Consider the following 65,827-nt stretch of genomic DNA (forward strand, 5'->3'; position numbering starts at 1 on the left):
TTAAACAATACCAATTCTGCCACGAAATCGCTTAGTCCCCATTTTAAGATTTTTTGGCAGGGTCCCCAGATCGAAGTCCAAACACGTATGTGTGTGTGTGTGTGTGTGTGTGTGTGTATGTGAGGGAGGGTGTGTATGTGTGGGTGTGCGTGTGTGTGCGTGCGTGAGGGTGCACGTGTGATTAGGAAAACCAAAAAAAGTATTCATTTTTTGAAATCGAATTAGTCAGAAAGGAAGTTTCAATACACGCTGTAAAGTATTAAACTTACACAATTTTGTTCACGTATCACGACAACTCTATTTTTATGACTGCACAAAAATATGATTATATTGCTATTTATTCTGTGATCAATTGACAATCATGGACGTGTAATTAGTGAGACGTTGGAACATAAAAACGATGTATGTTTTTTAGTCTAGACAATTACATGTATTTAATTACATAACTCAATATAACTAGGACTCATTGAAGATGATATTAATTTTTAAACATATTTTTGTAGATATATTTATCATGTTTTGTACAGGGAATTCGGTATGCAGCATCTGTCCGAGACTGTATTTATGGGACTAGAGATCATAGTGGGGTCCTCACAACATGTGATCATGAGGAGAGAGCTGACGGACTTCAGGGAAATGATGGAAAATCAAATATTAAAAATAAAAGAAGACAGGGAGATGAAGAGTGGGAGTCGCAGAGAAGGATTCAGGCTGGAGGGATCAGATGTGGACGTCATGTTCTGGCCAAGTGACCACATCGTTATATGGGACTTAGATCAGGCTCAAAATTACGTCTTTAATAGAAAAACGCTGATTCTGTGTGATTGTACAGAGAGCCCGCCAGGATTTGCTTTACTTGAACTACTGAAACCCACACAAAGGGAAAGTGTACAGAATGCATGTATGAGAATAAATGAAAGACAATATATATCCAGTTCTAAATACAGACAGATAACATGTTCAGCAGTTCTGCCTAATTCTAAGGAACATGGTCCGTGTGGTAGTGGTGATCTTTTGGGCAGAGGAGAGTATGACCATGCCCAATGTTTTGTTTGTGATTTTTGGCCCCCTCCTGCCTCCAAATGGATAGACCGATGTCACTCATGGCCACCATCTTATGTTGTTGATGACATAGTCAGAAATGGATGCCACTTTGTAGCAATAGGACACAAACTAGGAAAACACGCAGACAAAGAATGGAGAATTTCCTTCTCTTTGGCAGAACAAAAACTTGTGTACTCAATGAATCATTGCCAATTCGTAACCTATGGGCTTCTAAAGATGTTCTTAAAAGAGTCTATTAATCATAGATTAAGGGATGAGGATAAATTACTGTGTTCGTATCACATAAAGACAGCAGTTTTCTGGATCATTCAACAAAACACAATTCCTCAATGGATTCCACAAAATGTTCTGGAGTGTTTCTGGGTCTGTTTTAAACTTATTCTCAAATGGGTGCATGAAGGAGTATGTCCAAACTTCTTTATTCCAGAAAACAACATGTTTCTGAGTAATATCCATGGTGAAGCACAAAAACATTTATTCATCAGGCTTTATGAATTGTATGAGAGGGGTATAGCATCTGTGTTTTATTGTCCATCTATCAGGTATAGTGTTACAAGTGTCCTTCTAACTCCCATTGGTATACATGAGCAAATTATGATGGTTTTGTTTGAAACTGATCTATTTATGGAACTGTATAGGAATGGTATAGTAGCACTAGACCTACGTCAATGTATGAGGTTCCTCAATGCTGTAGAGAAGTTGATAATTTTACCCCTGACCCAGTACCAGGTTCTCCTGATACAGAGATGTACAGCCAGTGTTCTCCAGAGCACTGCTATTAACTTATACAATTTTTCAACCAGTTTTGCATCATTCAAGAAAAAATCAAGTTCAGTTTTAAACAAGCAAGTCTATTTAGCTAACAAAGAATTCAGTTATATACTAAAATTAGCATCTAAGTTTGGGTGTATTTCTGATATGTTATACCTTGCAATGTTTTACTACAAGACATTTAGATATAAGAAAGCTATATCAGTTATAGAGGTGACAAAGGTCAAGTTAGCACAGCCATACGTAATGTATATCTCAGATGAAGTTTTAAATGCAGGAAGGTGGATTTTTAGTGAATCCATGAGGGGACAATCCTGGTCTACAAAGATGAGACATGCTATGGCGATGGATTTTTTTCTGCTCAATATAATCTGTTACATTAATGAATTGGTGCCAGAACAGCAGTCTGGGCTTCAATGTACAAAATATGGTATAATTATCCCACTTGATGTTCTGTTACACATGTTAGAGATCTTGTGTTGCAGACATGTAGACCCAGTGAGAGCACAAACATCTCTTAATGACCTACAGGATCTGGTCCACCATGATCAGGGGATGTACATAAATGTACACCAAAGATACATATCGTGGCAGATTCTAGGGTTCTGTCAGCAGGTGACAGAGAACTATCAAGCTGCTCTGTACTCCTACCAACAAGCTCTAGAACATACCGATACATCACAAAACATACAAACTGCTACGTTGATGAGAATACAGGAAGTCATGGAACTTATAAGCTGGGACCATCATTGACATTATATACCAGTATAAATTTAACAAAATGATTTGTGACTGTGATCTGGAGTAATTAAATGTAAATGCTGATTTTTTTCATTAATCAGGTAATATTAAAGCTGTCGTTACTTTTAATTTCGCGCATGATAAAAATGTGTATATCAACAAAGAAACGTAAAGCCCTATATAGAAGCGGTTTATAAAAAAGCGTAAACTGCCACAAGTTTTGTTATATCGGATAACATAAGTTGAAATTAGCTTCATGCCTTATAATTCAATTCCAGTGTAGACAATGAGACAATATTTACTCCGGAAAAAGACTTCAAATTGAGCATTATTTTAAAAGTAACGTCAAGCGGAGTAATACATTTTTGACGTAATTCATTGTGACGTAGGCAAGTTATGTTATCCAAAATATTATATGCTCCTCTGAATGATTCAGCCAATGAAATTGCTTGATACAAGCGAAATTAAATTATTCAGGGATCACGACAATTCTTTTTTCACGACTGCCCAAAAATATGTTTATATTACTATATTCTATTGTAATATTTTATGGAACTTATCTCCTTAAGGTAAGTCACTTCTGAAATTTGTTATATCAAGGATTTTTTGAGAAGTATATTTTGGACAAGTACTCATAAAGTGTAACTCAAAATCGCAAAGAAAATAGGGGGTCAGTGTGCATCCTACTGATCTACGGTACATTTAAGTTGACCTTTCTGCACTTAATTTTCATCTCTTTGGTCAATTACTTTAACCCTTATTATATTTGATTAGATGTAAGCATGGCTATAAATATAATCTTATTTTACGTAAAATAGTTTGTATAATATTTATCAATAAACAAATCTTGCGAATTAATGCGCGTTAATTATTGTGTGACCTTTTTGCACTAAAAAATAACATTTTTGGGGTATTATAAAACTAAATAGGCAATAAAAAATTTTCTTATATCAAACTTTTTACGACTTTAGTGCTGATCAGTCACAAGTATCGAGTAGTTTAAAATAATGAAAGAAAAAGGTGGGGTCAGTGATGTTAATTTTGAAATATTTGTCAAAATATGTGATTTTCAGGCAAAAAATGGTGTACATTTTACCTTGACTTCTTAAATACATTTTCATTTTTTGGAAAAGTTTGTTGAGGGAAGGTGTAAAACTTAGTCTAAAAATATAAATTAAGACCTATATTAAATATTTTTAGCAATATCAAAACGGAAAATATTCTCTGAGCAAAAGTATGTGAGGCAAAATTTCCATTACATTTAATTTTTTAAATGTGCAGATTTGCAGAATTTTCTGCTAAATATTTTTCTGCTAAATATCCTTCCACCAAAAGAAATAGTCCCTAATAAATCTTGCTTCTTTGTAGATTTTTGAGCAGTTTTTTCATTGAATGTTAAAAAATTTACGTTGTTGAATTTAAATATGTTATAAAAATTGAATTTTAATTAGTAGTTTTGAAGTAAGAGCTTCTGCATGAACTTTTCTAAAAAGCTGACGAGTGATTTACCTTAAACATTCAGATTATGTGTAAATTAAGAACCTCTAGTCATTGTTTGGAAATTGAACATGGTCGATTTAAAGGTATTTCTAGAGAAAATAGATTTTGCCTCTTCTGTCAAATAGCAAATAAAAATTGTATTGAAAATGAATAGCACTTTGTAGAAAATTGTGAATTATATATGCATATTATATTACATTATTTAAAAAACAAGTTGATGAAACAAGAATTTCTCGTTTCTTGTCCGGCTGTTTCGTTTTAAGTCATCATTTCGTAGGTTGTATGGTCGATACAACGACCTTGTCAGTAACTACAATTTATCATTGAGTAAAATGCTAATTATAAATCTATTATTTATAAACTGAATTGACTCCGGATTTTTTACATAATTTCCCACTCATGACAAGGAGCACACGGCGGATGTGACCGGTCAGCATGGGATGCTCACTCCTCCATGGCACCTGATCCTACCTCAAATGTTTTGGATGTCCGTGTTTGCTCTGTTCTTATTTTGTATTGTTTTATTGACTTCTGATCTTGAATACTGTGCGTTATCTCCATATGTTTTAGTAGGTTGTCAATATATTACTTTGATCATTGATATAACCAGTTATTCTTGGTATGATCCTATTGTAGCACAGCCCTTACTTAACACTGCAAATGAAAATTCACAGTATTCAATAATATAGTTTTTTTACATATATAAAAAAGTATCCCTTCATTGGAGTGATTAGCATATTCCAACAATATTTCAGAATCCCTTGGATACTAATTATGTTCCGTTATTAGCAGACCTCTTTTTGTATTCATATGAGGGTGAATTTATTCAAAAACTTTTACATGTTAAGAAAACGTCTCTTGCTGTCGCCTTCAATTCAAAAGCTAGTGTAGAGAATTTATATTAGTTGATTGTCAGATTCCGGATTGTTCCATGTAGAGAATTTATATTATTGATTGTCAGATTCCGGATTGTTAGCTTATTATTATTAATCTCCCATTTAGCTGTATCACCTTATCTATTAGTAAGCATAGTCAGTTTATTGCCCTGTAATTACGGTGATAATTAGTTAATCACGGGTGGTCCTTGTATAATTTTATGTATTGCCTCCCCACTTAGAGGAGGTAGAATTTTCACTCCCCACATTGTGGAGGCTCAGTTTACTATATAAATGAGCGCATTTGATCATTTAAATAGATGAAGTTTAGTTGTTGTAGTTCTGTGTTTAGAGAGTTGAAGAAAAGTTATTCTATAGAGATAGTTAAAGTAAGTGATGCTATAAGAGTTTGATAGAATTGATTTAGAATGGATTTATACTGGATTACGGGATTTTAGGATTTTATATACTGTATTTTCATTTGGATTATTTTACTATTATTTTAATACGGACTTATCATTCAGCACAATACTGAGGAAAGTTGGAACTTTAAGAGAAAAACCGCTCGGACAATAAATATGTAGACACTCGGCAGTGTAAGCCGACAACTCCCCCGCAGCTCGGCCTGCGCTACAACTGGTGGCAGCGGTGGGATCCGTGTTGATTCATGTGGATTTGTGAGATTCATATGGATTTAAATTCATGGATTTTACGGACCGTTCAAAATAGTGAATGAATTTGATAATTTCAGTGAAATTGAAAAATGAAAAAATTTTCATTTGTGAAACATTATACCATTAAGAAAAATGGAGTCGGGTATGTGAAATATTTTGAGGACTTGGAAATTTACGATTTAAAGTGTACCAGATGTGATCACACATTCTCTAAATCTAAGGCCAAAAACAAAGTTATAATGGAGTGTGAAAAATGTGCAACCTCAGTGTTCCAATTTTCCTGTCCTCGTTGTGGCAATGTGGAATACCGTTAGTGCATTCGCAAAAATGAGTTATGTCACCGTATATGATTTAGATGAATCAGGAAATTTTGTGTTACTTGGAAGTGTAAACGTTAACCTCCGAAAAGAATGTCCAAACTGCTATGTAATCGCAGCTAGGATAAGGCGGCCCGTAAAATATTAAACTGTTCAAACTGTACTAACTTCTCTGAACTACCTAGATATGACGTCATAATAGAATATGACATCAAGTCACTGCATACTTGAGCTGACATGGCGGGGAAAGTGTCATAATTATTACAAGGCATGCAGATTTATTATGGGGATTTGTATTTAATTCAAAAGTAAGGGTTTTTTTTAACCTTGTGTGTGCTGTAATAATGTTTAACATTTGATATTTAAATATCTCTATTCCTTTTGCTTGTTCGATATGCATATATTCAAGCAATAGCAAAAAATTATGTTTGAAACACTCCCCTTACCCTTCCGTAGACAGATTTAGAATGTATGAATCGTGTTTATATTGGACTGGCACAAGTGAAAGACAAGGATAAATTGAAGATATTTTGCGTGAATCTAAAAGAGAAGTATGTCTTTTAACTGAATTTTGCTGGGGGATCGTATGTAATTTATTGGTTTTTGTATAAATCGCGATAAAGAGTGGAAAAAATCCCTTCTTACGTTGGTAATTTTAATTTATCGTAAAATATTTTCTTGAGAAGGAAAAATTACACCTGCCCCCAGCACTTTTTAAGTACCATGGATCACGTTGAATTGATCTATGTAACAAACTTTGCACAATAATTGTGTTATGCACTTGTGCCGATGCGATTTTTTTGCAACATTTAAGCATATCAAAAATGTCCGTCACGTGATCAACACAGTCATCTCACATCACAGAAATGCTTTATTATAATACATGATTAAGTTGACTGCAATTTTAAACAAGGATAACAAATTAAAATTAAAATATAGCTCAAATTAAAATATATATTTTAAAGACATTTTAAGCCTTCGGACAGCCTTATCATAACTGCGATGTTTGTGAAAAGTGAGAATCGCCATTGTATTTACAGAAAAAATGGACACATAATAATAATAATAATAATAATAATAATAATAATAATAATGCTTTATTTAAAGAAGGTAACCCGATTAGTACAAAGTACTATTCTTCCACGGGGCCTTCTACATTTCAAACAATATACATAAAATGGTACAATCAAACATATATACGATGTACATGAAAATGATAAGCTCATTCTATAACTTCATAATCGAACGAGTATACAAATTAATGAAAATATAAGACAATAAATAAGTCAATATACAAAGTTAAAAGAGATAGGTAATATCAATAAAAAGGACATCTATTATAATAAAATTACAGACGTTGGCTAATTATAACTTTTTCCAAATTCTTTCTAAAAACAGGTAAAGATGGCGATAATTTAACATGTAACGGTAGACTATTCCATAAATGTACACCAGAATATTGAAAAGAGTTTGTAAATAAGATTGTTCGATGCTTTGGTAATCGAAGATTATAATTAAATTCTGAACGCAATGAGTATGATCCAGAACTGTGAAAAATAAAAAGATTCTGGATATATTCTGGGCTCATACCATAAAAAGTTTTATAAAATAAAATACATTTATGAAACGTAACTAACTCAAAAACATTTAACCATCCTAGTTTTTCAAACAAAGGCTTAGATGGTTGGTCAGGTGCTGCATCAAGAATAATTCTAGCAGCCCGTTTCTGAAGCTTATGAATTCTCTCAATGTTACATTTGGACGTATTACCCCAGACTGTGAGACAATAGTTTATTGTAGGCAAGATGTATGCATTATAGAAGAGTTTTCTTGTACTTAATGGAAGAAATTTCTTAATTTTACGGAGCGTAAATAATTTGTTACTCAGGGATTTACAAACTTCATCAACATGACAATTATACTGAAGAGATTGATCTATCTGAATACCTAGGAGTTTTTCAACTTCAACATTTTCCAAGTTTTTGCCAGAAATTTTTGCATCAAGTACTGGGTTATTTAATCTTGATCTTTTTTGTTGTGTACACATAAGCATGCATTTTGATTTGTCTGTGTTCAGTATCATTTGATTCTGTAAACACCAGTTTTCAATTTCACGTAAATCAGAATTTAAATGTGTTTCAATATTATGTACATTGCTGTTAGGTAAATGCAGAGTTGCATCGTCCGCAAACATATCAATATTAGAGTAATTTACACATAAAGGAAGATCATTTATATACAATAAAAATAGGAGTGGGCCTAAAATGGATCCCTGTGGCACCCCTGCTGTGATAGGTAAAATATCGGAAGAACATGCGCCAATTTTTACACTTTGCTTCCTTTCGTTTAAATATGATTGGAACCACTTGATTGTTAGTGAATCAAAATTATAATGTCGTAATTTCTCTATTAAGATATCATGACTGACTAAATCAAACGCTTTACTAAAATCTAGAAAAGCTATGCCAATTAAATTTCCTTGGTCCATTTCATGCAACCAGTTATCGGTAAGTTTGGTTAGTGCTGTTTGGCAAGAGTGGAATTCCCTAAAACCAGACTGTGAGCTCATAATGAGGTCAAAAGCTCTCGTAAATTCACGTACTTGATTAGCAATATGCTTTTCAAAAATTTTTGACAAAGTTGGTAGGATAGATATTGGACGGTAATTACTGGGATCACCTTTTATCGCCTTTTTTATATATGGGGGTGACTTTAGCATGTTTCAGCTGGGAAGGGAAGATGCCATTAGTAATGCTAGTATTAATGAGATGAGTTATGGGTTTAGAAATTACATTTGCAGAAAGTTTTAAGAGACGGGGACCAATGAAATCTACACCTGCTGATTTATTAATGTCAAGTGAGTGTAGCATAGTTTAGACATCGTCCTGGCTTATAGGAAGTAAGCTAAACACGTTTTCATCATTGAGTTTGGACTTCGTGAATTCTTTTAATTTTTGAGAATTAAAGCTATGATTTTGTGTTTTAGGTAATAAATTGTCAGAAATTCTTGTGAAATGCTCATTAAAAACATTTACGATTAGTTGTAAATCATCAATTTCTGATTCATTGTCTTTAATAAGAGTGGGAGAAATATTTTTTGACTTGGAAGCTAAATGATTAAGATAGCTCCACATTTCTCTAGGATTAGAGCTCTCCTCAATTGCTGATTTGTAGTACATACATTTTGCATTATTAATCAACAGAGTAACTTTATTTCTCCAATGACGAAAATTATCAAAGTCTTTATGTTGATGATAGTAATCTCGTAACTGTCTAGCTTCATTAATTTCTGGTGTGAACCATTTCGGACGAGATTCGGTTTTTACACGTTTAGTTTTTACCGTAGCATGTTTATTGAGAATGGTATTAAACATGCTGTAGAAATTTTCTAATATATCATTAGGATTTTGCAAATTTGTAAGAACATTAAAATTGGCACTTTGTAAATCAGAGAGAAATTCTTCCTCATTAAAATTCTTAAAATCTCTGTATTGAATTTCAGTGTATTTTCCCTTACGCTGCATGCTGTTAGATTTACGGGTTGCACAAACAGGGTAATGGTCAGAGATAGCTATGGGTGGTACTTGAATTTCGCAGATGTTATCAGGTTGGGTAGTGTAAAAATGATCAATAAGGGTACATGAGGTGTTAGTTATTCTAGTAGGTATGGTAATTAGTTGAGTAAGTCCAAATTCTTCAAGAGCAGATGTCCAAGATTGAGGGGGGTCTTTAAGCAAATCTACATTAAAATCACCTGTAAGTATGATTTCTTGGTCATCACAGCAGGGGGCACAATTCATCTCTCTTGCTAGGTCTTCCACCCAGCAGGAGGGGGCAGATGGTGGGCGGTATGCAGAACAATAAAGTATAGGTTTTGTGTTCTTTAAATTAATTTCTAACCATATTGTCTCAATGTTACTGATTTCTAAATCTTTTCGACGTTTATAGGATAGTTCATTTGAGATATAAATTACTATTCCACCACCTGCCTTATTTTGTCTATCTTTTCTTTCAAGTACATAGCCATCTATACTCAAATCTGAATCACTAATATGGTCCTGTAAAAAAGTCTCACAAAGCCCCAGTACATCCATAGATCGTTCATTTTGTAGAATTAATTTCAGTTCGTCCAATTTTGGTATAAGATGACAAATATTAAAATTTCCAAAACGCAAACCCTTTTGTACAAGACCAAATCCTATGTTCACTGGAGTACATTTATTAGCTGTGCTTATAGTTTTGTTTGAATTAAAATTTTCACATGCAAGACTTTTGTTTATCTTATTTTCAGACATAGATATCTGCGCAGCTTTAAGGGAATTTCTTTTTTTTGGAGGTGCATAATTTACCTGAGGATTTTTAACGTGTTTAACGATGAGGGAATTTTTTACATTGCATATACATAATATTTGGTTACATTCTGAATATAAAGTTTGGAGAGGTAAAAAATTATTTTGAAGACTTAAGGAAATACACTCTGTATATTCGGCCTGACATTCATTGCCCCTATTCTAGTATGGACAAAACTTTTGTTTATGTCCAGGTTCCCCACAATACCAACAGTCTACTTTGCTACCATGTCTACAGTTCCGGGATGAGTGGCCTTGTTCTCCACAGTAGTAACAGGATGTAGACTTCATGGACACGGGCGGAGGTTGCATCTGATTTTGCTTTAGAATTGAGACATGTTCATTGTAAAGTTTCAGCAGAGAGGCGGTTCCTTTGTCTGACAAATGTATGCCGTCCTTCCAGTACAATGAGGAATTCCAGTCATTAAAAATCCGACTTGATCTAATAATTGTTGCACCGTATTCTTCACACACAAAGCGGATAATATCATTCACACCGGTAACCATTGCATCTTTTCTTGGCATGACTTCGGATACGTAAACACGAATGTTTGAATTCCTCTTCCGTAGATCCGTTACTATTTCGCAAAAGTCATTTTCTATTGCTTCCATGTCGCGCTGATTTGATACATCGTTTCCTCCGGCCTGGATAATGATATTTTCCAAAGAAGATACATCGTATTGACGTAATTTTTTACGAATGAATGAGATACTGGCTCCTCTGTTAGTACTCACACGAATATTGGAATTTAACCCTCGGGTTCTAATTCTTTGCAGAATTGAACTGCCAATGATGAGTGTTGATTTCTCAAGTTGCGCAGAATTTGGAGAAGGTTTTTGAAGGGAATTCTTTCTTGGTTTTCTGTACACATGTGGTTCTGGTTCCGTATCATGTGGTTCTGGTTCCGTATTTGTTGAACATTCATTTTTTGATGTTTCCGTAAGAACATTGTCACACTGCACATGTCTAGACGTGACGTTTTGGGATCCCTTCGGCAGATCATCGGTACAATTGCCCTTATTCTTGAAGACTTTCGGAATTGTTTGAGTACTTGAACTGGATAAGATTTTCTGTACATTTTCACCCAGTTTCTTTTTAAGGACTCAACTTCTTGTGTTAGACGATGAACAACTAACGAAAGTTCCTCCACACGTAGAGCAGAATCACCACACCTGCTACATTCTTTTGATTCATTACACTGCACAATACTGGATGTATTCCTCATAGGAGTAGATGCCATATGTGGTGGTGGTTGGGAAAGAATAATGTTTGAGTCGTTTATATCACAGGCATAGACACTTATTTCTTCAAGGAATTTCTCGCACCATGTTGTCGCTGAACTACCCTGAATGTGTAGTACTGAGGTGCTTCTGTATATTGTAGCCGTAACCGATCTACAATTAGTCTTAAAAATATGGCCATCTCCTCTTGTAGTTTTCTCAAAAGTTAGTTCCTGTTCAAGATATGAGAAAATGGTGTCATATTTTACCTGGTCAAAACTCACAGTAATGCTCCTTTTGTTGGTGGTTACCTTTAGGAAGCTGGGTAAATCCACATTAATTTGCAGTTTATCCTGACTGTCATTTATTGGATTTGTGAATCCAGAAAAAGAATCCAAAATTGATCTGAAAAAGCTTGAACCTGAGCTTTCATCCATCATTTGATTTATTACATTGTATTTTTAACACAGGAATCATAATCCAAATCAAAACATTTAAGGCGCATTAAAAAACTGTATAGGTATCTCAGGTAAAATCAGGAGCAAACTGAAGCACGTCTTATCTCGATGCTACGTTCCTGTGTATATCAATACAAAAATAAGTAAATATTACAAGTGCCCGTTTTGTGGATGCAGACTCAAAGCCTACGATGAATTCTAGAGACTTTGTGTGATTTAAGCGTGTTAACTCTACCATGAACAAGTAGTTCAAATTATTGTTTAAACTGGATTTATTTACTGTGTTTGTTGCATTGACACATTGTGCATTAATTCTCAACACTATGTTTGGAGGGGAACGCACGACGTTTTCACCGAGAGATATGGAATTAACTGGTAATGTACCCTCAGCCAGCACACCTGAATTACCAGGAGGAACCTTACCAAAAACGCCAGGATCAACAGCAAGACGCAGACTTTTACCAGAATTTGATCAGGAATCACTATCACCTATTCTACCTACAGAATACAATGAATCTACAGCAATGTATGAGAACAACGTTCATTGCAAATCTTTGGAAAATAAGTATTCCGGATGGAGTTCTTTCCTGAGATTTTGGATTACTGTGATTTTACTGTGTAAGCTAGTGATTATTACCGTTTACCATTATTTTCCGGGATATCTACTGTATTGCCTTACGAGAGAAGTTCTGATGGTATCATTGTTCTTAGTTCTTCTCGCGATTCTAGTGAGTGCTGTATGGAAAATGTGGAAAGATTATCGTGGTGTCGAGAACCTTTCCGAAGTCAGGAAACTACAGCCTAATAGTTCTTCAAGGAAATTTACCCCGGAAACTGATCAACTGGTACTGACGAGTAAACAAAGAGCCAAATCGTTAAATGTTCAAATTAAACGAACTTGCAATGGTGATAGCACTGATGTATGGAGTGAATTTATTCGCTACTTTGAAAATATATCTACTCTGAATAGATGGTCAACAGATATGAAACGACGAATACTAATTACAACTTTCCGTGGTCTAGCAGAAACCTTTGCCTATGGTTTACCAGATAGCGTACTACAGAGTTATGAATCATTGGTGGAAAATATGGATCACAGATTTGGTCACAGAGTCATGAAGGAAAGCTATATTGCAGAAGCTAAGATGCGTCGAAAATGAAAACAGAGTCATTCCGTGATTTTGGCCAGTCAATTGCTGATTTATTGAGGAGAGCCCATCCAAATAATAGAGACTATGTTGAGGAGGCTAGTCTCAAGACCTTCATGGATAACTGCTCTAACAATGAGGATTTCCGTCTAGCTGTTAAGCGCACCAGACCTTCAAGTCTTCAAGATGCAGTTACTGCGGCTATGCAAGAAGAATGTATACGAATGACTGAAAACCTTAAGATGAAAGAAAGAATAGTAGAAAGACCTGTTTATGATATTCGTAATTCTTATGCAAGAATTGTCAACAAGAATAACCATCCAGAGCGAGGTAGTTCTAAACAAGTGAAGCGATGCTATAGGTGCAATTCCACAGGACATTTACTAAAGGACTGTCCGAATAATACACTTAACCGAAGTAAACGTGAAGTAAGGGAGCCTTTAAACGCGAGTCAGCCGAGGCAGTAGGCCATGCGTCGGCAAAGTTAAGGAAGCGGCCTTGTACTGTTAATCTACAATATCGTGATGTTAAGGAAATTGATAGTGAGACAACACCGTCAGTAACTGTGGCAACACAAACAAATATTATAGAGGACCTGGATTATCAATCTTATGAGGATGAAACTCAAAATGCCATACACATTCCTGGAGAATCTGGAATGAGGTTAAAAGGGTTTATAGAAGGAGCACCATTAGAATGGAAATTAGACACAGGAGCCATTAATACGTTCATAACAGAAGATGCCTACTACAGCATTCTTCCAGAACAGCGACCAGCACTTGAGTTAGCAAAGAAGAAATTCCAAGCTGCTGATGGAAAAAACTTGCGTATTATAGGAACAGCGAAAATGTTGATATCATTTGCTGGATTTAGTGTGATATTTCGCGTATTTGTTGGAGGTGTTAAAACAAATTTACTTGGACTGGATTTCATAACAAAGTACAAATGTCAGTGGAACTTTGACAATAATTTGTGTATCCTGAAATGCGTATCAGATAGAAGTTTACAAGGATCTCATGTGTTTTCCATAAAGGACTGTGTAATTCCGCCACAACATGAGGCAATTATTAAAGCTAGAGTTTACTCAGGACCAGGAGGAGGAATAGGAATTGTAGTGCCCTTGCAGAATTTTGTACTTAGTCATGGATTAGCGGTTGCTCGTGTGATTGTGAGTTTGAATGCAGAACAAGATTGCATATATTTTCGAATATTTAATCAATTTGAGCAGGAAGTACGTGTAAAAGAGAATACGGCCGTAGCATTCGTTGAACCAGTTGAGAGTGTTTCTTCTGCCAAACTTACAGACGTGTGTAGTGTGAATGAGACAACAAACAAGAAATTGCCAGATTTCCTTAAATCAGTGTTCACTGAGGGATGTGAACATTTGACTGATGAGCAAGCAAAGAAATTCAAAGATTTTCTCCTGAGTCGGGTAGAGGGATTTACTGACCCGAGTAAACCAGCTGAGAGGGCACGTGTTGGAGAACATTTTATAAAGCTGAAAGAAGAAATACCTTTTAAAGAAGCTGTACGAAAAGTACCGATCTTTAAACGTGAGGTTATGGATAATGAGATCAAGAAATTGGAAGAACAAGGGCTAATTGAGAAGTCTAACAGTCCTTGGTCATCTCCCCTTGTCTTACTACAGAAGAAAGATAAGAGCTGGAGACTATGTGTAGACCACCGCAAGCTGAACGCAAACACCATCAAGGATGCTTATCCAATTCCAAGAGTAGCAGATGATCTTGATTCCTTAGCAGGATCTGTGTGGTTTTCGTCTTTAGACTTAAACATGGCGTACCACCAAATTCCCATGCACAAGGGTGATAAAGAGAAAACAGCGTTTGCTACCCCCCGTGGAGGATTATATCAATACACAGTAATGCCATTCGGACTGTGCAATGCACCGGCTACTTTTCAACGTGTTATTGAAAAAATTTTGAGCGGACTACAGCTGAGAATATCAGTGTTATATCTCGACGATATCATAGTTCACAGCCGTGACTTTGATACGTACCTAGAAAATTTAAACTTAGTACTTGATCGATTACAAGAGGCAAATTTAAAACTGAAGGCTAAGAAGTGTAACTTTTTCCAGAAGGAAGTGAATTTCCTAGGACATGTCGTATCTCAAGAAGGAATAAAGACCGATTCGGCCAAGATTACCTTAGTAAAAGAATGGAAAGTTCCCAAGAATGTCTCTGAACTTAGAAGTTTTCTTGGATTGGCAGCATATTATCGTAGATTCATCCAAGAATTTGCTAAAATAGCAAAGTGTTTACATGCCCTTACCGGTAAAAATAGTACATGGAACTGGACTAGTGAATGTACGGAAGCCTTTGAATTACTAAAGGAGAAACTTGTGTCAGCACCAATTCTTGGTTATCCGGATGTAAATGGATGTGAGTTCATACTGGATACAGATGCTAGCAATGATGCTATTGGAGCAGTTCTGTCACAAATACAAGATGGTAGAGAAGTTGTTATTTGTTATGGAAGCCGTATCCTGTCTAATTCAGAGAAAAACTACTGTGTTACGAGGAAAGAAATGCTAGCAGTAGTATATTTCATCAAACAATTTAAGCATTATTTACTAGGACGAGAATTCTTATTACGGACTGACCACGGGTCACTAGTGTGGTTGAATAAAATAAAAGAACCAGAGGGTCAGATGGCAAGGTGGCTTCAACAACTAGGACCATATACCTTCAGAATTGAACACCGATCTGGAAAGCAACATGGAAATGCAGATGCCATGTCTAGAATTCCTTATGATTCAACTTGCATACAGTGCAAGCGTGAATCTACAAATAGTGAGAGTGACAAATTCTCTCATGTTAGTGAATTACGGGAAAATTCTAACACAATAAAAGAAGAAGAGGACGTGTTTGCTCTACACAGACTTTTTAGTGTTAATGTCAGTGACTGTGCGCCAATATTAGGAAGAACAAGGAAGACAGCTAACAGATCAGATAGAGCAAAAGCTAGGAATCAACCAACAGAATCATTAGATACTCAGAACATTCAAAAACATCAACGCGAAGATAACGGGATGCGGATTATAATTCAGTGGCTAGAAAAAGGCGAGAAACCCCCATTATCAGTGATATCGTGTGAAAATTCTGAGTGTAAATTTTGGTTTTCCAGATGGGATTTGTTGTATATGGATCATGGAATATTGTGTATTCGCTGGATCAATCCAGAAAATGAGGATTATAAAATATGTGTTCCGCGGAAATTACGAAATGTTATTCTGTGGCAACTACATGATTCCAATAGTGCCGGACATATGGGAGAAAAGAGAACGCTTGCAAAAGTGCGAAATTCGCGTTATTATTGGCCAAGAATGCGACAAAGTGTGCATGATTATGTGTTATCCTGTGATATTTGTGAGGAGAGGAAAAATCCAACTAAAAAGAAAAGATCCTACATGAAGCAATATTTCAGTGGTGAACCGTTTGAAAGGATAGCAATTGATATTACTGGACCTTTTACAAAATCGGACAAAGGATATTCTTACTTGACCAAATTCATGGAGATTTTTCCATTGGTAAATTTAGAAGCGGAGACAGTTGCTGAAGTGATTTTTAAAGGCTGGATTAAACGTTATGGATGCCCAAATGAAATTCATTCGGATCAAGGGAGACAATTTGAACTTATTCCAAGGCTTGTGTCGGATATTCCAGATTAATAAAACCCGGACAACCCCATATCACCCGCAATCAGACGGACTGGGATCGTTATATAGATGGGATTGTTCTGGCATACAATACTACGCCACACGAAACTACGGGTTTGTCACCACATAGGATGGTATTTGGAAGAGAAGCAAAATTACCACTGAATCTCATGACTGAAAAAGATCTAACAAACAGTGATGCCGAAGTCAACGACGCAGAATAGAAAACAAATTAATCGAAATTCATCAATTAGCGAGGGAAACAATGAAAATTAATTCCGAGAGACAGAAGCGAAATTTTGACAGAAATATACGAGAAATAACGTATGAAATTGGAGATTTAGTGCGCCGTAGTCAACCATAAAATTGTGGAAGGAACGAAACAAAAATTGGCTAGAAAATGGACTGGACCGTGGATTGTTACAAAAAGACTATCAGATGTATTATACCAGATTAAACGCTCAGAAAATTCGAAACCCGTTATCATTCACTCAGACAACCTTAAACGATACCACGGCAGTAAAACTTTATTAGGTGTTAATTATGATGCTGATTCAGAAGACCCTGACGTTTCTAGTTTGCCGCTCCCCGACCAGAGAGACCCAAGTGTCTCGATACCCCATACGGAAACGACCGAACTTCAAAAGGATGAAAGGAACGTGGAACAGGAGTCGCAGCTTACCACCACCTTGACACGCAGGGGCCGTGAAGTAAAATTACCAAAGCGCTACTTGTGGTGACCATTCTAAGAAAAACTTTTGAGATGCTATGCTGTGCAAATTTTGTGGAAGAAGTATTATAAGAAAGGATAATTTACAACGACACATCAGAGAAAACCATTTGGACCAACTTATTGTAAAACTGTTCCTATTGCCAGCGACAATTTTCAAGGACTTTCAGCCTTAAAAGACATTTACAAAGTTGTCATAAACTTTCTGACAAAAATGCGGGAAACGAAGTAAAACTTAGTAAGAAGAAGAAGATGTCGCAAGAAGAACTAAACGAGGCTAAGAAGGCAGTTTTCATTAGCGCAATGTATGAGGACATTACTCCTGTCAACTCGCCACAGCGTCCGTCAACTGAGTATTATCCAATCAGTGAAGATGAAGATTGGCCGTCCATTGGATCCGAGTTAGAACATGAGCTGTTGAACTCAACAAACAACGCCGAAGTGAATGCGTTTTTAGAAGACATTTTAGATGGCAGTGAGGATGTGCACTCAAACCTCAACGAATCTAGTGACTCGGAAAATAGCGTTGCGGATTCGATGCCAAAGTCAACAACAGTGACGGAAACCATAATACTAAAAATGACAAAGAAAACCACCTATCACAGTGATGGTAACTCGGAAATTGTTCGTGATACCGAAATCTCACATTCAGAAACTGTGAATCCAAATGAAGTGGACCTTATGAGATTTGCGACTGACATTTTGAATGAAGTGCCAGAACACTTTCGTTATAGAAATGTGAGAATTGTCGAATTAAAGGAATAAAATCTATTGTAATTAACTTAAATGTAAATACATGTATTGTGAACTTATGCTAACTGTGAATGTGTAATATGAATTTTATAGTCTTGATTTATATAATTTTATTGTTTGTTTTATATAATTCACAGATGTACAATCGGATTTGTTTTTATTTATGCTTTTTGTTTATTGATATTATTGTACATGTATTTGAAAATCTTTTATGACTTTTATTTGATTTATTATGTCAAGTTGAAGAACATGTATTGCTGATTTTATTTGTTATCTATCATGTATGTTTTTCAGTTTCAATTTTTTCAATGTTTCGCTTAGCTTAGTTACTTAGATTTTTTTTTCTTTTATTTGAACGGAGTCAAATATTAAGTGGAGGAGAGTTGTAGAGAATTTATATTAGTTGATTGTCAGATTCCGGATTGTTCCATGTAGAGAATTTATATTAGTTGATTGTCAGATTCCGGATTGTTAGCTACTTATTATTAATCTCCAATTTAGCTGTATCACCTTATCTATTAGTAAGCATAGTCAGTTTATTGCCCTGTAATTACGGTGATAATTAGTTAATCACGGGTGGTCCTTGTATAATTTTATGTATTGCCTCCCCACTTAGACATGTTAGAGGAGGTAGAATTTTCACTCCCCACATTGTGGAGGCTCAGTTTACTATATAAATGAGCGCATTTGATCATTTAAGTAGATGAGGTTTCGTTGTTGTAGTTCTGTGTTTAGAGAGTTGAAGAAAAGTTATTCTATAGAGATAGTTGAAGTTAGTGATGCTATAGGAGTTTGATAGAATTGATTCAGAATGGATTTATACTGGATTACGGGATTTTAGGATTTTAAATACTGTATTTTCATTTGGATTATTTTACTATTATTTCTACTGTGAAATGTGGACTATGTGTGTGTGTAAATAAATAAATTAGTGAACTTTAATACGGACTTATCATTCAGCACAATACTGAAGAAAGTTGGAACTTTAAGAGAAAAACCGCTCGGACAATAAATATGTAGACACTCGGCAGTGTAAGCCGACAACCCCCCCGCAGCTCGACCTGCGCTACACTAGATTAGCCGCAGAACTGTAGCATTTTGGATTTATATTTAAGTCTTTGACCATATTTGACCATGATTTATTTTGATGCCAAAAGTTAAAAAATGTTTTAAACGATTTGCATTTTACTTACTCAAGAAGGAAATAGGGAAAACCTAAAATAAAGTATTGTTTGGAAAAAAGGAAGTTTTCAAATTTAAAGGGATGAATTGTACAGGATTAGAATTACAATCTAATTAAGTGATCACGAAAATTCTATTTTCACGACTGCCAAAAAAATATTTTTTAAATTACTTTTTTCTATAATAATACTCTAGGGAAACTGATTTCCTTGTGCAAGACACGCAGTGCTTTTAAAGCGATCATTCATATGTGTCTTTGGAGTATACTTTTTAATTTGATTCAGCCTTTAATTGTACATGATACATATGCTTTCACTGAATCCCGAGTAAAGTGAAGGTTCATTGGAATTCCCACGCCCGCAAAAATAATTTAAAAACACTTTACTCTGACTTCTTTATCAGAAATATTTATAAATTAAAATCGATAAATCTATATCTTTATTTCATCATATCAACAATACTATATCGATATGATTAAATATCTTGTTTCGATCAATTTCTGAGAATCAATATATTATTTCAGTCGATAAAACTTTAAGCAATAAAATCTATTGAACAAAAGAAGTTGCCTTCAATTATGTAAAGAAATCTTCATACAGTTTAAAATTTGTGCCTAATTAAGGAGGTATAACACTTTATATCTTGATAAGTAAATACAATATAAGACAATATACAAAGTTATAACAAAACAAGTGTAGAGCCATTTACGCTTCTGTAAGATAACCAATCGTTTTTGCGACAGCTATTTTATTTCATGATGCATGATAAGTTATCATGTCAAGAGAGCTATCGCAACAAATTTGATATCTTGACTGGACAAGATATAAAGTCGATGTTTGTCGAAAAACCAGATAGTTATCATAACTTGACGAGATCTAGTTATCATGATATGCTATGTTACAAAAATTTATGTGGATAACAAAAATATGCCACCCTATACTACTCAGTAAATCAGTGACAATGACAATTCTATTTTCATGACTGCCAAAAAATACGTTTTATATTACTTTATTCTATAATAATACTCCAGACAAACATTAAAAGTGCTTTTAGAGTGTTCATTCATTTGTGTCTTTGCACACTGGTGACAAACCTTTCGACTTCCATACAACTGTATGGTCAGTATCTTCTTCCTGTTGATGAATGAGCCAAGAATTCATATTTTTATAAAGGAAAATTTCGATTGAAATATAGAAAAAACTTTAGTTGAAATACCCTATGTGCAATACTTTGAAACCCCGGCACAACGGAATTTATTTGGCTTCAAAAGTTTATGTTTCTCATTTCAAGAAATAAAGGTTGTTATAAATAAATTTTTATTACAATGTCTTCAAATGATATATTTCTATTAACCTTCATTCATTATCTTTAAAATTGGCATTACCCCTCTGTGTTTTTAAAGAGCACAGAATTCCGTTAAATCCACAAACTTTCCAAGTCTGCTGAACTGCCCAGAGGTGTTATCAAGATACGTCAAGCTTTCAAACAAACTGTTGCACTAAATTGGAAATTATTACATCTTATAACCTTGCCTATGTTGTTTGGCACCTAAACATTCACTAGCAAAGAATTGATAAACATATTTCTCTCATCGCTTCTGAGTTGAAACCTCTTAAGATACATAACTGAAACCCCACATGCGTCCCTTTACTCAATGAAAGAGACAAAGAATAAATGCCAATCTAAAAAAATGACGAAAATGAAATGAGCTTCAGAACTTTTGGTTACAAGGCCTCAGCTAACCTCGCAAACTTCATAATTTTGATTCTTTTACAGTTATGTATGCATGATTTGGCAAAGAGGTTGGGACCACTCCTCTAAACTGTATCGGGGATATAATAATTATTACAAATATGGATATAAATTTAAATTACCATGCGTTCCTTTATACAACGAAAGAGGCAAAGTATAAATGACAATCTAAAAGAATGACGAAAATGAAATGAGCTGCAGAACTTTTAATTACAAGGCATCAGCCAACCTCGCAGATTTAATTATCTTGATTCTTTTACAGTTGTGTATGCATGATTGGCAAAGAGGTTGGGACCACTCCTGGAAACTGTATCGTGGATATAATAATTATTAAAATTTGGATATAAATTTAAAATTACCATGCAAAATATTTAGGAAAAAATTACAGTAAATGTCTGCATAAATATGCAATGAATATAATGCATAAAATGCAAGTACTAGATCTTCTATGGAAAAAATGTCTTAACCAATAGAGGTACAAAAAACACCAATAAAAAATCTACTCACTAGATTTTATGAATTTCTAGGCGGATTTACAATATTTTAAATAAAAAATATTTTCTTTATTATTTTGCACTTTACATTCATACAAAAAAAAACTAAGAGGGGATATTACATCCTGATCTTGGCGAGTGCATCCATCTTGACTAAAATGACTCAAAGGCTATATTATTTCATGTAAGCATCACGTTAGATGACCACCAAAGCGTTAAATATATATATATATATATATATATATATATATATATATATATATATATATATATATATATATATATATATATAGAGAGAGAGAGAGAGAGAGAGAGAGAGAGAGAGAGAGAGAGAGAGAGAGAGAGAGAGAGAGAGAGAGAGAGAGAGAGAGAGAGAGAGAGAGAGAGAGAGAGAGAATAATACATACCCTTTTCCATATCACATCCTGTATCAGCCCGAGACACCAATATCAGCCAGAGGGCCGAAGGCCCGAGGGCTGATATTGGTCGAGGGCTGATACAGGATGTGATGTGGAAAAGGGTATGTTTTATTATATTTATTACATACTTAGTAATAAAATACAGAACACATTCAGTTGAGAAGAAAATAAGTAAATAATCATGCATGGACTTCTTACATACATGTGCATAGTCTAATGTCTCATACGATTTGGGTTTGTTTCTACTTCTATTTCAATGCACTTGATCCGTAATTTGAAAATATTCTAGTATTACATTAATTTGTAAATTTAGATTAACCTTATTTTCAAAAAGTAAAAATTAAGAGAATATGAATCCACCAAAAATTGTGTATGATCACAAGTACTGTTATTGTGGTTTAATTTACTAAGGGTGTGATATTGACGTCACAATAGCCGTATCAGCCCTGCAGGGCTGATATGGATTTGCAGGGCTGATACGGATATCAGCCCCGCAAATCCATATCAGCCCTGCAGGGTTGATACGGCTATTGTGACGTCAGCCATATCGCATATGCAAAAAACCTGTATTTATAACTAAGTGTGTATATATATATATATATATATATATATATATATATATATATATATATATATATATATATATATATATATATATATATATATATATATATATATATATATATATATATATATATATATATACGTGATACGTATATATATACGTGATTTTAAACAAGTATACGAATAAAAACCTTATATTAACAAGGAGTTCATTATAACAACAGGAAGAAACTGATCTCTGGCTAATCCGTTCCTCAATCGAAAGAAATCATATTTTCAAACTACATGCCATAATATTCAAATTGAGAGTCTGTCCAAAATTCTGATGTTTAAATACCTAATATGGCTGCCAATGCTATGGAACTAAAAATGAGTCATTTATTTCTAAATATTTGGACAAGCAAATCTTTTAAAAGTGTACATGTACATTATTTATGCTCTTTGCTTTCGAATCCAATACATTACAGTGTTTCTTGCAATGTTTTTGCGTTTGGCTTTTTATTTTCTTTGAAGAAGTACTTGACTCAAAAAGAATATTACTCATAAAATAGTATGTGGAACTTATCAATAACATGAATTAGAAATTTTCTCAGATAACCTTTATAAGAATGATGGATCCATAAATGAAATACTCTGCCTTAAGAGGGAAAACAGATTGCCAAATCAATAAAGTAGTCCTGATATACATGTAGAATTTGTGAGCTGTACTGAGAAAGGATGTTTAAACATTAAGCGCTGGGATCATGAAACATCTTAAGCTTAAGTCAAAATATCTATGCTAGAATATATTCAGAAAATCATGCAGGCAAAACCAAAAAATATACTTGTTATTATTGCTTAACAAAATTTTTATGATCTGCAAAATTAGATCTCAATTCGAAACTTGATATATATTTTACAGGTGATTAAAAAATGTACAAGTAATATTTCTAAAATGATTTTCTAAAATGATTGTATATGCAATATTGTGAAAGTAATTCGCTAAATTTTATATATGGGTTTAGGAAGAATTGCTTTTACAAAATGGGCACCCCTTTATCAAGTATAACTGCAAAGTCCATGTTTAGCTGCGGGAAACACAAAGTATTTGGTCGATGAAATGTAGTTGGCGTACATTCCATACAGACAAAAAGATTGTAGTCTTAGTCAGTACACTTTCTTTTTTTCGAGTTGCAAAAATAAAAACTGCTGTATGGTTGAAAAAATGGAAGAGATGATCATACCATCTGACCATAATTTTTGCTGCATGTCAAATACTATAAATGTTCTAAGCAAATTGCATTTTCTCTCTCTCTCTCTCTCTCTCTCTCTCTCTCTCTCTCTCTCTCTCTCTTTATTTTATTGATATAACACTTTCACATGTACATTAATAATAATTTTCATCTTATGGTACACAGTAACATCGGGTCTACACACAATATAAAGTTATGCTTATAGAATGTGAAAGTTGTTTTAAAAAAAAAGACAAAAGGGGGAGGGGTCAGCAAGAAAAATAAACATTCTTCTATTACAAGTAATACAAAAAGAAATAAAATCGCCCAATTTAGTAATAGTATGTATATATAAACATGTATTTGTAACTGTATTGCTTACAATGTATCGCAAATATTTTGCCAATGCCTTTCGTATTCCTCATATCTACAATTCTTCATCAATAAAACATTTTCAATCAAAATTCTATCTGTGATCCTTTTTAATACAGCTTCAGCATCTATACTTGCAACATTCTTATATTTACTGGCAAGAATAAATTGTTTTACAATAAGTATTTAAAGGTTTTGAAATCTATAAACATTCATATTTTCATACTTACAAAATAGTATTGCTTGTCTTTCCAAGTAACAATGAATATCAAACTTATTTAAAATAAATTCTTCAATAGTATACCAAAGTTCTTTTACATGGAAACATTCAACAAATAAATGATCAATTGTTTCTTTGTCACGTCATTGCATTTAACTTATTCCATAAGGAAATAAGAAAATGCTCACGGGATATGTTTTTTATGTTATTGGGAAAAGCCAAAGTAAAGTATTTATTGTTTGAAATCGGATTATTCAACAAAGGACGATTTCATTTAACTTATGCACTGTAAAGGATGAATTGTATAGGATTAAAATTGCGCAATTTTTTCAGTAATTACAACATTTATATGTTTATGACTGTCCAAAAATATGTTCATTTTGTATAATATTCAATAGCAGTCAGAGACTTGTAGCGAGGCGTTTGGCCATTATAATGATGTATGATTTTTAGCCTTGATTTATTACATAACTCAATATAACTCGGGCTCGTTGATTATAAAACATTAAATTTTTCACACATATTTTCACATATATTTATCATGTTTTGTACAGAATCACTAGTATGCAGCATCTGTCGGAGTCTGTGTGTGTGGCACTGTGTCACAAAGTGGGGACCTCACAGGAGGTGATCATGAAGAGAGAACTGAAAGATTTCAGGGACATTATGACAAATCAAGTCACACAAGCAAGAGAAGCCAACAGGGTAATGACAAGTGGGAGCTACAGAGAAGGATTCAGGCTAGAGGGGTCAGATGTGGACATGTTTTGGCAAATGACCACATCGTTATATGGGACTTAGATCAGGCTCAGAATTATGACTTAAGTAGAAAAACACTGATTCTCTGTGATTGTTCTGATAGCCTACCAGGGTTTGCTTTACTTGAACTACTGACACCAACACACAGTGAAATTGTGCAGAATGTATGTATCAGAATAAGCGACAAAATCTATATATCAAGTACATATTTTCCAAATACAGACGGATATAATGTTTAGGTAGAATGCACAAACATGGTCCGTGTGGTAGTGCTTTCTTCGGGGAACAAAAAAATGACTTAGCCCAATGTTTTGTCTGTGATTTTTGGCCTCCTCCTTCCTCCAATTATCTTAAATTCTTCTTAAAAGATATTGTTAATCATGGATTAAGTGATGAGCATAAATCATTGTGTTCCTATCACATGAAGACAGCAGTTTTCTGGATGATTCAACATAACACAATACCTCACTGGTGTCCACAAAATCTTCTGGGGTGTTTCTGGGTCTGTTTTAAACTCATTCTCATATGGGTGTATGAGGGGGTCTGTCCAAACTTCTTTATCCCAGAAAACAACATGTTTCTGGGTAAAATCCATGGTAAAGCACAAAAAAGATTGTTTCTTTGGCTTTATGAATTGTATGAGAGGGGTATAGCATTGGTGTTTCATTTTTCATCTATCAGGTCTTGTATTTATTGTATCCTTCAAACTTCCAGACAATCTTTTAGTTTATATGAGCAAATTATGATCTCCAAACCGGATTCGTTTGAAGTACATCTATTTAGGGAGTTGTTTATGAATACTCTAACAACAAAATCCTTAAATCAATGTATGAGATTCTTCAGTGTTGTAGAAAAGTTGATATGTTTACCCCTGATTCAGTACCAGGTTCTCATGTTACAGAGATGCACAGCCCCTATCCTCCAGAGCACTGCTTTTACGTTATACAACTTTTCAACCGGTTTTGCACCCCTCAAAATAAATACTAGTTCAGTTTTAAACAAGCAGGTGTTTAAAGCTAACAAAACATCCAGTTATATGCTGAAAATAGCATCCAAGTTTGGGGGTATTTCTGATATGTTGTACATTGCAATGTTTTACTATAAGACACTTAGATTCAAGGAAGCTATATCAGTTATAGAGATGACGAGGGTCAAGTTAGCACAGCCATATGTAATGAATATATTGGATAAATCTTTAAATTCTGGAGGGTGCAATTTTAGTGAATCCATAAGGGGGAAATCCTGGTCTACAAAGATGAGACATGTAATGTGGGATTTTGTTCTTAACACTGAAACCTGTTTTATAAATGAATTAGTGCCAGAACAACAGTCTGTCATACAGTCTGGATTCCCTGTATTAGAAATCCCACTCTATGTTCTCTTACACATGTTAGAGGTCTTGTGCTACAGACATGTAGACCCAATGAGAACACATTCAGCTCTTAATGACCTACAGGTACTGGTCCACCATGATCAGAGAAAGTATATAACGAAATACAAAAGAGATATATCCTGGCAGATTCTAGGAATCTGTCAACAGATGACAGGGAACCATCAAGCTGCTCTGTACTCCTACCAACAGTCTCTAAGACATATCAGTACATCACACAACATACAAACTGCTACAGTCATAAGAATACAGGAAGTCAGGGAACTTATATGCAGGAAACATCATTGAAATAATACACCGGTATAATTCTTTAAAAAATTGTAACAGTGATGTGGAGTAATTAAAAACTTTCTTTGACCAGAGTGAAAAAAAAGAAACTGTCCTCTCCCTCTCCTTTCCCTTCTTGAATTGTTACGTGATTCCATTGAAAAAGGTGAATTATTTTAGGAACATTATATCAATTGTACAGAATTCATTTCTCAGTTTTCTTTTCAGTATAGTGTTTAGATGTTTAGTTCATGATTTTAGATAAAAGATTTTGGTTCCTATGACAACCCAATATGTTCATAAGATGTACATAACTGTAAAGAAATCCTTATGTTTTGTTAATTATGTTTGTTGTTTGTTAAAAGTTTATGAATTTTTATTTCAATAAATCAGGTCATAATATGACTTTCGTTCCTTTTAATTTCACACAAGATATATAGAATATATCAATAAGAAAAAAAACATCGGAAATCCATAATTAGCCCCTTCACTGTAACTGCGGTACTACACTTTTGCAGGGCAAAATAATATCGTTTAGCGAAGTTTTTGTTGAGAGATAATTAAATGACGTATATTTAACAATTACTTTTACGTCATATTTCACCAAACTATATTATTTGGCCCTGCAAAAGAGCAGTACCGCAGTTACCGTGAAACGGTCTATGATTCGACAAAGCACTGGTATGATCAGATTAATTGAATACTTTTAATGTGAGGCTGGCTTTACATTTGGTTCTTATTGCAGAATTTCTCTCATGTACTAACACCCACCAATTATCATCCTACTCTTCTAGAATAATCCAAGTGTTCAATGGGAAGTTTGACAATATTGGATGAAACTGATGAATTTTCCGAAATAAATGATACGACATGTAGTTCTACAATGATTCTAAATGTTTTTAACTCATAAATTTTCTCTCGTTATTCAAACAGGCTTAAGACTTAAGTCCACAATTTGACTGTGAATATCTTGAGGATTATTTAACATATGTGAAAGATAAAGAATTGTATGATATTCAAATTCAAAGTATCAAAGTTCTCACCAAGTGTTTAAGATAAGTAAGTTGTCAATATATATTAACTTATTGATAACTGCTGTTGTGGTCAATAACTTTTAAAGGTTCATAGACACAGATTTGAAGTTAATACTTTCTGTATAATATCACGACTTATATATATTGAAATAACATTTCAAAATTGCCACTTTTCCTAAGTATTAAGAGTAAAATTCAAATTTGTGAAAGTGCAAGCATTTTTCAATCAAACCCATCCAATAATTTAGTTTCAATAACTTTTAGATGAAATAAGATTTTTAATATATTTTCCTGTGAAATGGTAAATTACAGAATATACGTGTCGTGATATTAAACAGAAAATATAAACTTCAAATCTGTGTCTATGCATCTTTAAAATATAATACAATTCACATCATTTTTTCAAGTTGCAAAAATCAAATATGTATACTGCAATATGGTTGAAAATTCGAAACAGGTAATTATAACACGTGACGATGATTTTGTTTAATGTCAAATACTAAAAAGTGTTCTTAGCAAACTGCATATTTTATTTTTTCAAGAACGAAAAAGGGAAAACCTGAAATAAAGTATTGTTTGAAATCGGATTATTCAAAAAAGGAAGTTTCCATATTAAAGGGATGAATTGTACAGGAGTAGAATAATTATTGCACAATTTTATTAAGTGGTCGTGACAATTCTATTTCATGAATAACCAAAAATATGTATATATTACTATTAATACGAGATTCCTCTGACTCTCACCCCTGATTTTATATTCTTCTGCACAAGTCACAATATAAAAGCATGGGTTAGAGTCAGAGGAATCTCGGATAATATTACTTTATTCTAAAACAATCTTCTAGGGAAACGTATTTCCTTGTGCAAGAGACGCAATGTGTTTTTTGAGTGATCATTCATATGTGCATGTGTCTTCGCACACAGGTGACAATATTTCGCCTTCCAGACAGATGTATGGTCAGTAACTTCTCCTCATTGATGAATGGACCAGGAATCAATATTTTAAAAAGGAAAACATAGATTATGATCTTCAGTTGAAACCCCTTTGGTGCCAAACTTTTACACCCCGTTAGGCACACCAGAATTTGGCCACAAAAGTTAATATTTCTTAAAGAAAGTCAGGTTTGCTACAAATAAACAATGTCTTTAAATGATATAAATTAGCCTTTATCCTTCATCTTTAAGTGGGATTTAATCATCAGTTTCTTACTATTAAAAAGCACAGAATAGCAACAAAATTACAAGTTTATTTACCCCAGTCTTCTGAACTGCCCAGAGGCGTCAGCAAATTCCGTTACGCGCTTTCAAACAGACTACTGCACTAAATAGGGAGTTAATACATTAGTACAACCCGTGCGCATTTAGTTTGTCCCCTAAAAATTCATTAGCAAAGAATCTTAAGGTAAATATTCTTTTCTCATGCGAAAAACCTCCGCTTTGGAAACCCGCGTCCCTTTACTTGGTGAAAGAGGCAAGGAATAAAGTTTTTAGGAGGGATAAATGACAAGCTAAAAGATGAAAATGAAATGAGCTGCTGAACTTGAATTACAAGTCATGAGCAAACCTCATAAATTTGAAGACATTAGAAAGTTATTTAAAGGTATATAAAAAAAACTCAAACCCGAATAATCTACCAATACCTCTTCTTAATTGACTAATACAAACGTTTTTTTAACTCTTTATTTGATAGCGCAAATACAATTTTAATGAATCATGGTTCTTTAAAGAAAACATTCCATTCCATTCATTTGCTTTACAAAAATTACGTGACCATTAAATATTCTCTTCCCTAAAAAAGTTTCAAACAACATATTAGATTTATCGGTACTACGTGTATTTATAAAAACATATTTTCCCGCTTCTTCATTAAAGACTTCTTTATCACACAATTTCACGGCCCTCTGGTGGTCTGTAATAAATACTTCGTCTCCCTACAGCTTAGCCGGGGTCTGAGTGAGCGCTTCCCGGATCTCGTTGACGACTTGTCCCGCACATCCCCAATGTAACGTCACGCCCGAACCCCCGTGTCCGTAGTTATGTACAATCTAAAAATAAAGGAGCGGATCATATACGTCAGATTAAGTGTGTAATATTATTTACAAACCATACTTACCATTTTTCCTGTCGGGAGCCTCAGAGTTTCCAGCCGTACCCCGGAACCTCGGTGTGGACGTAAGCCGACCCAGTGTTGGATTATTTCTGCATCCTACTCAGAGAACAAAATTCAATACAGAACTTTTGCATCATCTTCAGTCGATACTTTTGCACACTATTTTAGCAACAATGAAAATGTTACGGGACTTATGTTGCACACAATCTTTACACCGACTGGTGTTGGGACTCACTCCTTGATTGTGTGTTCGTTTATCGAAATTCTAGTAAATGATACCTTCAGACTAGGCACTAGTTCCAGACACCCCTCCCAAATAGCCTTGCGATCAACGTCATCAATTTTTGTGTTCCAGTCGCCAGTCTGACCAGTTCCACCAAGTACGACAGCATCGGCTCTAGATAATCGAATACACCAAAACAATGGATAATTAAACAAAGCATAAATAATGGATAATCGAACACACCAGTGTGACAATGTTAAATTGAACACATCATAAACAATGGAAAGCACTACCTAATCCGATTCATTGAATGTGTAAATAAAATGTTACTGGGATGTATTCATTATGTTTCAAACAAAATACTGAACTGTAAAAGTATCAAACTTTATACCCAGGTAAAATGTATTTTTCACAATGTGCATTCGTTCCTTCGTACGTCATAAAATGTTTCACCCACGGGGCTTTCACCTGAAAATAAAAAAAGTATACATTATGTCTACTTATCATATACTTAGTAGTAAATACACCGATTCTGCACGGTGTGATACGGGTAACGTCACAATACCCCATATCACGGACCGGTCCGAAAAGCCATATCACGTATCGGACCGTCGGGCCGAAAAGCCATATCAAACCGGAAGTAACGTTTATATAAGGTTTAAAAGTGAATTTACTTTATTTTATTTGAATATTCATATAAAATAATTCTTTAATGACATTTGTGGTCTTAATTTTTTTTCCAGTTACCTAAAATTGGCTCTATCAAATTTTAAAGAAAAATGTCACTAACAAGCAAAAACATTCTTCAACGACCATATGTGATCTCGCATATTAAGTATTTTAAATATATGATAAATAGAATACTACATACTAAAATTCATATCATATGTCACATCAGCCCTCGGGCCCCATATCAGCCCTCGGGCCTTCGGCCCTCGGGCTGATAATGGGCCACTCGGGCTGATATGACATATGATATGGATTTTAGTATGTAATATTCTCTATTTTACACACATCTGATCACAACACAAAATAGAACACATAAGTAAATCATTATTATGTCATTACCCTGGTGACTTGGCCTCGGATCGGAATGACGTCATTATCTTTGACAAGTGTCCTTGACCCAATCCCTGAAGCGTTCACTACCACGTCATAATCTGACAGGAGCTACACAAGATCTTTTTTGCATTAATTAAATACAGTTACGGGTCTTTCGATAGAAGAGAAAAATATTTATATCCATGTACGCACCTTATCCAAACTGTCCACTCGTCTATGTATGAACTTTCCATTGCTATTCTTGAATCTAGAAATAAAACATAAATCAAATGCATAACATATTGTCTAATACAAATTATGACTCGATCAAAATATCTTGAACAAATATTAATCGACCATATATTTTGTACCCAACTGATTATATATAAGGTTTCTAACGAATCTCCCGTTGTCATACTGACCTTGACATCAGCCAAGACAGATAGGCCTTGACATTGATCATCACCGTGGTGTAAAACACGCCAAATCTACAACAGAGAGACAGCTACAACCTATTAGTAAGCAGGGTATCTGACCAATCCCAGGACAGAAAATCCGACCAATCAAAGACATGTGTGATATAGGTAGGAACACAGCCGGTTGGTATCCAGTCAAAGTGCAACATGTTACATCACGTAGACGATATACGGTAAAAATTGAATGCACATAAAACTGCAAACTCAAGATCATGAGTTAGGTTTTACCTGGCCTTGGGGAAAAGAAGTTTAAGTTCTTTGTTGTCCAGTTCGCGGTATCCTAAGACCTGGTGCCGCCATCCTGGACACTATTTCAATAAAGAAAAAAAGGCTAGAAATAGAAAAAGCGTTCTTGTTTTTGTGAAGATACATTTCCTTTGAAAAATAATCAAGTTTCATAACATGGTTAAGACTTTTCTGGTTTACCTGTGTTTCTGCGAAGAAAGAGTAACCCGAGACCATCTGTGCCCCGAGGCGACTGGCCAAAGGCGAGGTTGCAAGATATAACAGGTAATCCCAGGTGTCGCCACCGCATTTTCTACCGTAGGAATCAGGATAGCAATTAAAGCATGCAATATCTGCATGAAACTTTTACATATTGAAGCTGGCACTTTATTTATAACCTAAGAAGATAATTAAATATACATGTAGTTATAAAATGTTGGTAAGATTTTGAAATATTAACGATGGATGAATGAGATTTTTTACGCGACAAATTCCTGATTGTCCCCTCCCACCAGATGTGGCAACCAGAATCCACCTGACCCATCTGAAGTGGTGTTCGGACTGAACCGGTCAGCAATGATGGTGACGTCACATTCCGGCAATTCGTTCTGGATCCGCACCGCGCTGGACACGCCCACCACCCCTGCCCCCACCACGCATACCCGGGTTTGTCATTTTACTAAAAATAGAACCTTCATATTTATTACGTAAACACAAAGACTTTTCAGTTTTTATTTGTATCAATGATTATTTAGTGAATATTATACCGACAGAAATTCTATCCAGGAAAGGGCAAAAATAACAACAGCATTTATTGTTGTAATATTTTATTTCTTATATATTTAATGTTTTAAACTTGTTCATACCACGACATCTCAGCCGTCAAAATTAGGGTTAACTCAGAGAAAGTGCAATTTTCCTAAAATGACTGATACGCACTTAAATAGTGATGCAGGACAAATTACGACAGCACGTTTGAGGTGGTAAATATCCTAAATTATACATATTTTTAATTCAACAAATAATGAATTGTCCAGCACTTTTATAGATATGTGCTTTTAGATATTTCTTATGACAAATGCAGTGAACGATCTAAGATAAAGAAAAAAAGGAACCAAGAACTATTGTAACTTAATTCCAGAGCTAGGTGATTCCAGGCGCCCTTGAGTGCATATCCCCTGCCAAGCGGACATATTTGCTGTGTATTGATCATGTGTAAACGGAATATTCTATGGTCAAATCAAGCATTAGAAACGAAGGCCCAACAATTGATATGGAATATTTCAAACAACTTACAACCCAGATGTTATATTGGCTAACAATGTCAGTATATCATCCATAGAGTTAATATAATGCTGGCTTTAAACAAGGGTTGTTAAAATTCCTGCAACATCGACTTGTTTGACAGTAGTCTACTTTGGTTTAAAAATTAATCGTATAGATCTATGAGAGCTACATATAGCAAGCTCTCGGGTCAGTATTGAATAATATGCAGGTGATAGCGGGATCAGATTGGCACAACTTGATTTTAATCAGGTCGAACTATATGTGATTTAAATTTGTTATAAAAGACACAAGGTGTGCTCCATATGTACAGGCTTTACTTGAACTTTAATTAATGACGACGTACGATCGACACCTAAAGGAACAAACTTTCAGTTAAAGATTAAATATTCATCTAAATGTTTTTCAACAATACATTACATTTCTTTGTGATTAAATTACAGTTTAAACACTACTGACATACCTTTAGATACCATATTAAACAAAGTGGGTCAAGAGATCTTGGTCATCCATTTGTTTATCTACGGCGCTGATACCAAAACAAGTCCCACGGAGAAAATAAGTCCCACATGAGTCCTACGTGAGTCCCACAGCAAAAGAGCCAATAATTACATACAATAAAGGGTTATTTTGAAAGAATATTTTATTTATATGACCATATATCAAAAAAAGATTTGATAAAATGTTTTAAGTGTGTTAAATAGACGATTGTAAATTTCAGACCACAGTCAAGAACGATAACTCTGTTCAAATGTAAACAATGACCAAGAACTATACTGAAAATGTTTAATTACTGCTGATAGCTACATGTAACTTTTTTTCTGAAAAAAAAAAAAAAGATATTTGTAAAATATTTTTTTAATAAGGAAGTTAATTTAATATGGTGTTATTTCTGAATTAAATTTGTTCTTCTGTTTTACTTGAATTTTTAAGTTTCGTTTGAAAATATTCTTCCAATTACATTATATACAACTAAAAGTATGTTTTATTTTATTATAATGATTTTATATAATTACTTTGTTTCTTACAAACTAAAATAGTTTTACTGTGTTTTTATGTTATTTGACAACAACTTGGTAACTGACACCAATGTTTATTGTGTATATACACAGACACCTGTGGAGGTACGTCCCTGGTATAACTGTAAACAACACCTTGGGGATGTTATTCACACCTTTCAATCTCCCTGTTGTTTGTATACCTATTACAATAACTTTTGAACAAGGCTGGGGCTAGGTTACACCATTTGGATTTCAAATAAAATATTTAATTAAATGTAGAAATAGAATTATTGAAATTTCAGCTACTATTATGTATGACAAATAAGGTGATTAATCAAATATTTTCCTATTTGATTTTATAAATAAAAACATTCTTTGAAATTTAAATTATAAGAATTATGATTTAGAATAGACTAATTAAGAAAGCATTAACTGTATTGTAAATTCTTGACTTGTATGAAAAGATTCCAAATAATAGTATTAAAGGCACAACCATTGAAGTTTTGTATTAATTTGTAGAACAAATATCATGCAGAGAAGTAGCTGTTACCTATCCATTTTCTTTATTTAAAAAATGTGTTTATTATTCATCATGTAAATTAAGATAAAAATTTAGATTATAATTAACATGTTTATTTTCCACAAGTTCATCATATTCATCAAATATATTTCCAGGATACCTGAATACAAGCCCATGCATCTGAGTACTAATTCTCTAATTAACTGAAAGTTTTTCATAACACAAGTATCTTTAATGGATGAAAACACGGCTATCTCAACTCAGTCAACTGGAATTTTGATTTTTGCAGTTTGATTCCTCATTTCACTTAATTGTTATTACAAAAGTGATAAACTAGTATTTCAATGATATTTTAATTTATTAAAATTACATTAAACTTTTATAATACTCTGTATTTTATAAAATACAGAGTATTATAAAAGTTTAATTTAATCTAGATAAATTAAAATATTATTAAAATACTAGTTTATCACTTTTGTCCGATATAAATCACTTCCAATTTCATCCAATTGTTATGAATGAGTAAAGTAGTTCACTTTCTATATCTTTAAAACAATACTTTTAGCTTTGTAGGTCTATATAATTTCCTAGGACTGTATAGTCATAATTTTCAAAAGAAAGAATGGCTTTAGATTATTGAGCTAGTAAATTGCACATATCAATTAAAAATCTCTTTCTCATATGCTTGATAAATACAAGACCAGCATTGTAAAAATTCATTGAATTTCCCAAGTTTTGATATTATAAAATTGTTAAATTTATAAAAAAAAAAAAATTGATTGAAAATGTCTGTTTTTGGTAGTAGTTTTTTTTAGTCGTTAGAACTGCTACAGAAGGCACATAAACCAAGTAACATTGTGAAAGTTTCATAAAATCTTTAAAATTAGAATTTGGATGGCTTGTTACTTCGATACTTGAGGCAGATGTAAGAGTTATTGCTCTTAGATTATACACAATCTTTAGAAAACATCTTAGAACTTCCTGACTTTCTAAAATATAATTAATTTAATAATAAAATTATAATATCTATTAATATTTGTTTTCAAAAACTACTAAAATATTAAGTGTTATCATTATTGTTGGGATTAGGAAACACTATAGTTATATGAGGATATAGGAGTTATCGTTCTTTGTTTTTTTAACTAATTATTGTAACCGGCTTCTAAAACATTTTTGTGACAAAATTTTATTCAAAATATATCTAAACAATGATAATCTATAAAGATATGTTGTTAAATATTAATAAAATATCATATTTACTGGTGGGACTCATTATTTTTCTGTGGGACTCATGTGGGACTTATTTTCCCCGTGGGACTTGTTTTAGTATGTCCCATCTACGGTGAGGTCTGGGGGTTTTAAAATTGAAATTCTCTAAAGAAAGTATTTACCACTCGATGCTATCTCATTTTTATAATGAATATATTCTTATCAATAAAAAAGATCGATGGATCTAAGAATGAATTATCTAAGAGAATCTTAGTGTCTAGTTTTTTTTTTTTTGAGCGAACAAATCTCATGATAAATGTTAAATACAAACTTCATGAATGTTGTGATGTACTAAACATGCAAAAAAGGAAAGCGTTTCTTTCTTCCTTTTAATGTTCTGTTTACCTCTTGAACTTATTATGATATTTTACTTCTCTTGTTATCTAATTAAATAAGTGAGTCATTTTTGTACTTCAAAGAAATGAGCAATCTTTAGAGAAAAAAATAGAGTTTTTCTTGGAACAACTTATCTAAATTTGATAGATGGCGCAATTGTACTTCCTGTAAATTGAGACTAAGAATGGCTTTTGTATAATAATGAATAAGAAGTGGTATATCAATATCTTAATAATTTTTGCCCATATATCCTTCTTATCTTCTGGTAAGTAACAAATTTGATAGTTTATTTAATCTGAATATCGGATGGGTCGGTTTGCCAAGGAACTGACACCAGACGAAAGTTCTCCGAGATCGAGATTGTGAACCGATGGTTTTCCTTCGTACGAATAATTTAAGTGTGTATGGGAACAAACCTTCACCGCAGTTAGAATACTTCCCATACACTTTCAGTGAGCAAATCGGAGCATACCCGCTCCGAAATGATTTTAAAGAATTCGAAATGGGTTAAGCTGAAAATACTACAAAATTCATAAAAACAAATCTTTCTGAGGTTGTTTACACATGGTTTATGCCTTTTCTCCCAAAAAATAATACATAATATGGGGCACATAATATGTGTTACGGTGTGACAGTTGGGGCGAACGCAATTAGTTGCAACTTCAAAAATATACTTGAAACGTTGATCCGCCACTTCAAATGTCAAATCGCACAAGACATCTAGACTGTGACATCACACGAGAGCTCGTCAGGGTTTATGGAAACAGCAGAGTGTCTAGTTAAAACTATAGACCTAAGGCAACAGGGTTCGACATTAACGTTAGTCCGTAAGTCTAAGACTAATAATTTTTCATTCGGACTAATAAAAGTTGTGGTTAATTAGTCCTAATGGACTAAAAAAGTTTTTTGGGAGAAAAAAAATTACCGATGTTCTCGACAACTTTCACTGGAAAACCCCATATGTATTTTTAAATTAGCTTTCTAACTTCTTGGCGGAAAGTTATTTAATTCTGAGTCAATTTGGCGTGTAATTTTAGGACTCATTTGTATGAAATTAAACATTTTAGCGATCATGATTTAGTATCACATATGATAAAGAAAGATGTTCGACATTTGGATGATGTAATGATCGTAGTTCCTGATCGTGCAATTTCAACGAATCATGGTGTAAAATATTTCATGTAAATGCTTTGTTTATTTTATAAAAGTATAAAAAGTACATTGCAATGTTAATTTTATTTATTTATATTTTTGACGGACTCATAAAATTGTCCGCAGACTGATAAAAGTAAAGAACCACTAGTCCCGCTGGACCAACGCCTAAAAATGTTAGTGTCAAACCCTGGGCAATTTTTGTCGAAAGACCTATGTACAGATTTCATTCAGAATTTCCTCTGTTCTCACACTTTAGTCTATTGAGCTCGCTATAAAGATGAAAATTTAACATTTTCCCCAGGGTTTTCGTTTATCCCTTGAAATTTACATGCCATGTTTAGAACTCTCAGGATTGTCTGTTGCTAATGCAATGAGTTAGAGTTTTCAGCCATTTTTAGCTCACCTCAACGAAGTTGGGGGGAGGTTATGTGATACCCTCGGCGTCGGCGTCGGTGTCGGTGTCGGCGTCCCAGGTTAAGGTTAAGTTTTTTGGAGCAGTTTTCTTTTTAATTACTTCTGTGTCCTATACTGATTAGACATGCATGGAAGATGGTTTTAGTGTGTTTTATTGTACCAGACAAAGTTTCAGATGCTGCAATTTCAGCAAAGGAATTACCAGGTTAATGTTTTTGGAGCAGGTTAACATTTTTGGTGCAGTTTTTGGTGTGGGTTTCATTTCCAATTAACTATAAGCCCTATGTTGCACTCTTGCATTGATGATACATCTACGGCTGCATACTACCGGGCTTGCTTCGGATGATGAATCTGACCTACATTTTCCGGTTGAGTGAACAGGTTATAGTTTTTGGTGTAGGTTTCATTTCCAAGTAACTATTAGCCCTATGTTGACCAAACTTGCATGGATGATACATCTAAGGATGCATACTACCGGGCTTGCTTCGGATGATGAATCTGACCTACCGGGTACATTTTCCGGTTGAGTGAACAGGTTAAAGTTTTTGGTGCAAGTTTCATTTCCAAGTAACTATAAGCCCTATGTTGACCAAACTTGCATGGATGATACATCTAAGGATGCATACTACCGGGCTTGCTTCGGATGCTGAATCTGACCTACATTTTCCGGTTGAGTGAACAGGTTAAAGTTTTTGGTGCAGGTTTCATTTCCAAGTACCTATAAGCCCTATGTTGACCAAACTTGCATGGATGATACATCTAAGGATGCATACTACCGGGCTTGCTTCGGATGCTGAATCTGACCTACATTTTCCGGTTGAGTGAACAGGTTAAAGTTTTTGGTGCAGGTTTCATTTCCAAGTAACTATAAGCCCTATGTTGACCAAACTTGCATGGATGATACATCTAAGGATGCATACTACCGGGCTTGCTTCGGATGCTGAATCTGACCTACATTTTCCAGTTGAGTGATTAGGTTAAAGTTTTTGGTGCAGGTTTCATTTCCAAGTAACTATAAGCCCTATGTTGACCAAACTTGCATGGATGATACATCTAAGGATGCATACTACCGGGCTTGCTTCGGATGCTGCATCTGACCTACATTTTCCGGTTGAGTGAACAGGTTAAAGTTTTTGGTGCAAGTTTCATTTCCAAGTAACTATAAGCCCTATGTTGACCAAACTTGCATGGATGATACATCTAAGGATGCATACTACCGGGCTTGCTTTGGATGCTGAATCTGACCTACATTTTCCGGTTGAGTGAACAGGTTAAAGTTTTTGGTGTAGGTTTCATTTCCAAGTAACTATAAGCCCTATGTTGACCAAACTTGCATGGATGATACATCTAAGGATGCATACTACCGGGCTTGCTTCGGATGCTGAATCTGACCTACATTTTCCGGTTGAGTGAACAGGTTAAAGTTTTTGGTGCAGGTTTCATTTCCAAGTAACTATAAGCCCTATGTTGACCAAACTTGCATGGATGATACATCTAAGGATGCATACTACCGGGCTTGCTTCGGATGCTGAATCTGACCTACATTTTCCGGTTGAGTGATTAGGTTAAAGTTTTTGGTGCAGGTTTCATTTCCAAGTAACTATAAGCCCTATGTTGACCAAACTTGCATGGATGATACATCTAAGGATGCATACTACCGGGCTTGCTTCGGATGCTGAATCTGACCTACATTTTCCGGTTGAGTGAACAGGTTAAAGTTTTTGGTGCAGGTTTCATTTCCAAGTAACTATAAGCCCTATGTTGACCAAACTTGCATGGATGATACATCTAAGGATGCACACTACCAGGCTTGCTTCGGATGCTGAATCTGACCTACATTTTCCGGTTGAGTGAATAGTTAAAAGTTTTTGGTGCAGGTTTCATTTCCAAGGAACTATGAGTTCTTTAATGACCAGTCTTGCATAGATGATACATCTAAGGATGCATACTTCCAGGCTTGCTTCGGATGCTGAATCTGACCTACTTTTTGTGGATGAGTGAAAATGTTAGTTTTGATGCATGTTTCATTTCCAATAAACTATGAGCCTTATAATGAGCAAACTTGCATGGATGATACATCTAACAGTCAGGGGCATCATGGAATCAAGTTATTTTTTAAAATATCTTGTTTAGGTTACTTCACTGCTATATGACTATACAAAGAAGTAACTCATTTGAGTTAACTCTTAAAAAGTAGAATGCCTATCAGTTTTGCTAAAAAACATCAATATGTTGAGTTTTCTGCTGATTAAAGATGATGTAAGGCTGAGAAAGTTGTAAATATATGTACTTCTTTTAATAAACTCAACAGACTTAATATCTCCTGAGAAGATACAATGATATGTATAAAATATCATGATTTTTTTAAAAGGAAAAATGATTCCATTTCATAAACATTTCAGGGGTCAATTACACATCTTCCGCCAATTTTGCCAACACTGAGACTAATTTTCTAATAATCTTTGGACATTGCTCACCAATCTCTCAGTCTTGCATTTTTTGTGCAAAGCTGTATATTTTTGTGCAAGAGCTCTAAAATGAGGTGGGTTAAGGATGAAATAACAGAAATAAGTTATGATTTGTGCAATTTCAATGTGCTAGATTGTAAAGATAGATTACTTTTCCTCTCATGAACCATCTACCAGTACTTAATAATCCAAGCACAGCATGACTAAAGCCTTTCAGATGCCAGTAGCTTCACAATAATGAGTAGTAAAGTATCAATAACTGGAATAAGTTACTGAAGAAAAGCATAATCAGGGAAAGATAACCCAAAATGTTGACATTTCATAACTTAAACAAATCATTTAAAAAATAACTTGTTTCCATGATGCCCTTGACTGTCTAAGGATGCACACTAATGGACTTGCTTCGGATGCTGTATTCGACATATATATTTTTCAGATAATAGACTAGGTTAAAGTTATGGTTGCAGGTCTATTACCAAAAACAATAAGGCTTATATAACATTGTATAAAACAAACTTGCACAAATGCTGCATCAAGAGATGAAAACTCTCAAATTTGCTTCAGATGCTGGATTTTCATTACATTTTCACGAAGAAGAATAGTTTAAATTTTTTATGTAGGTCTATTTCAAAGTATCAGATCAAAATTGCTTTTAAAAATATTTTCATTCTTGGAATGTATACTTTTTGTTGGTTAATTGTGTGACTTTGCCTTACTTAAAGACAACATTCGTTGAGGTGAGCTCTGTAATCTCTGATTACCTATGTTTTCCCTTGCTAAATTTCCAAAACATCAAATGAATTCTATCGTTATTCTATCAGTAGGACAATATCATTTTAATGATAGAATGTTCCATCAGGTATCCCCAAGCTCTAAAGTACCATCACCTTATGCATGTTAAGCTGAGAAAAGCTATCTGAAATATTGTAAATGTTTTTCCATCGCTACACTTACAAATGACCAAACCTCATTCAAACATATTTTTAACACCAATTTATAGCAATTAGCATGATTAGCCAAAAAAAAAAAACCAAAGTTATCTTGCTTAAATCATACCAAGGCGGGCATTCAAAAAGATATGAAATAGACAGCACTTGATACAATCATGATCATGATGATTACTGCTTAGTACTTTACTGTACTTATACTTGGTCATTATATGTAGGAGAATTTTTTTATGAATCTTAGTTATTATACCCGCACTTTCTAAAGAAAGTTCGGGTATATTGTTGTTACTCATGTCCGTCCGTCCGTCCGTCCGTCCGTCCGTCCGTCCGTCTGTCACACTTTTCTTCCTTGAACTCCTCTTACATTTTACACAGTAGCCTAATCATCTTTTGGGAGATGGTTGGTGGTGTCATGTAGATGTGCAGTAAGGTTTCGAAATTTTGATTTTGCCCTGGGGGGTCAAATGGGGGTCGAAAAATGATGTTTTTTATGCAAAAAGCCCCGTCTTCCCTGAACTCCTCTTACATTTTACACAGTAGCCTAATCATCTTTTGGGAGATGGTTGGTGGTGTCATGTAGATGTGCAGTAAGGTTTCGGAATTTTGATTTTGCCCCGGGGGGTCAAATGGGGGTCGAAAAATGACGTTTTTTATGCAAAAAGCCCCGTCTTCCCTGAACTCCTCTTACATTTTACACAGTAGCCTAATCATCTTTTGGGAGATGGTTGGTGGTGTCATGTAGATGTGCAGTAAGGTTTCGGAATGTTGATTTTGCCCCGGGGAGTCAAATGGGGGTCGAAAAATGATGTTTTTTATGCAAAGAGCACCGTCTTCCCTGAACTCCTCTTACATTTTACACAGTAGCCTAATCATCGTTTGGGAGATGGTTGGTGGTGTCCTGTAGATGTGCAGTAAGGTTTCGGAATTTTGATTTTGCCCCGGGGGGTCAAATGGGGGTCGAAAAATGATGTTTTTTATGCAAAAAGCCCTGTCTTCCCTGAACTCCTCTTACATTTTACACAGTAGCCTAATCATCTTTTGGGAGATGGTTGGTGGTGTCATGTAGATGTGCAGTAAGGTTTCAGAATTTTGATTTTGCCCCGGGGAGTCAAATGGGGGTCGAAAAATGACGTTTTTTATGCAAAAAGCCCCGTCTTCCCTGAACTCCTCTTACATTTTACAAAGTAGCCTAATCATCTTTTGGGAGATGGTTGGTGGTGTCATGTAGATGTGCAGTAAGGTTTTAGAATGTTGATTTTGCCCCGGGGGGAGTACAGTGGACCCTCATTTATCCGGACGCTTTGGTTCCCAGTCCATTTGTCCGGATATGTGAAGCATCCGGATATCTGAATCACCAGTTAAACAAGACAAAATAGCATTTAAAAATTTCGTTCCAATGAAAAATCGTCCGGATACTGAAGCATCTGGATATCTGGCGTCCGGATATCTGAAGGTCCACTGTAATGGTGTCGAAAAATGATATTTTAAAAAGTGAGGTCAAGGTCAAAGGAAAATTCAAGGTCAAAATATGTTGACGTATTAATAGCTCTTAGCAGTTTGTATCAGCATATGACGTTTGATAAATATATCTTGAATTGTTTATTCAAAACTGGTCTAGAAATTAATTTTAGAAAAGTAAGGTCAAGGTCACAGGAAAGGTCAAGGTAAAAAAGTGTGAAGCATCGTAAAGCTTACATCAGTATGTATCATCATGTGAAGTTTCATTACACAACTTGAATGGTTTCTTTGAAATAAAGCTAAACACTAATTTAAAGAAAAGTTATGTGAAGGTCAAAGGAAAAGTCAAAGTCAAAAAATATTGCTGCAGTTGGATATTTACTTCAGTATGCATCAACATATGAACTTTGATAAAAATATCTAGAAAGTTTCTTTGAGCCCGATGGAAAGACAGATGGAAGGGTGGAGGACGGACATGACAAAAACTATACATGTATTCCTAATCATGGTGTGGCATAAAAAACTTGAATCTACATTATATGAGCATGTTTCCATCTATCAAGATTATACAAGCAAATTCAAAGAATTGTGGTCCTCTGCTTTCTGTGTTTTAGTGAATGAGATACCATAATTTATGGCAGATTGTGTGTCAAATATGCACCCCTATCATATATCAATTTTTGAAAATTGGGTCAAAGGGGAAAAATCATAGCATGCTCTGAAACATTTTGTTGCAGGTAATGTACATGTCAAATATGAAAGTCCTATCTCTTTTGAATCAAAAGTTGTATATACAATATAATATTTTTGAAAAGTAGGTTAAACTTCTAGGTCAAGGTCATAGAGTCAAAAGTCATGATATATTTAGAAAAGTCTTTTCACATGTAATAAACATGTATAATTTGAATGCCCTTTCTTTTCTCTTTCAAAATGATCAATTTAAAATGTTATTTTTTGGAAAGTAGGTAAAACTTTAAGGTCAAGGTCTCACTTGGGTTAAAAAATCATAGTATATTTAGAAAGTTTTGTGGTAATGTGCATGTGAAATATGAAAGCACTATCTCTTATCATTCAAAAGTTATGACCAAGGTTAAATTTATTGTGACAGATGCACATACTAGCTGTCAATAAGATGGACAGACTGACAGACAAATGAGATTTAGTGTCCCCTCTCTTTCCCCAAAATGGGGGACAAGAATATGCCCTTACTGTTCTTGAGAAGAAGATTTATGATGGAAAAAATCCCCTGCATATTTCTTAACGCAAATTAATATTGTGTTCTTATGTCATTTTGTTTGTTGTTAAACATCCCTCTCAGGAATTTTTCACTCATATGGAGACACCACCATTTGAAAAATAATGAGGACAAGTTAGATTTGAGGTCAACATTCATTTTAGGAGTTTTCAACCATTAAGACGTAAAGAAATATTAACCCGATCCTTCCCCTCACCCCTTCCCAGACCCCTGTTTGTTCATGTATGCAAAAAAAAAAAATGTTTATACAAATAGTTTAATGTGGTCCATCTCTGAATGATTCTCATTCCTAATTCTAGGAAGATATGTTGACACAAATTCATGAATAAAATGTCAAGTAATCTTATCATTGATGCGCTTTTATTTAATTTACTGCAGTCATATTGTGAACATTTCCAGCTCATTAGGAGAGTGGGGATGACCTCTAGGGGTTCATAACCTTTATACCATTAAATTTACATAACATAATAACACAATATTATGTATAGTCAAATGGATAAAGTTTCCTACTATTTAGGAGTAACATGATCATTTGTCATTACAGGGACAGGGAAATGGATTGGGAGATCGCCCCCTCAACACCCCCCCCCCCCTCCCTTTCCCCCGGAATTTGCAGGACTATAATATGTACTGGAGGAAATAAAAAATGACTTTGGATGCCGTAAGTGTCCCTCCACCCAAGAAAACAGACCAAACCATAATTTCTTTTTATTTCTTGCTTCTCAGGAAATTCTGGTCTGGAACCCCCCCCCCTACCCCCCCCCCCCCCCCCCCCGTCCCTCCAAGAAAAAAAAAATTCTGGATCTTGTAACTGAATGTAACGTTGATAACGGGGGATAACTCTTCAGAATGTGAAATTCGTCTATTGTAGCATCGGATGACCTTTGATCCTTTAAACTTTAACCTAACCGTTTGCATTTCAGACTATTTTACCCAAATCTATACCAAAACTTGTACTTACCGATTGTTATTATTTAGGCCCTGTCATCTTCATGAAATATAATCCAGTTAAAACACAAAATGAAATAATTCCTACCGACATATATGCAAATATGCACACTAGTATCCTACTGCACGTGCAGTGAAATCTAAAATGATAATGCCAATGGTAAAACTAGTACTTAAGTTGGGTACGTGACGCAAGCCCAATGTGATGCAGGTGTTCAGATACATGTATAGTGCAAGAACAAATTGAAAATTATCATTTACAAAAGATGTTTTATTTTAGCTTTGCAATCTAGGCCTATTTGCAAAAACAGACAAATAAGGTGTGTTTGTGTGTGTGTGTTGATGGGAGACGGGTGGGGGTTGACTATTAAATTGATTGTGTATATGGCAGCTTTCAAGAAGTTTCTGCCTAATCAAATATAAATAAACTTTGCACATATTGAAAAATTCATCAAAAACGCTTTACACTAATTTGAATAATATTATTTGTTGTTAATCTATATGAGAAAATAGATTTAAAAAGTTCCAATTATGTGCCAAAAATCCCCCCCCCCCCCTTTTATCAAACCTAATTTACATCATTAATTTAATTCTGTAGTTTAATTTCCGACTGGTAATGAATTAAGAATATGAAATACCTATCAACTGGAGGCCCATGGGTCACATGGTCACTAGCTGCAGGTCTGTAGCGTTATGGTTTTATATATTAGTCTTTGACTGCAGATCCTGTAATGCAAAAAAGGTGCAATTTACGGCGCAATATTTTTTGCGCACTTCTGGGGAGAATTTCTCCACTTTCCAGCATCGGTCAATTTACTACCTTTCACTCCCTAATTCTAGGCACATTATTTAATCAATCTGTGTATTTTATCCATCTCCCAACCCTTTATAGTCGTCTCTACTCGAGATAAACTCGCTTGATTAAAATTATTTGTTAGATTGCTGAAAATTCACATCAAGCGAGTTTATTGCCTGTAGAGATTACTATAAATGACTGGGAGGTGGACAAAATATACATATTGGCCAGAGAATGTGTCTAAAATTAGGGAGTGAAAGGTAGTTGATTGCCTAATGCTAGAAAGTGGAGAAATTCTGCCCAAAAGTGCTCAAAAAATATTGCGCGTAAATTGCACCTTTTTTGCATATGGGGATCTGTAGCGTTATGATCAAAGACAAATATATAAAACCAGATCTGCAGCTACATGGTCACCTGAGCATAATATGCTAAATTTGATGAATACATGTATTTTGTAAATTATTGAATTATATTGACTTTTCATTGGCGGATCCAGAGGGGGGGTCCGGGGGTTGGAACCCCCCCCCTTTATTTTTTGCCAAGTGGAGAGAGAGAGAGAGGATAAAAAGTTTTCTTAGATTATATATTTATAAGTCTTATTTATTGAATAGATAGATTCTCACACATTTAGTTTCCTCCAATCACCTTCTCTATTATATTTTTTATGAGAGAATGGTTGCATTTGATATTAGATTCCCGCGATCTTTGGCTGTGTTTGCTAAATATGTACCGTTTTTATCATATCTTGATCAATTGAACGAACTAACATGTAACTCTTTGTTTTAAAGCCCACCCGCACCCCACCCCAAAAAGGTTTTTCAAATTCTTAAAGAAAATTCTTTATAATCTTCAACAGTGAAACGAATCCATTCAATTTTAAGGCTTCCGTAATTTTTGATTTTTTTTTTTTTGCTTTGTTTTTATTTTGTTCGGAATGGGGGTACGCGTTTTTTTTGAAAGACATAAAACATAGATAGTATTTACCACAACCTTAGATCTTTCCATACAAGTCTGTGAATCTTTGCTTGAGAATATGTAGGGGGGGTTAGAGGGGCATAACCCTGGAACCCCCCCTTTCAAAAATTGCTGGATCCGCCCCTGCTTTTTCCTTGGTAAAGCCCAATATGAAGAAGTGTGCATTTAGAGGCAAACACCTTAGTGCGGGTATTACTGTCTCATGACAGCATCTAGTTGCTTATAATATTGTAATTTTGACTCAGATGACACAAAGGTGTAGCTTAAAATAATCTTTCCAGTAAGCATTTTTAGCTCTTCTGAGCCAAAGACTCAAAGAACTAATGCTATGGTCATTTGTGCGGTGTGCGTTAACTTTTTAGAATATGGGCCATAACTCAAGAACCCCTTGGCCAATCAGTGTCAAATTTGTCACAGGGTATCCTTGCCCCAAGGGCTACCATTTATACTAATATAAGGGTTGGGACCCTAAAACAAGGGGAGATAATCAGGAAAACAAAACCAAAAGTACTGGTTGCTAAAAAATCTTCTTCTCCAGAACCACCAGGCAGATTTTCACCAAACTTACATACAAGGATCAGGATATGTTGAAGATAAAAAATTGTTCAAGGCATGACCCTGGGGCAAAGGGCGTGGTCTCAAGGTCACTTCAAAGTTGACCTAAATTTACAATTAATAAAAATGTTTATATTTTGCTTACTATAAGGACTAGGATCATCAAATCTTGCAAGTTGATGCATCTTAGGACTTCACATCATGTTAATTCAAAAGTAGGTCACGGTGACCTACTTTTTTAATTTTGCGGGCATTTGTTTTCAAATTGATTTGAAGGCATATTTTGGACACTTTAAGGCCTATGATCATCAAACTTTGTCAGTTGATGCATCTTGGGTCCTTGAACAACGTCAACTTAAAAGTAGGTCACTGTGACCTACTTTTTGAACTTTATAACTTATCCTTTTTAAAACATTTAATCCCATTATTTCAGACACTGAGAGGGTTAGAATCATCAAATCTTGTAAGTTGCTGCATCTTGGGATCTTAAAACATTTTTATGAGAAAATAGGTCACTGTGCCTACTTTTAGAAATTTGCAGGCATTTGTTTTCAAATTGTTTAAAAGGCATATTTTGATTACCTTCAGACCTATGAACATCAAACTTAGTCAGCAGATGCATCTTGGGACTTTGAAAAATGTCGACCAAAATGTAGGTCACGGTGACCTACTTACGACATTTTATGGCTATATTTAAGTATCTTTGGTATTTATTGGCTTAAAATCATCAAACTTTGTGAGTTGATGCATCTTGGGTTTTCGGAGAGTGACGACCAAAAAGTAGGTCATGGTGACCTACTTTTGACATTTTATGGCTATATTTAAGTATCTCCGGTACTTATTTGCTTAGAATCATCAAACTTTGTTAGTTGATGCCTCTTGGGTTTTCGGAGAATGTCGACCAAAAAGTAGGTCACAGTGACCTACTTTTGACATTTTATGGCTACATTTATGTATCTTTAGTACTTATCGGTTTAGAATCATCAAACTTTGTTAGTTGATGCCTATTGGGTTTTCAGAGAATGTCGACTAAAAAGTAGGTCACAGTGACCTACGTTTGAATATCTCAGGTATTTATTGGCTTAGAATTATCAAACTTGGTCAGCAGATGCATCTTGGGACTCTGAAAATTGTCAACCAAAATGTAGGTCATGATGACCTACTTTTGACATTTTATGGCTATATTTCAGTATCTCCGGTACTTATTGGCTTAGAATCATCAAACTTTCTCAGTTGATGCATCTTGGGTTTTCGGAGAATGTTGAAAAAAAAAGTAGGTCACGGTGACCTACTTTTGACATTTTATGGCTTTATTCAAGTATCTCTAGTACTTATCAGTTTAGAATCATCAAGCTTTGTTAGTTGATGCCTCTTGGGTTTTCAGAGAATGTCGACCAAAAAGTAGGTCACGGTGACCTACTTTTGAATATCTCAGGTATTTATTGGCTTAGAATTATCAAACTTAGTCAGCAGATGCATCTTGGGACTCTGAAAAATGTCAACTAAAATGTGGGTCACGATGACCTACGTTAGACATTTTATGGCTATATTTAAGTATCTTAGGTATTTATCGGCTTAGAATAATGAAACTTTGTCAGTTGATGCATTTTGGGTTTTCCAACAATGTAGACCAAAAAGTAGGTTAAGGTGACCTTCTTTTGAATATCTCAAATACTTATTGGCTTAGAATCTTCAATCTTAGTTTGTCTATTAATGCATCTTGAGTCCTCGGAAAAATTCAATCTTAAAGTAGGTCACTGTGACCTACTCATGGTTTTTTATAGCTTTATTGAAATATCTTCAGTCCTAATTGGCTAAGAATCATCAAACTTTGTCAGTTGATGCAACTTGGGTCTTAGGATACTTAGGATTAGAGGCTTCAAATTCAAGTGATAGGTTGTACAATTTATCAGAAGAGCGATTCAAGGCCCCTGGGCCTCTTGTAATTCACAAGTTAGCTATTAACATGATTAAAAACTAATTTTCCAAAGTCAGATTAACTTGTATTTTTTAAGTTAATTTTGTTTTTTATTTTTCAGTGCCTGTTTGTGAGTCTGGTACATTTGGATGGCATTGTAAGTTTCTGTGTCATTGTGCCGAGGGCAGCTGTGACCCAGTCACCGGGGCCTGTCCCTCAGGATGTAAACAGAACCGCTACGGCCCTGGATGTCAGCTCTGTAAGTAAAAGACAATAGTGATTCCAGTGAAAAAACAGTCATGAAAAAAAGTACCATCCCCACCCCTAAAAAATTAATACTCCATAAGAAATTGTTAGCATATTGAACATTCAAAATCATAGTTGCTTAGCATGTATAGGCATGCGATGTATTTTATATGATAATAAGAAAAAGAATTTCAAGATGTCATAGATATGATACACATTGGAAGTGAATACAGATATTATTTTTTTTGTTTTTACAACAGTTACAACAAATGTAAATCTGAAAGTTGCTGTTCTCATCTGCTTATGTAATTTTGCGAGTAATTAAAAAAAAAATTGAACTTAAGTATCTTAAGCAATTCAGCAGAAAGTCAAAACATTTATTCTGAATAGGTAGGTTTTGAATTTGAGACAAAAATAAGGAAAATTGAATTATATTTTTCATTTAATACCTGATTTGGTTTTGCCAGTATCGGTTTTCCGTTACTCGTCGGAGGCTCATGGATATCAGGGGAACACAGACAGAACTGGTGATGGAGAGAAATGTGTTCCATGGAACAACACCATATTTATCAAAATGTATGGATTGAAATCATCAGATTTTCCCGATCAGGCAATCCCTGGTGCCGTTTGTCGAAATCCACTGAACTTCAAAATAAGAAGTGAGGCATTGGAAGGCAAAGGACCATGGTGCTTCACCAACTTCATGGAAAAAAATGAATATTTCGGGTCATGTAATATTCCATTAAGAGGTAAGTTTAGGCTAGGGAGTCATGTGATATTCCAATGGGGGGTTTTAATAGGCATATGACATTTTACTTAGACAATAACCATTTGATTGTCTTACATGCAATTCCATGAGATTAACCAAAGTATATTTACCATATGAAATTTTTAACCATATGATATTCTTCTTATACATACAGTGCATATAATGAAGATCATGTATAAGTCACTCAGATTGCAGAAATAGGTTATATCATTGTAATAATTGTTAAAAGCTTACTTCAGGAGCTTCAGGGAGATGTTTACTGGTATGTATGTAATGTATTGTTGTAGGTTGTGATTCTGGAAGGTTTGGTGAGATGTGTGAGTTCGAGTGTCATTGTAAGAATGAGGACTCGTGTACTCGTCTAGGGACTTGTCCATTGGGATGTCATCCTGGATGGCTCAATACAACCTGTCAAACACGTAAGTCACATCCAAACTGACTCAATACAACCTGTCAAACACGTAAGTCACTTAGACTCAATACAACCTGTCATACACGTAAGTCACTTAGACTCAATACAACCTGTCAAACACGTAAGTCACTTAGACTCAATACAACCTGTCAAACACGTAAGTCACTTAGACTCAGTACAACCTGTGAAACACGTCAGTCATAAAGTCCTTTCTGGTATTTCATGAATGCACAAAGCTGTGAAATGTGTTCCCTTATTGACACTCTGAAATTCAGACTTATCAGTGATGAATAACTTTGTTCTATGAAGATCAATTATACATGTCAGAGTATAATGTACTGTTATTCAAGAAGGATATTCAAATGTGTTCTTGTGAAATGCATGTATAAAATGTTCGTCAAGTCTATTGTGTATCATTTATAGCTCACTTCGACGAAGTCGAGATGAGTTTATGCTATACATCCGGCGTTGGTGTTGGCATCAGTGCGGCATCCCAGGTTAAAGTTTTAGAAGCAGGTCTTTTCCCAAGTAACTATAAGCCCTACCTGAACCAAACTTGCATGGATGATGCATCTAGGGATGGACACTACCAGACTTGCTTAGGATACTGGATCTGACCTATATTTTCCAAACAAGAGACCATGTTAAATTTTTGGGAACAGATCAATCCCAATGAACTTGAAGTCCTTGATATCTGCAGTATTAACAAAGATATGAATATTTGTTTACACTACACATGTGTAGAAATGTGTATATGCCATGTAAGGGGTTAGACACAACTTGCAAGAATATTGTTGTCAGGATAAATACTAACTATTAAGAAAATATGATGTGAGATTTGCATTACTTACACTGATAACATTCGTCGAGGTGAGCTTCGTAATCTTTGAGTACCTATCTTTATCAATCATGCACATCTTGTTACACGACAGCTTGTGAGCCCGGTAACTATGGAGATGGTTGTGTGTCCAAGTGTGGAAACTGTAAATCGGGACCGTGTGATTTTGAGTCGGGGGACTGTGATGGAGAGTGTTCAGCAGGCTGGAAGGGGAAACTGTGTAAAACTGGTAAGTGGGGGAATTAATGAGGTACAGAGAAGGGGAAACTGTGTAAAACTGGTAAGTGGGGGATTTAATGAGGTACAGAGAAGGGGAAACTGTGTAAAACTGGTAAATGTGGGATTTACTGAGGTACAGAGAAGGGGAAACTGTGTAAAACTGGTAAATGTGGGATTTAATGGGGTACAGAGAAGGGGAAACTGTGTAAAACTGGTAAGTCGGGGATTTAATGGGGTACAGAGAAGGGGAAACTGTGTAAAACTGGTAAATGTGGGATTTAATGAGGTACAGAGAAGGGGAAACTGTGTAAAACTGGTAAATGTGGGATTTAATGGGGTACAGAGAAGGGGGAAACTGTGTAAAACTGGTAAGTGGGGGATTTAATGAGGTACAGAGAAGGGGAAACTGTGTAAAACTGGTAAGTGGGGGATTTAATGAGGTACAGAGAAGGGGAAACTGTGTAAAACTGGTAAGTGGGGGATTTAATGAGGTACAAAGAAGGGGAAACTGTGTAAAACTGGTAAGTGGGGGATATAATGAGGTACAGAGAAGGGGAAACTGTGTAAAACTGGTAAGTCGGGGATTTAATGAGGTACACAGAAGGGGAAACTGTGTAAAACTGGCAAGTGGGGGATTTAATGAGGTACAGAGAAGGGGAAACTTTGTAAAACTGGTAAGTTGGGGATTTAATGAGGTACAAAGAAGGGGAAACTGTGTAAAACAGGTAAGTGGGGGATTTAATGAGGTACAGAGAAGGGGAAACTGTGTAAAACTGGTAAGTGGGGGATTTAATGAGGTACAGAGAAGGGGAAACTGTGTAAAACTGGTAAGTGTGGGATTTAATGAGGTACAGAGAAGGGGAAACTGTGTAAAACTGGTAAGTGGGGGATTTAATGAGGTACAGAGAAGGGGAAACTGTGTAAAACTGGTAAGTCGGGGATTTAATGAGGTACAGAGAAGGGGAAACTGTGTAAAACTGGTAAGTCGGGGATTTAATTAGGTACAGAGAAGGGGAAACTGTGTAAAACTGGTAAGTGTGGGATTTAATGAGGTACAGAGAAGGGGAAACTGTGTAAAACTGGTAAGTGGGGATTTAATGAGGTACAGAGAAGGGGAAACTGTGTAAAACGGGTAAGTGGGGGATTCAATGTGGTACAAGGGAGGGGAAACTGTGTAAAACTGGTAAGTGTGGGATTTAATGAGGTACAGAGAAGGGGAAACTGTGTAAAACTGGTAAGTCGGGGATTTAATGAGGTACAGAGAAGGGGAAACTGTGTAAAACTGGTAAATGTGGGATTTAATGAGGTACAGAGAAGGGGAAACTGTGTAAAACTGGTAAGTCGGGGATTTAATGAGGTACAGAGAAGGGGAAACTGTAAAACTGGTAAATGTGGGATTTAATGAGGTACAGAGAAGGGGAAACTGTGTAAAACTGGTAAGTCGGGGATTTAATGAGGTACAGAGAAGGGGAAACTGTGTAAAACGGGTAAGTGGGGGATTCAATGTGGTACAAGGGAGGGGAAACTGTGTAAAACTGGTAAGTGTGGGATTTAATGAGGTACAGAGAAGGGGAAACTGTGTAAAACTGGTAAGTCGGGGATTTAATGAGGTACAGAGAAGGGGAAACTGTGTAAAACTGGTAAATGTGGGATTTAATGAGGTACAGAGAAGGGGAAACTGTGTAAAACTGGTAAGTCGGGGATTTAATGAGGTACAGAGAAGGGGAAACTGTGTAAAACTGGTAAGTGGGGGATTTAATGAGGTACAAGGGAGGGAAAACTGTGTAAAACTGGTAAGTGGGGGATTTAATGTGGTACAGGGAAGGGGAAACTGTGTAAAACTGGTAAGTGGGGGATTTAATGAGGTACAGAGAAGGGGAAACTGTGTAAAACTGGTAAGTGGGGGATTTAATGAGGTACAAAGAAGGGGAAACTGTGTAAAACTGGTAAGAGGGGGATATAATGTGTGTAAAACTGGTAATTGGTGGGATTTAATGAGGAACAAGGGAGGGGAAACTGTGTAAAACTGGTAAGTAGGGGATTTAATGAGGTACAAGGGAGGGAAAACTGTGTAAAACTGGTAAGTGGGGGATTTAATATGGTACAGGGAAGGGGAAACTGTGTAAAACTGGTAAGTGGGGGATTTAATGAGGTACAGGGAAGGGGAAACTGTGTAAAACTGGTAAGTGGGGGATTTAATGAGGTACAGGAAGGGGAAACTAAGTAAAACTGGTAAGTGGGGGATTTAATGAGGTACAGAGAAGGGGAAACTGTGTAAAACATGTAAGTGGGGATTTATTGAGGTTTAGGAAAGGGGAAACTGTGTAAACAGGTAAGTGGGGAATCATATGAGGTACAGGTAAGGGGAACAAATGCAGATCTAATGAGAAATTGTTTGTGGGTTTGTTGTTTATGTACAGTTTATTATGTAGGCTGTGCTGATGGAGGGTTTGTGTGAATTGTTTGTGTTTTATGTACGGTTTGTTTTGTAGGCTGTGCTGATGGAGAGTATGGGGAGAATTGTTTGGAGACCTGTGGGGCGTGTCGCCGACCTCCATGTGACCTCCGGACCGGTCAGTGTGCGGGGGGATGTCTGGACGGCTACACAGGAATTCTCTGTAAAACAGGTCAGTACTAGTATAACATTATATTTATACCCCCGCTCCGAAGGAGAGGGGGGTATACTGTTTTGCCCTTGTGTGTCTGTCCGTCTGTCTGTCCGTCCGTAACAAATTTTTTTGTCGCAGTTTTCTCAGAAACTACTCATCGTAGATGCTTGAAATTTTAACACAATCTCCTCTGAGGCATGCCATATGGTGGGATACATTTTCGCTCAAATCCGATATTAACTTCCTGTTTGTCTGTGTGTTTGTCCGTTTCATACATAACAAATCTTTGTCGCAGTTTTCTCATTAGTTATTCATAGCGGATGCTTGAAATTTTATTTTACTCTTTGTTGAGGCATGCTATTATGGTGGGATTAATTTTGATATAATTAATCTGCATGTCATCTTCATATTTTTCTGTGCAGCTGCCTGTAATTGAATTTTATGTATATTAATATGATAGTGCTTATTTACATCAGGGATGGGGTAATTGAATAAAGTAATTGTAATTGAACGTAATTAATTACATTTTTCAAAGTAATTGGAAGTAATTTGTATTTGAGCTTGCCTTCAATTACAGGTAATTGAATGTATTTAAATACATTTCAAAAATGTCATGTATTTTCAATTACTTTTCAATTACATTTCAATTACTTTTTTCAAAATGAAAGTCTATAAAATTTTTGTTTACTGATACATAATTTTTATTCTGGTAAGTTTATACTTAGTACCTATTCCCACTTTTAAAAATTTCAATTCTACCTATTGCCAATTGCAAATAACAATGATTGTTAAGATAGTTAATATGTTTTTACAGTTATTAGACTAACTACACCCCTTTTTAGATTTACCTATATTCTATTCATTTTAAGATAGAAAATTATGGATTTGTGAGAAATATCTATTTCTTTCAAAAATATGGATTTGAGAAAGTAACAAAATTGATCTTGCCATACACCATACTGGTGTAGCATGGGCTTGTGTTTGTACAATAATTAAATGTCTTATAATTTTAATTGTTTAAATTGTTTATACAGTGTGTCACACTGCCCCAGGCATTTGGTAAAGGTCTAATTTTGTACAGGTGTGAGCCCCTCTCATTCCAAAGAACAAAAAAATGAAAAAAAAAGTTCACTATAGAAAATTTAAATAATTTTTTTTTTAAATAAAACTCAAGTAATTGAAATGTATTTAATTACATTTGTCAAAGTAATTGAAAGTAATTAATTACATTTTAAAAAATCAATGTAATTGTAATTGCAAGTAACTGACAAAATTATCAATGTATTTGAAAGTAATTAATTACATTTCAAAGTAATTGACCCCAAGCCTGATTTACATCAGAGCGGGGGTATTACTAGTGAGCATTGGCTCACAGATTTCTTGTTATATTTAATGTTTTCATGTCCTATTGTTGTCACATTACAATGTTGTTTTTTTTGTGAAAGATAAATCCTATATTTAACATGACATTTACAGAATGTGAAGCTGGATATTTTGGGACCAACTGTAGCAGGACATGTGGCCAATGTATGACAGGAAGCTGCCATTTTGTGACAGGGGTGTGCTCAGGTGGATGTAAGCCTGGTTGGCAGGGGTTCGAATGCCTGGAAGGTAAGGATCCAAACATTTCAGTGGTGGTAGGTGTGGTGTGGGATTCTGTGCTTTATTGATCTGAAGTTATGACAGCAGAGTAACTCTTAGATTTTAGTTTTCACGAAATAATTTAATTTTGTCTTTCTTATAGGTAATTTCATTCCAAGCCATCTGGATTTTTTAGTCAAAGCTCAATTCATTTACTTTAGATAATTTATAATTTTATAATCCTCAAAGGCTTGAATTAAAATAGTTCTTATATTCACAATTGCTCTTTCAATTCCTGAACCTCTTGAAGAGCTTTTCCCTTAGAGAGGTGTTGATTCTGTTTTTTTAATTGGCAGCTTGTGATGACTTTACGTTTGGAGAGAACTGTTCCAGTAAGTGTGGGGCGTGTCGCGGTATGACCCCCTGTGATAAGGAGACCGGGCTTTGTACTGGGGGGTGTGAGGAGGGATTTACTGGGGACCTGTGTATAGGTGAGTTGTAGTGGTGAAAGAATAAATAAACTGCTCACTATGAACTCTAGAATAATCTACCTTTATAGACATTGCCTAAGTGTTGATTGATTTGTGCAGTCAGGACATATGATGATAATTAAACATTTTATCCGAATTTAAAGATTTGGTCCCGGTGGAGTTATCAGACAACACATCGATGGGGAGTGTCATTGGAGGGGTGGTGGCAGTACTGGTCATTATAGCCATCATCGTAATCACCGTCATCGTCATCAGGTAGGGGTCATCTCTAGAGGTGGTTATATTATTACAGCTGTCATCGTAGTCATTATCATTGTCATCAGGTAGGTGTCATCTCCAGAGGTGGTTATATTATTACAGCTGTCATCGTAGTCATTATCATCGTCATCAGGTAGGTGTCATCTCTAGAGGTGGTTATATTATTATAGCCATCATCGTGATCACCGTCATCGTCATCAGGTAGGTTTCATCTCCAGAGGGGGTTATATTATTATAGCCGTCATTGTAAACTTTCTCATCATCATCAGGTAGGGGTCATCTCCAGAGGTGGTTATATTATTATAGCTGTCATTGTGATCACCGTCATCGTCATCAGGTAGGTGTCATCTCTGGAGGGGGTTATATTATTATAGCCATCATTGTAATCGTCGTTATCATCATCAGGTGGGTTAAATACATTGGCGAGATGAATTACTTTTGACAAATTTTACAAGGCACGCAGGAAATATTACTTTTATCAATAGGATTTTCACTGGAGGATACTAGTACAAGTCCTGCTGTCCCCACAGAGTTTTATTTTCTTAAGGATTGTGTACTATTTTAAAATTTTAAGTTCAGCAGTAAAGATTTAAAATTTGAAATTTACGTTTTTTACATACATGTACATAAATCTATCATGGTTTTATTGCACTATTACATTATTTTACAGACGTAGAAAGTTACAGACTCTAACGTTTGGTAAAAAAGGACAAGATGAAGAGAAGCGACCTGTGGAACTAACGCAGAGTAAAGAAACGGATCAGCTGATCGCTAATGGTAGGCAGTTAACTGTAATACTGTGAAATCACTTATTTTCATAGGGGTTAATATTCGTAGATTTCAAGGTATGTGGAGACCTATGAATTTATAACCACCATTGAAATGCAACTTTTGACATATATTTCTACTAAACAATTATTTCACCATGAAATCAAATCCAAATGAACAAATACATTTTCCTCAAACCAGGAAAATTTGATCCCTCAAAAATATGTGATTTCACATTATTATTGCTCTCTAAATGTAGTTTTCTGGTCTATAAGCTAGGACAGAAAGTAACACACTTTATTATTTGAATGAAGGAGAGACTTAAAGGCATGCCTATATGTCAGTGATTTAATTACATATTAATTTTATTAACCAGAATCCTCTATGTCTGATCCCCATGACGACACAGATCCCAACCTGAATGAACCAATTTATGCCAACGTCAACACCAAGAAACAGAGCAGTCCTATCAAAGTGGCCGACCTGTTTGATTACATCCGAGAAAACAAGAAAAACGAGTGTGAAGGATTCAAAAAAGAGTTCAACGTAAGACAGAGATTTAAGTTGATCACCTTAAAGAAAATATATTTATACTGCAATGTTTTGAAAAATTTTCTTTAAAATTCCTGTCCTTGATAGATTGGAAAATGATATTTTAATTCGCCATCATAGAAATTTTTTTATTCAAACAATCATGTAGAAGTTAAAATAGAGAGATTGAGATTTCAAACGTGTAAGTGTACGTCTCGTAGGGGAATAACCTAAATTTTGTGTGTATAACGTCATCAATTTTAGTGACGTCAAGATTGCTACATGTTCGTAAAATTTGCAGAATGGAATCTACACGTATGTGAAAACGTGTAGCTTTAATAATAAAAATTAACCAATTTAAGTGTGAAAATGTAATTGTAATACATTATATAGGATGTTTACTTTTACGAGCACTTATTTCAAGTTTTGTCTACTAACTGACGACAAAAAACCATCTATATAGTTGAAACAGAGACACCGATTGCGGTCTACAGGTACATGTTTCACGTCATAAAAATCTCAACAGACAAATTTAAAAAAACGTGTACGTGTACGTCAAAATATGTACAAGTACACATACGCGTACAAGTTTAAGATCTCAACCTTTCTAATATCTTAACAATAACACAATCCAAAAATAAAAGGGAAAATCAAAATTCCCTTTTTTTGACCCAAGGTTTACAATCTGAAGTCATTTTGGTCTTAAAATCCTTATATGTGTCTCTACAAGTTTCCTTTTTGAAGAATTTGTTAAGTATTTGAGGAACGTTCCTCTTTCTACACTTCAGATGCATTTGTTATGACCAGAGATTTGAGGAACGTTCCTTTCTCTGAACTTCAGATGCATTTGTTATGACCAGAAATTTGAGGAACGTTCCTTTCTCAGAACTTCAGATGTATTTTTTTATGACCAGAGATAGAGGAACATTCCTCTCTCTGAACTTTTGGTGTATTTGTTATGACCAGACATTTGAGGAACGTTCCCTCTCTGAACTTCAGATGCATTTGTTATGACCTGAGATTTGAGGAACGTTCCTCTTTCTGAACTTTGGTGCATTTGTTATGAGCAGAAATTTGAGGAACATTCCTCTCTCTGAACTTCAGATGCATTTGTTATGACCAGAGATTTGAGGAACGTTCCTTTCTCAGAACTTCAGATGTATTTTTTTATGACCAGAGATAGAGGAACATTCTCTCTCTCTGAACTTTTGGTGTATTTGTTATGACCAGACATTTGAGGAACGTTCCTCTCTCTGAACTTTGGTGCATTTGTTATGAGCAGAAATTTGAGGAACATTCCCTCTCTGAACTACAGATGCATTTGTTATGACCTGAGATTTGAGGAATGTTCCTCTTTCTGAACTTTGGTGCATTTGTTATGAGCAGAAATTTGAGGAACATTCCTCTCTCTGAACTACAGATGCATTTGTTATGACCTGAGATTTGAGGAATGTTCCTTTCTCTGAACTTCTGGTGTATTTGTTATGACCAGACATTTGAGGAACGTACCTCTCTCTGAACTTCAGATGCATTTGTTATGACCAGAGATTTGAGGAACGTTCCTCTCTCTGAACTTCTGGTGTATTTGTTATGACCAGAAATTTGAGGAACGTTCCTCTCTCTGAACTTCAGATGCATTTGTTATGTCCAGAGATTTGAGGAACGTTCCTTTCTCTAAACTAAGATGCATTTATTATGACCAGAGATTTGAGGAACGTTCCTCTCTCTGAACTTCTGGTGCATTTGGTATGACCAGAGATTTGAGGAACGTTCCTCTCTCTGAATTTCAGATGCATTTGTTATGACCAGAGATTTGATGAAAGCTGTACACCCAGGTACTCCCTAACGTAAAAGTGTAGATAATCCTGTTGATTTCATAAAGTCAAATTTCAAGGTTGAGACTATTCTGACATGGAAAAATAATGTCTGCTTAAAATTTGGGGAACCCTTTGGTTTACAGACATCAAACTTAGTGTACTGGTACTCCCAAAGGAATAAAGACCACTACTGATTTTTGGTTACAAGGTGAAAGCACAAGGCTCAAATTGATCTAGAAATAGAAAAGTATTGTTTACTCAATATTTAAGTAACTTGAGATTCTAATGTTTGAAAAATAATTTAATGCACTAGATCTGTATTCCTCCTAAGAAATATGTGACCACTTTTGATTAGGGGGTCATAAACTTCGATCACAAGATCAAGTACGTGTCATTCTTGACAATTGATATTTTAGGAAATCATTTTTCACCCAATTTTGTGAAAAGCCTCTTATTATTACATACATTAAACTCATTGGTACCACTCCTTTAGGAGTATACATGATCACATTTTATTTTGAGGTCATTAGGTCACTTATCTGGATATAGGAATGTATATCTGCTGAATAAAGAGTAAATGTTTATTTTTATTTTAAATTAGAAAAAGGGCAACTGTTTGAATCATGCAAGAGACATAAATCTACAACAAGGAATTGATCAAAAAAGTTATACCATTCCCCTGGACATCTGCATTTACCATTATGATATAAAATTGTTGTATAAAGCAATGCTTTCTTACACTTAAAAAATGCTAATTTTCTTTAACAATTGAAATTTTATTAAATGAAAAAATCTTTCAGGAAAAGTATTGTTACCCTTAGCTCTTTTAGTATTCATCCAAGATTTATTTATGAAAAGTCAGTGCATTGACCAGTAAATTCTCTATAAGTTGAACATCAATTGACATTCGAAAATCATGCATATGTCTCTACTTACTTCATCACGCACCTCAAGTTTTTGACCAAAACTAATTATATAACTTTATCACAGTATAACACACAGATATATCAATGTATAAATTCTCCAATTTCGAATTCCCCTTCAAACGACAGTTGCATTTACTTGATGGCTGTTCACATGTGCAACTGCGACCCTTCCATACATATTTGAATGGAAACACGTGGTGCCACTAACTGAAGAAATGTCAATCAAAACACTGCACACTGATAATCTTGGGTGTGTTATCAGTCTTGAACACATCCATCTCTGACCCTACCAAAATATTCACGATTTCAATTCAGAAGATTCTCATCGATCACATCGAAAGATTGTTGAATAAAACAGGATGTTGCAGTTCTTCACAGTTAAGGATTTATTAAGGTATATATGCAAATAATATTAATATCAATTTATGAAAATTCTTTGTATGCATTGTTTGCATAAAAACTAAAATAAAATATTTTATCAATAACTTAGTCAGAGTTGATCAATCCTGCTGAAATATTAGCTGTCAGACACTTTCAAATACCAGTAAATTAAAATGAGAAATTTCCTTTAATTTTAGACAAAATGATATGCCCTGGATTTCAATGTAAAACAAAACGAATACCCTTATGACACCACTTGCAGCAACAATTCAGAGGAATGATTAAAGTACACGTCCTAAACAAATCAAGTAAGTAGTCTTAATTTTCATTATTAGTTGGGAAAATTAGAAATTCTATGAATTCCTAATGTCATCAAATGCTGTACATGGCAGGAAATAGATTAATTATGTTGAATACAAGTAAAACATGTTTAAAGAGCAGTGCCAGGGATCGACGGATGATTTTGCATTATTATGAGCGAAATTCGTTATGAAGATAAAAATACATAATTAAGTCACAGGGAATAAAAGCACTTCACTGTAGTTCAATTCAACATAAGTGTGTTGGCAAATATCGTGTTTTACTGTATTTTGTTGTTTTTTTTTTATTATTCATCATTTACTTATCTCAATTTATTTATTTATTTTTTGGGGAGAGGGAGTGGGGATGGGTGGGGTCCATGCCCATACTATTTTTTTTTTGGCTTCCTAACACAGGAAACTTTGATTTAGAATTTGCTCCTTAAAAAATACCCCCTCCCCCCTTGCCACTGAACTTATCCTATATACTTTCTAAAAATATGAAAAATTTACATATTTATGTAGTGTTTTTAATTTGTATTACTGGGTATATTTTTTAATTTGTAAACTGGCTTGATTTAACATGTCCATGTATTAACTATACATTATTGATAAGAGACGTACACTCTATTTTAAATTAAAGTTTTGGACAGACCTGGTATATTTTATATGCCAAGTCAATGTCTTATTTGCTTTTTTTTTTATCAAACATTAATTGATTTGATAAAGAGAACAATAGCTGTGAAAATCATCCGTGCTTCACTAGATGCTCAGGACTGTTAATTCTGATGGTTTTAGAGTAGAGCAGAACACATTCAACGAGGCTCAAAGGAATAATCTAGTGTGTCAAAGAATTAATGTGTTTAGATGAAACAGAGCCGTATAGTTTGTTTATGTATGGCCAATGCTGAAATCTTAAACTCTGAGACAATTATCGCTTCATCGGCTTCACTCAGTGGTCACTGGTCAAATGTTTATTCTTTCCCGAAATATCTTTAGCTCTATTACTTGTGTGTATGAACAGGAGTACATGTACTTAATATATTGAAATCATGTGTTTTTCTTTGCTAGCAATATAGTGATCGTGTCTAATATCATACCCTGCTATAAAAACATGTTAAAAATTTACTATAAATTAGTTATCTTGAAATATTACGAAAAAAAGACACAATTCAATAAATTAATATCCTCAATATTGTATCCTTTTAAACTATATGCTGCGGTTAGAATAATTATTAAGGATGAAATTTAAAAAAAACTAATTATAAAAGATTTAAACACTTTTTTGAAACAATTTACCGGGAAATATTTTTTTCTATTCTTATAAAAATTCTAGGTATGTTTTGTTGTGTTGTCAACTGCAAGGATTATGATCAAGGATCACGTACTCGTGTTTAATTTAAAGAAACATATATAACAAAACCTTTATCTCAAAGGGGTTTTTTGTCATTCTATATATTAATCTTTTCTAAAAAAAGAAAAAAAATAATTAAATACAAACTCACATTTTATGTATTGCATTAATTGTTTTAACAGTTTTTTTAATATTAATAAAAATGGAATGCAGTCCAAAATAGAGTGAATATGAAGTTTCTTTTAGTTGTCATTCATCACTGAAAAATATATTTTATTCCAAAAAAAAAAAAATCCAAAGGTGGTATCTTGTTTATATGCCTACATATACCTATTGTTAAGGATAAGTTAAATACTTTAACAATAACTTAAGTATATGTATTATTTAATTATAAATAAGTATTTTTTATTCAGATCTTTAAAAAAAATTGTATATTATTTATATGTATGGTCGATCGGCAGATAATGTCTTGTGTACTCAGTGTCCGGTCCCTGATAAAAGAAAAATAGTATTACTAAAAATACGAGTTACAGTTTCACTAGTTGATACTTCCATCATTTTATTCATATAACGGTAATTTTGTAATTATTTATTTATTAGGTTAAAGCGGAGAAAAAATACACTGTTCAGTTTCATTAGAGAGGTTCATGCGCATTTTTACAACACATGCCTGATATGTACACCAATGAAATTCTTATTCTTAGAAACTCAGTATTCCAGTGTTTGTGAATGTAATTTCAAAGAGTTGAAGGAAATCTTAAATTATTTCTACATAATGAAAGCTGATAAGACCGGGGTTATATAAATTGACCTGAAGTTTTACAGATTACATAGACTTTTGACCTTGCTGCAGCTGGCTAAATTATTAAATCTCAAATGACCCACACTGCAATCCAAGATTTAGGACATCTGTGAAATTCAGAGTGCATGTTTCTGAAATTAACAATTAAATCAAAGATAGTTTCATTATCAAAGTATCTAACTTTGAAAAGGACCGGGAAGGGGGATGAGCAATAGCCAATCAATAAAACAAACAATTGTATAACTGTATTACTCAGTACAGCATTTCTTTTAATACATGTGCATGCTAATAATTTCATAAAATATTCTAAATCAATAAAACATTTTTTAAAGTTTTTTTTTTTGAAGTATGGATTCTTATTCCTGCTTCCTTAAGATCTGACAATTAAGTGCAGGAGATGCTGTTTCCACATTATTCTTATTATTTTTTTTTTTTACAAAATAATTATGTGCAATGTTTCTTTGCATTTAATATGTACAAACCAGATTTTAGCCTGAAATTTGATATAATTCCCGAACCAGAATAATTACCGTAGTACAGTTTTACAGTGAATATAAATTTCATTACATTTTTTGTTTTTTAAATTTATTAAAACTATCCAAATTTTAAGGGAGTAAAATTTAAAACTCTCTAACAAGATCTAAATTCTCTCACTGTTTGAGTTCTGTTCTACAATGTAAATTGCTTCAATCTTCTGACTACAGAGACATGTTTATCTATAACACGATCAAGTCATCACAGCATCAGCACTGATCTTTACTGTCCATGAAGTCACAGGGGACAGATAGTTGCCAGAGCGATCGTCTATAGCTGGGCATACTCTAAAACCTGGCCTGGCCCCTTTGGCCTGGCCTGGCCTCTAAGTTGGCCTGGCCTCTATTTTGGCCTCTAATTTGGCTTCAAACCAAATTTTGGCCTGGCCTCAAAAGTTGGCCTGGCCTCAAATTTGGCCTCCGTAAAAATTTTTGGCCTCAATTTTGGCCTCACTCAAAAATATTTTCTTTTTCAGAATTTGATTGATTTTATTGATTTTTTATTGGTTTCATTTTTTTCACAGATTAAGCAGGTGATTAATATATTTTTGATGATATGTAAATGTGAACATTAAAATAATCATGTACTATCACCAATAAGGATTATTTTATTGATTATCAATTGATCAGTGTACAATTATTTCATTTTATTATTTACACGTCAGGTATTTCATACAGACACGCTACCGATACTCTTGCATATAATTATTTAGAAAAAAAAGTATTAGAGTTTATTTTGTGTTTTCCAAATTGTGAACATTGAAAAAAATCTCTAGTAATAATTCATGTCAAATGTCATTAATAGCTTTGAAAAATTCCCACTTGTTAATAGATGAATCATCATCTTTCACACACTATGGAGTGTTGTGTTACTGTTATGCCTGCATCATCTGTGTGATATATGAATACAGGCACCTAAGATTTTTTTTTCAAATAAATATACCAAGACAGATACCAAAATATTTATATCACACTTATTTGATTACTCTGTTAAAAATTCATGTTCACTTTAATCTAAGAACAGTTGGTATTTAAAAAAAAATTAAGATAAATAACATTATCAGATAAATAACTTTCTGTTCCTGGTGTGCCGTAACATTGTAATTAGATATCAAATGACAAAAAATTCTGCAGCACGGTTCTTGACAGGGAGTTTAAAGGTTGAAGTTAATCAGTAATGACATGTATATGTGCATAGGCTGTTAAGCCACCCATGATTTATAAAGAATTTCCTGCTACAACTTTCACTACCTACAATTATCAAAACAAAAGTTGAGTTTGATGATAGATTATTAACATTTGTGCTGTAAAACAATTGCATCCTATTCACCATTAGAACCCTATCATATAAAATGTGGTCAATTACTTGCATATCATAGTATTGACTCTTTTTCTATCATTTGTAAAAGTAGTCAACATCATCAAACATATTTTTTTAATTCTAAATAAAGACAGTTAAAAAAAACTTGTATTAAACAAGTAATACTAGTACTTAAAACGGCAAATTTAAAATTCTTTTTAGTTCTTAGTTAATTACTACTCATCTGCATTTCTTTGTTGTCTTCATAATTTAATTGTGATGTTTCTAAATATTTTTTTATTTAAACAATATTTTATTCCCGGTTTATGTAATAGGGTTGGGCAGCGGCGCAGCCTATTTTCCCTCTCCCTGAT

The 65,827-nt window shown here is 34.5% G+C and overlaps 3 protein-coding genes across 3 annotated transcripts; 2 read left to right on the plus strand and 1 right to left on the minus strand.

Moving 5' to 3' along the window:
• The first annotated feature begins 537 nt into the window (after positions 1-537).
• Positions 538-2,589, plus strand: LOC134243170 (uncharacterized). The gene has a single exon (XM_062725399.1). The coding sequence runs from the start codon at positions 538-540 to the stop codon at positions 2,587-2,589; it is 2,052 nt and encodes a 683-aa protein (XP_062581383.1).
• A 27,244-nt stretch (positions 2,590-29,833) lies between these two features.
• LOC134243167 (D-aspartate oxidase-like) lies at positions 29,834-32,685 on the minus strand (the record flags this gene model as incomplete). The annotated part of the gene is made up of 10 exons (XM_062725397.1): positions 29,834-29,990; positions 30,059-30,151; positions 30,335-30,452; positions 30,670-30,746; positions 31,347-31,448; positions 31,533-31,587; positions 31,742-31,807; positions 32,024-32,103; positions 32,222-32,333; positions 32,504-32,685. Coding segments are annotated over 10 exons (999 nt in total), but the record flags the coding sequence as incomplete, so codon positions are not given.
• A 3,877-nt stretch (positions 32,686-36,562) lies between these two features.
• Positions 36,563-58,056, plus strand: LOC134243169 (multiple epidermal growth factor-like domains protein 10; the record flags this gene model as incomplete). Its single annotated transcript, XM_062725398.1, has 11 exons — positions 36,563-36,695; positions 49,441-49,578; positions 50,033-50,314; positions 50,622-50,753; positions 51,679-51,813; positions 54,296-54,430; positions 55,889-56,023; positions 56,350-56,484; positions 56,628-56,739; positions 57,413-57,519; positions 57,887-58,056. Coding segments are annotated over exons 1-11 (1,545 nt in total), but the record flags the coding sequence as incomplete, so codon positions are not given.
• Positions 58,057-65,827: the final 7,771 nt, after the last annotated feature.

This window comes from Saccostrea cucullata, unplaced genomic scaffold, assembly GCF_032062105.1.
Source record: "Saccostrea cucullata isolate Sc308-1 unplaced genomic scaffold, CSIRO_AGI_Scuc_v1 ctg4710, whole genome shotgun sequence".
Taxonomy (NCBI): domain Eukaryota; kingdom Metazoa; phylum Mollusca; class Bivalvia; order Ostreida; family Ostreidae; genus Saccostrea; species Saccostrea cuccullata.

Bases quoted from the DNA above. Each gene is read 5' to 3' on its own strand.
- LOC134243170 (XM_062725399.1), top strand. From the start codon at position 538: ATGCAGCATCTGTCCGAGACTGTATTTATGGGACTAGAGATCATAGTG.